General features: G+C 40.0%; 3 protein-coding genes and 2 long non-coding RNA genes across 5 annotated transcripts; 4 read left to right on the plus strand and 1 right to left on the minus strand.

Moving 5' to 3' along the window:
* The first annotated feature begins 9,530 nt into the window (after positions 1-9,530).
* On the plus strand, positions 9,531-10,006 carry LOC149662765 (uncharacterized). Its single transcript, XR_016368623.1, has 2 exons — positions 9,531-9,896; positions 9,966-10,006. It is a non-coding gene; the product is annotated as an uncharacterized LOC149662765 (long non-coding RNA).
* Positions 10,007-24,062: 14,056 nt separating this feature from the next.
* LOC149662766 (uncharacterized) lies at positions 24,063-28,052 on the minus strand. The gene is made up of 3 exons (XM_089842304.1): positions 27,451-28,052; positions 26,265-27,361; positions 24,063-24,343 (listed from the first exon to the last, which is right to left on the minus strand). Exons 2-3 carry the CDS (start codon positions 26,752-26,754, stop codon positions 24,063-24,065), a joined length of 771 nt encoding a protein of 256 aa, XP_089698430.1. The 5' UTR covers positions 26,755-27,361; positions 27,451-28,052.
* A 30,148-nt stretch (positions 28,053-58,200) lies between these two features.
* Positions 58,201-61,335, plus strand: LOC149662767 (uncharacterized). Its single transcript, XM_089842305.1, has 6 exons — positions 58,201-58,283; positions 58,385-58,501; positions 58,593-58,755; positions 58,855-60,871; positions 60,982-61,134; positions 61,271-61,335. Exons 1-6 carry the CDS (start codon positions 58,201-58,203, stop codon positions 61,333-61,335), a joined length of 2,598 nt encoding a protein of 865 aa, XP_089698431.1.
* Positions 61,336-65,070: 3,735 nt separating this feature from the next.
* On the plus strand, positions 65,071-68,366 carry LOC149662768 (uncharacterized). The gene is made up of 2 exons (XR_016368662.1): positions 65,071-66,254; positions 66,313-68,366. It is a non-coding gene; the product is annotated as an uncharacterized LOC149662768 (long non-coding RNA).
* Positions 68,367-68,493: 127 nt separating this feature from the next.
* Positions 68,494-69,922, plus strand: LOC149662769 (uncharacterized). Its single transcript, XM_089842361.1, has 5 exons — positions 68,494-69,014; positions 69,064-69,364; positions 69,423-69,550; positions 69,611-69,640; positions 69,726-69,922. The coding sequence occupies exons 1-2, from the start codon at positions 68,968-68,970 to the stop codon at positions 69,341-69,343; spliced, it is 327 nt and encodes a 108-aa protein (XP_089698487.1). The 5' UTR covers positions 68,494-68,967; the 3' UTR covers positions 69,344-69,364; positions 69,423-69,550; positions 69,611-69,640; positions 69,726-69,922.
* The last annotated feature ends 2,167 nt before the right edge of the window (positions 69,923-72,089 follow it).

The raw sequence follows: 72,089 nt of genomic DNA on the forward strand, positions 1-72,089 counted from the left end.
TATGTTCATTGTTTGGTATTCTATTTTAGGCTCTTTTAGCACAATTCATGTAAAAACATCTTCGCTCCCAATCCCGAGATTACCTAACAGGCGGATATCATATAATTCCCATAGCTATTGTAGAGTTCTAAAAAGTGTTCCTTTAGGGTGTTATTATTCAGCAGTATGCAACCGTGTTGGGGAATAAATTCGATAACAAGCTAACGCCATTAAGGGGACATGCCCACTTTGGGGAAAATTAGCCATCATGACGTACAAAAAGAATCAAAATAAACGTAGAATAATGTTTTTTTTTTGTTTTTTGTTAAAGCAAGAATAACTACCCCGGTATTATGAAAAATAAAGTAAGGTTTGTTGATACAGTTAATCACTAAATAAGAAAACGGGGTCGGGAATGACTCAAGAAAAATGGTGGTGTTCAAATCCATTCTTCCGGGGAAAGAGGAGAACAACACTGGGTTCCAACAAGAGAAAAAATGTTACATAGACGGTCAATATGACCTAATTATCAAAGAAAACAAATAAACTAATCGGATAATCCTGGAAAACTAATCCATCCTCCTCCGGGCTTAACTGGAATATCGGAACAACTTCTGAGAAGTTGACCACAAAATAGCGGCTACGTCCGCGACCGGTAATGCTTTGGCTTGCGCGATTCGTTCGATTACGGTAAAAACCAGTCCAGGGGATGGCACGGCTGAGGACGCTCCACGGGTCGGCGCGAACATCGGCGCCCCGACTGCGCTAGTAGGCGCTCTACCGGGATACCGATAAGAAACCTACGCATATATTGCGGCTCCATAGCCGGGGATAGAGCAAGGTATAACCGGGGGAACCGGGCGAGGAATTTTTCGGCCACGTCGCGACCGCCGGAAACATTTAGTAAGACGATGACGTGTCCGGGAGGGAGTACTTCCCCTAGCAGACAGTAACAGGTTCTGAAGGCATCCTTTTCCTGTCGCCCTTCTCTGCAAGAAATTAGCACCGGGTAATCGTAGTTCGTGACTAAACGCAACTGTAGCCGGAAGGCCTGAATTTGGATTTCCGGGGCAAAGATCGATGACTCGGGAAGAATCCAATCGAATCGAATTGCGCCGATCGCGCGGACTTTAGAGAAAGCCAGGGCTTGGATCAACTGGCGTTCTATGCGCTCATCTTGTAGGTAGACTTTAGCATATAAGGGCGGAATGCCAACCGCACCAAGAACCCCGGAATTTGCCAAGACCGATTTTATAAAATCAATGTTAAGTTCGTCCGGAATGGCGCCAAAGTGGGATACACATCCTTTAAATCCCTCCGGGAAACGTTCCGGAAGGGCCCGGACATGCCGGGAAAAATGCATAATGTCAGTTCCAGTCCGGGACGCATAACAGGGCAGTGAACAGAATATGTCCACATAGCGGGGAGGTGGCCCCGCTTCTTCTGCAGTGTTCACCGGAGCACCGTCTATTATAGCGAGGGCCATCATCTGCTCCTCCACGGATGGGGAAGATGTGGCCGCCAAACCCGTCGTTTCGTCCATATTTGACCCCTCACCCGACGTGTCCGCGTCTTCCAAATTGTCCGCTCCTCCGGCAATCTCCACGACTAACGGCCGGGTGGTGGGAATGTCCTTAGCCGACGCGCCCGCGTCTTCCAGATTGTCCGCCCCCGGTAATCTCCACCACTAACGGCCGGGTGGTGGGAATATCGTCTTCGTCACTTGACGACGCTTCCCTTAAACCAAAAAGTTGGTCCCAATAAGATTTTGGGCGTGAATCTGCCATGGCCTGAAAGGTAAAAAGAGACTTATGCTAGCCGCATTTCGTTCAAAAGGTCCATGCTAAACAATCCTAAGCAAGCAACTGCAAATAAAACGAAACGGAAAGCAGGAGGAGTACGACCGGGCGTGCATTACCATAGAACATGTCGGAGGATCTCAAATGGGGGATACGCAAACGGTTGGGGCTTCATACTAAAATTCTGCATTCCCAACCGCCGGGCTTGGTCGCGATGTGTTCCGAGAAAAGCTGAAATCTGTTTGTATGATCGTAACTTCTCCCTAACTGGTTCCGGGGTATAATAGTACACATCCCCAATTCGACCCCCGGTATCCTTTCTTAAAACTATTTCCCCTTTCCACCCATACTGGAAAGGAGCCATTAACAAGTCATCCTGGGTACTCTGACTTTGACTTATCCCCGTGGGAGTCCTTGACTGAGCTTTGCCCAACCCCGGGTCCCTCTGAACCCCACGCTTCCGCCTTCCTTCCCCGGAAGGACCTGCCACCGCTAGGTCTACCCGTTGCTCTTCCTGTTCCTCAACTCGACCCCGGCGTCGGAGATTATATTCCCGCCGTGGTATCGGGGTGGGAACCGAGTCGTTTTCTACTGGCATGTCAAGAGTCGGAACGGGTATATCTGGTTCTACATCTATCGATGTTGACGACCTATCGACAACCCCTTCTGCCTGGTTTTGACGAGGCCGGAAGTCATATAATCTAACGGTCACCGTATCCCAGACATTCTCCTGACCGTCCCGGGAATCTGCCTCAATAAACGATCTTTCGTTCTGTGTTGCAACCAGCTCATGCTCTGGCTCATCTCCTGGGTCTGCATCGTTCTCCAGTTCCTGTATTACCGGTGGGATCTCAAACTCCGTGATTTCCTGGGTTTCGAGGACCACCGAGTTCAGTAGTAGTTTCAACTGATTGATATGCCAAGTACCGGCCAAAGCACCTGACTCCAAATCCATGATAACATAGGAAACTGGTGATATCTTTTCGACTACCCTATAGGGAGCCTCCCAAGCTGGAGCTAACTTAGCCGAGAACTTGTCCTGCTTTCCACACTAATTGCCCCACTTCTAGCTCCCCATCGGAATAGTTCCGGTCATAGAAGCGTTTTTGTTTGGCACTGGCTTGCTCATTCATTTCCTGAGAAAAGTCAATGGACAACTGCCATTCCCGGAGCGGCCCATCCTCATAACCCCTAATCTCTCCTTCGATGTCCTCGGGTATCCCGGCAAAGGTACGCTCATCCTAGGGTATCGTAGGCTCATAACCATGATGTAAATAAAAGGGGGATGAACCAGTGGAAGTATGTATGGCACTGTTAATGGCCAACTGAATAAGGGGCAAGCTTTCGTCCCACTTCGTATGGACATTCCCTGTATAAATACTCATGAGTTCGCCTATGACCCTACTTGCCCTTTCTGTCATATTCGCCTGGGGATGATATGGGGACGTGAATTTTAACTGAACTTTTAACATTCGGCACAAGCGCTTCCATAATACAGTTATGAACTCAGGCCCATTGTCCGATAATAAGGCTGTCATAGTACCGTGACGTGAAACATACTGTAGTAAGATCTTACACAGTATAGGGGCGGTAACACTCAGCGCCGGAAATATCTCTACGTACTTGGTAAAATAATCTACCATTACTACCAGGAACCTATTCTTGGATTTCGATACAGGTAAAGGATCCATAATATCAATCCCTACCAAATCCCAGGGATGTATTTTATGAGAAGGAATCATTAAACCTGGTTTCTTAGTATTCCTACTCATATCTCTGACAAGTTTCGCATCCCCGGACATAATCTTGTACCAGGGAATACAACTTCGGATGGTAGTATTTAGCTTGCAACCGTTTATACGTAGCGGTACGACCTCTATGACCCGATAACGGATGGTCATGGTAGGCTTGACATATCCGCGGTACTATCGCGGTGGGAATAACTACCTTTTCCGGTTGAAAACCCTGGGCTATCCGGTATATCATATCATCCATTAGTATATACAATTTTGACGCCTTTCCATTTTCTAAGTCCTGTCTAATAGACTGCCAATACGGATCACTAGCCTGTGCTAACTTAATATCGGCCTTAGTTGCCACGTCTAACGAGAGACCTAATGCTACTGGGTTACAGGATACCATATTGACCCGGAAAGCTTGACGGTCGCGACCGGGCGACTGATCTATGTCGTCCGTCTCTAAGACCTTTGGACTGACTGTGTCCAAATCTGATACCGGGCATCGAGACAAGGCATCGGCAACCCCATTTTCCCGTCCGGATTTATGCAGGATTTCGAACGGCATAAATTCCTGTAGCTCCAAGGCCCACCGCATAAGCCGACTTTTCTTATCCTTCAAGCGCAGTAACCAGCATAACGCCCTGTGATCCGATAAAACTGCAAATTCCCGGCCCTCTATATAGTGGCGAAATTTACGGACGGCTTCCACAACCGGTAATTCCTCCTGCTCTGGAGTACTATATTTTAATTCTGAAGGTCTTAAGAGACGACTGGTATATGCCAACGGCACTTCCACTCCCCCTTGAATCTGGGTTAACATCCCCCCAATACCGATGCCACTGGCATCTGTAGTAACAATAAATTTCCCATCCGGGGTTGGGGCCTGTAGCATAACTGCTTCCGCTATAGCCTGCTTTAAATCCTGATAAGATTGCTCTTCCTCATCGCCTCACCGCCATCGCTGGTGTTTACGTTTTAATCGATTAAAAGGGGCCGTAAGATCCGCGAAATGAGGGATAAACCGGGAGTGAAACCCACACATCCCTTAGAAGGATAAAACCTGTTTTATGGTTCGTGGTCTGGGGAAGTTCCTAATTGCGTCTACTTTCTCTGGGTCAATCTGTACACCCTGCGCGCTTACTACATAGCCGAGCACCGCAACCTTAGAAACTCCAAAACTCGATTTTCTTAAATTAAGCGTTAAACCGGCGTGTTTCAGCTGTGAAAGCGCATACCGGAGAGGTTCCAGGTGTTCCTCCCAGTTAGCATTAGCGATGACAATGTCATCCAGGTATACACCGACCCCAAATCGTCTCGCATATTTCAAAACTTTATTCATCAACCAAAAAAATGTGGATGGGGCATTCTTTAACCCGAACGGCATTACGAGCCATTCAAATTTTCCCTCCCTGGTGACAAATGCCGTTTTTTCGATATCATCCGGATGCATCTCTACCTGCCAGTATCCGGACTTTAGGTCAAGCTTAGTGATATATTTGGGCTTTCGCATAGAATCTATGATATCTTCGATGCGTGGCACCGGGTAGGGATCATCCACAGTAACACTATTTAATCGGGTAACGTCTATACACATTCGTTTCTCGGTTGTTTTTCTTTCCCACCACTATAGTAGGCGACGCTCACGGACTATCTGAAGGCCTGATTAACCCCTGTTGCAATAAGTCCCTGACCTGATTATCTATTTCTTCACTAGCCACCCGGCTATGGTTATACGGTTGTCGGTGGATAGGGACAGTCCCTGGTTTTAACTTGATACGGTGTCGTAATAGGTGAGTTCTACCCGGACGACCGGAGAAAAGGGAGGAAAATTCTTGACAGATTTTCATTAAGTCCTCCACTTCTCGTTCCGTTAGCGTACCCATGTTTAACTGGGTCACATCCACTGTCCCTGTGTCGAGTTCTTGGTTTTGGGTGAACCCGGGCGCAAGGTCTCTCAAATAAATGAGGGGAAGAGTATATCTACAATACCGGAATTCGTTACGTTCATGGTCGATGCTAGCTCGCAGTTCGTCAAAACGTGGACTCGTACCGGTGTTGTGCCCATTTGCCTCCCCAAATCTATCTCCAAATCAATATAACCCACGGAAGTCGTAGTTACACCCTTGACCATCTTCGACTGAGGAACAACCAACGAAATGACTCCTAGTTTATGTAAAAAGTCCCAGGCGACAATACTATGATCTGCCCCACTATCAAGAAAAGCAATACATGGTTTGCAAGCGATCTGAATTACTATACCCTTAAGTCGACTGTCATTAATACTATCCCCCCTGACTGAATTCATGTGAAGCAGGTCTTGTGTGTTCCGGCGCACATCCTGAGACCCTTCCAGGATGCGTCCTAAGCGTTTCCCGAACCTGGTGCCGGGCCTTGTGGGGCAACAGGTGGAAGCGCCGGTAAATTTCTCGCTTGAGCCGGGCGAGGTGGGGTACCCGCGGGTCTGGGGCAATCCCGACGAAGGTGGCCAAAACTACCACAACGATAGCATGCCTGGGATAGTGGTGGTCTATTAGGGCCACTCGTCTGTCCGGTATTACTGGCCGCGGTCCCGGGAGGACCGGAAAAACGCACTCTTGGGCCAGGACCTGAAGTATACCCCCCTGTTTCTCCTGGGGTATACTTTCGGTCGAAACCGCTCTGGATACGCTTAAACTCTCGTTGCACTTGAGCCATGGTACGACATAAACCCTCCGGCAACAGCAAGGTGATTTCCGGTAAAACATTGGTAATTAAAATTTAGACTAACTCGTGTTCGTCAAGAGGGTCGACTAAGGTTTCATTCAACTGTACTACTCGTCTACGGTATGATTGTAGATCTTCCCCTACAGCCTGTCTTATACTATATAGGGCGACCCTAATCTCTCTGTCCCTTCGGGAGGACAAATATTCCTACTTGAATTGTTGAAGAAAATATCCCCAATCCCCGGGACGATTAGCATAGCGACTAAGGGTTTCCCGCCAGCTGAGGGCGTCTTCCTTTAGTGACAGGGGTATAAATAACTCTAGGTCCTGGACCTCAAATTTATGATGCCGAATAAACATTTCCATTTGACGTAAGTATAACTTGGGATCCTCCCGACCCGAGAAGTTGGGCAACATTATAGACTGTCCCAGAACAGGGTTATAACGTGAGCCGCCGGCGGGAGTTGCTACTATCTGTACCGGGTTAGTGGGGTACCCCGGCGGGGACATATTGGTTCCAGTCACTCTATGAGTTACTCGGGGTGGTGTTTGTGGCAAATTAACCATCGGAACATGCTGAGCTGGAGCAGCAGGGGGGTGAGGTATTGGTCCCCATAACCCTATGAGTTACTGGAGGTGGTGTTTGTGGCAAATTAACCACCGGAACATGCTGAGCTGGAGCAGCAGGGGGTGAGGTATTGTTACCCATAACCCTATGAGTTACTGGAGGTGGTGTTTGTGGCAAATTAACCACCGGAACATGCTGAGCTGGAGCAGCAGGGGGGTGAGGTATTGGTCCCCATAACCCTATGAGTTACTGGAGGTGGTGTTTGTGGCAAATTAACCACCGGAACATGCTGAACTGGAGCAGCAGGGGGTGAGGTATTGTTACCCATAACCCTATGGGTTACCCGAGGTGGTGTTTGTGGCGGATTAACCACCGGAACATGCTGAGCTGAAGCAGCAGGGGGTGAGGCATTGGTACCCAAAACCCTATGAGTTACCCGAGGTGGTGTTTGTGGCGGATTAACCAACGGAACATGCTGAGCTAGGGCAGCAGGGGGTGAGGTATTGGTTCCCATAACCCTATGAGTTACTCGAGGTGGTGTTTGTGGCGGATTAACCACCGGAACATGCTGAGCTAGGGCAGCAGGGGGTGAGGTATTGGTTCCCATAACCCTATGAGTTACTCGAGGTGGTGTTTGTGGCGGATTGACCACCGGAACATGCTGGGGTAGAAGAACAGGGCTCCTACCCCGAGCTATTGCCAGATACTACCATGCGAGGGGATTCCCCCGGAGAATTACGACTTTTTGGTCTAGCCGGACTATTAGGTACGGCACCCTGATTCCTTGGTAATGAGGAGATGGGCGGTTTGACAGTTCCTGGCTGGACGAAGGAAACCTGAGGGGGGGCAGAGGCTAAAACCTGTCTCTGTTGAATATCCACGGCGTCTAACTCGGAAGGTCGTAAGATACTACCCGACCTGGATGATTTACTGGAATTGGCCTTATGTGAAGGTCCTGAGCCGTTAAAGCCCTTACTTTTCAAATCACAATCCTTAAGGAACCGGACCATTAATTCAGAAGAGCCGGACCGAGGTGGCAACTGACACGCTGTGCCAGGGTTTGGATTTAATGTCAAGGGTATGGGAGGCCCTGGATGTTTAACATGACCAGTTGGCAACTGGGGATAAATACTCTGACGAGGTTGGGGAAGATATTAAACCCATGTAACGGGGTATGTCGATTATATCCCACGGTCACACTGACTTCCCGGTATAGCAAATAGCCCACATATCCCAAAGTCACCGTGACCGCAAATGGGATAAAATAAGGGAGAATTATTTGATCCCATATAAAATAGAGCCCCATTTTGAATTCAAAAAAAAAATAAGAAAGCCACTTAAATTAATCAATACTTTGACAATAAGACCAAGGCCCAAGTTGGCAGCCCCTGAAGGTAGGCTAAACCTATGCGCAATGACTCAGCCCGGTAACAATAATAGCGACCGAGGCTTAGGATAAATGGTTTACGGTTCAGTCCAAAATTAAATTGACCCTAAGTAAGAGGTAAATTCATACCCTTACCGAGAATTGGTGATAATTTAATAAGGCAAAGGCAATCAGGAAAATAATAAAGAAAAACTTTTCTTCGTGGTTGGGCGAACTCAAAAATCTCGTGATACAACTAGTACGGCAATCAACCTGGAATGGCTTCCGAAAGAAAACGGGGTGCTAGCAAACAAAGAAGCCAAAAATTTAAGCCCCGCCCTATCACGCGGTCCCGAGAGCAAGAGATAGCCCACTAGGGAATCCTACACAACCCCTTTGCTCACGCCCACCGGGCAAAAATACAGAGTGTTCAAAAAACCGAGTACAGAAATTTTGTAAGATCGACTTATCGTTCGTAGATTCCTGGTTGGCCGTGCTGGTAGTGTTCCCGTTGACTGCGGAACACCCTCAAAGATCCCCCCAGGCCGAGTCAGGGGCTCACTGTAGAGTGTTCAAATTCCCACGTTGTGCAGAAGGAACACAGAAAAAGTACATCAGCCGACAAGTTCAAGAGCTGCGTACAACAATGAAGCTCACTCGGTGAAAGCACAAGTGTCAAACGTCCGTATCAAACACAAGTCCGTATTAATGGCGCGAAATTCAAAAGTTGTTCCTCACTCGGGGCACCATTTGTAATCGCGCGCTTTCCACTGAGACCCGGAAACACACGACTACGTAATTTCAGTGAAATCCAATGTATTTATTAACATGTAAATCCGGTTAAATTATATATACAATACGTTAGTAACAATAAATATACAATCCGTTAAACAACAATCATTAAGTAAATAAAATCAATTAGTCTATAAAGTATTATTAACTGCTTCTGATGCCGGTACCTCTTCAACTGCCCCGATTCCCGGTCTACGTTTGAATATATTCCCTCGGGCCTCTGGGGAACAGCCAATCCGGGAGTCGAGCAGACGACAGGTCTCAGGTTCAGCTTTCCGGGCCATCTAGCGGGGATCCCTGGTATCATTCTTTAGGTCGCTCCACCTGGTGGTGAACCCTTGTAACGGGATCCCCGTTACAAAGGTTTCGATGGCATTTGTTCGTTATTGAGGTACAGAGACAAAATCTTTAAATCGTAAGTTTTAAAGTTAAAGGGATTCAGAGCGCAACTGCCCTTGAACGCCGCGTTGGACAATTATTCCATAATGATGCGATTAGGTTGAGGACCTAGATATATATCGTTAATATATATAATTTATTTGAAAACTAAATTTATCAAAATTATTCAAACCATTCCTATTCAGGGCCGGATTAACCACTAGGCAAGTTAGGCAATTGCCTAGGGCCCGGATATCTGAGGGGCCCGTAATCAGCTAGTTTTCAAAAATTGAGAAAATGAAAAACCAAAAAATATATTTCCCCCTCTTTCTCTACCAAAACATAACGTCACTGACACCACGGAAAAGTCATGTCAGATGTAACGGCAGCCTAATGTTGAAAAACCCGTTACCAAAAACTTTATGGCAATTTATTAAGGAAGAAAGAAAAAGACGAAAAGAAACTTGAAAATTCAATGGAAATGTATTTTCAGAAGTCGCAATCCTCGGAGAAAGAAATATCATTTTGAATCCGTGTTGTTACTGACCGTCATTAAACACTGGAGTTGCATTGTATGATTCCTTGATAAGCTTTATTCAGGGCGTTCGTGATAATTTGAAATATTTTAAATAATTGCTCAGCTCACAAAATAGATAATTTACAAAAGTAACGAAGAAAGGGGGGATAATACGTAAACGGTTCTTTGATGAAGGCGCAGGAAAGAACAAGGCGACCCAAGGGTTGGTTTCGTAATAGTAGCCACATCGTACCGTACTTGACAGGCGTACAGAAAATTTGAGTGAAGAGCTCTCGATGCGTTACCTTAACTGTTTTAAAATGATAACTTCAGTTTTTTTTACTTCTGTTATAATTATAATAGTGTGACACGAACGGAAAACGTGAGTATCCCCACTATGAGCATCCTTTAACAGTGGTACAGAAAATGAGAGTGAATAGCACCTCGATGCCCTAACAAAATTAATTACCATTAATCCTTACTTCAATAAATTTACTTATGTTATAATTGTAATATCCAGGGCCAGAACCTATTACTTTCTTTCAAAATTCTTCTCGATTAGTGGAGAAATACACGTAACTTCTAATAATAAACATCTCCTCAAGACCATTCTAAATATAACGTCGGAATATACTTTCTTTTGCTTTTTAAAAATTCCCCTCGATTTCTTTGGATTTTGAAATAGGGGAGCGGGATTGAAAGCGTGAAACCCTTATTGTCGACGGGTGACAGGAATTTTAAAGGTAGTATTAAACCTTCCATTTCAATAAGGGTAACACCATAATCCTCTATCTCACTTTAAATACGTCGAGCAATCGTAAAACACAATTTAAAATTCTTTACCTTACTGGTACAATTAAATGCAAATGCTTAAAGTTACTATTATAATCCCCATCCTCTTAAAATACAAGAACGTAAAAATCACCTCACCACAATTCTCTCCCATTCACTCTCACTTAAATGACGAACGAAAAATTCTATACTGCCAAACGCGCTACTCTTTCACGTCTACTGGTATGAGTACGAACACAACAGGGCAGGCCAAACTAGGAGCCTCATCGTAGATGCACATCATACGATGTGGCTAGAAACGATGATAACACACTGAGTGGACGGGACGCTTTCAAAACAAAAGTGTTTTACGTCTTATGTGACAATCTAATGACAAATACTAAAAAACAATCTGAAGTTAACAAGGACACTGATGAAAAGTTCAAACCTATTTTTAACATTAATGCCCCCGGTGAATCTTTTTCTGGAGCTTTCCAAGAATTGGCAGAAACGTATTTAAATGATTTAAATTTTGAAGAGCTTGAAAACGAACTACTACATTTCAAGCATTTCGTGAAGAATGAAGAAAGCAAAAACCTAGAATTTTTTCATTCCTTCATTCGTACCAATAATTTCATTTCAACTTTTCCAAATTATTTTGAGAAATTACTTGTTTGCAATGCAAGTGGCGAAAGATACTTTTCAGCTTTAAAAAGAGTGAAAAACTACTTAAGAACCACATTAGCCCAGGATAAATTAAGTTCTTTATCTTTGATATATATTGAAAAGGATTTACTAAACGACTTCATAGACTATTATAGATAATTGATAAATGTTTTGAGTTAGAAAGAAAGAAATTTAACTATTGAGTTCAAAAAGAAATTTAAATATGCAGTTAAGTGTTAAGTCAATTAAAGATATGAAAAATAATATGTCTCTTAGATTCTCTTTAACTGTGGTCTGTGGGGGGCTAGGGCCCGGAACTAAAGCCTTGCTTAGGGCCCAAAAAATTGTTAATTCGGCCCTGTTCCTATTTTCGAATTGGTGTTTGAGAGTTTGACTAACAGTTTTTTAGATACATCGGAATTTATTGTCCTTTCTTAAATTGGGGGCATTCCATGAGGTCTTTCTATTCCTTTTGTTATAAATTTTACCCTTACTTCACGCTACCAAAGCCATTTATGATGGAGTAATTCTATTGGCGTGATAATAAGTTTCATTAATAAATGTAATAAAGGGACTGTAAAGAAGTCGACGGACCGTTGATTTTTTTCAATCATTGACGTCAGCAGCTGATGTTAGACGCGTGAAAGAGAGTTTTTTCGTTTTCTGTGTATAAAATTTTAAATGGAACCTCTTATGTCTTCATTTTAAATTGGTTTGGCAACACCCGATTTGCTCGGCCTAAAAAATGCGATTCCCCAGTCCCAAGGTCTTCAAGGTTTAACGCAGAACCCCTAGTTTCCAACGCTAACGTATGGTCTATTTGGCCTACTATTTCGTCTATTACTGGGTTTTGTGGGTAATGCATAGTTTTAACTAAAAGAGCCACAGAAAATTAAGGAACACTTCGCTGCTACCTCACTACAGTGTTGTCAGGAAGTTAGTTAAAAAAGTGTATGATGTTTAAATAAATAAGATCGATATATACATTAAAAAATATTTAATTACAAAAACGAATACAAAATAATTGAGAAAAACAAAATGAACAATTAAAAACAAAATTTAAATGGGAATATTTTCTTTACTTATATACCAATATAAAGCGTACATGACGCTTCTCTCAAAAGCGCATGATTTTACCCGATACGATAGAAATCGATGGGGAATTAAGCATTTAAGGGGGGGGGGGCTCATCCTCAATTTCCGTTGCCTTAGGTCAACCAATTTTATTTAAATCAATAACGTCTTTAATTTTAAAAGTTTCATCTAAAAACGTGCATTTTTCTTTTCCTTTAGAAAAATATTTGACTAAGTCTCGCGTTGCGTAATTAAAACATGCCGATAGTATAAGAAGGTACGTCACCATCTCGGAAAGAAATGCCATGGATGTATTTTGTATTATAAAAATTAGTTCTTCTGTTATCGGGGTTGACGTGGTATGACTGAGGGTTTTGATTCTAGGGTAGCGATGGATAATTCTTTCGGTATAAATGTCGGCCGTTTATGTTTTTTTTTCGGTTTTTCCCAAAAGATAGTCTAATTCTACCACAACTGTTTTACTCATTTTGGAAAGTTGTCACCGATTGCTTGAAAAGCTATGGTTAGCAGGTCAAGAAATAATTGAGATCAAAATTTAGGTGACATATAATGATCTCTTTAATATCCAGGTTTGATAACATCCTAGAAAAAATGTTGTTTACCTTTGAATATATATATATATATTGTAACCCTCCGTATGATAATTTAACTAAGGGAGAATCTCCCGAGGGCCATAAAAAAAAGAATAAAGACAACTTACTTTAATAATCCAAATATAGAAGAATTTCTTCTAATCTTTATTGATTAACTCAATTTACGTAGGGATAAAGATCCCGCAACTATTTCGTCAACACAAAACTCCGTCTTGGGAGAGGTTTAAATAAAAACGGAGGGAACTGCTCCAGACAGAAGTCAAAAGTAAACTAAACTTTTTCTTGCAAAATATCGCAGTAAGGAAAATGGAGGAGGATTATGTAGCATGGAGGCTTAACACCCTACCAGATCCAAGGAGTAGAAACTCTAGGAATCTGGCATCCATGCTACATCCCCCCTCGTTAGGAACTCTTATTATATGGAAAATATCAAAAAAAGAAGAAAAAGGTTGCCCCGAGGAACCTTACAATTATTAGCAGGGGTTATTCAGTATCACAAGTATTATCACCAGTATCAAAAAAGAAAAATGTCTCTCTCTTGTTTTTTTCACTCAGGAGCTAAGTCCTTTTCTTGATCGTCCTTTTTTTTTGGTTATTTGCCAAACGGGTCAATCTACGAGCTTCTCTCCGGGCCAAGGCAGCTTTACTCCTTTTGCCAGGGCAGTCCGCAACAACATGATGACCGACTTTGCGGCAGCGCCAGCAAATGGAAGTGGTCCAAATAAATGGGTGTTTCGCATCAGCAACCTTTGAAGAAATTAAGAGTTTTGGAGGGTTTTTTGGGATCCACCCCATTGATCCGAAGCGCTCCCAACGCATTGTATCCTCATAGTCATCACTATCGGTATCCTCCAGGGGGATCCATTGGCGTGGTGACTTGCCTGGTTTCGCAGTGGGTTCCTCCTTGATGATGGCTATTGTAGGCCTTTTTTCTTCCTCGTGTTGAGGAGGATGGGGAAGAAATGGTGTTAAAAACCAAGGGTCATATGCTTCTTGATTTAAAGATGGAGGTGTTATTGGGTAAAACCCTGGGGACGGGTCCTGGACCGCCTGAGGAACTGTGTTTTGCTCCAATTCCTCTCCTGAATCTGGCCAGCACCAGTATTTCGTCGTCGTCTTCCTTGAAAGGGCAAGAAATTGCAGTATGTCCGGGTGTATAACATTGTGAACAAGAGTAAGCAGAATTCGTATATTTATTGGGCATGTAGCAATCGCTTGATACATGTCCACGTTCGTCGCCCTTAAGACATTGCGGGAGTTGGTCTTGATCATTCGGGCAATAGCCCTCCAAAATCCTTAATGATTGCTCCGTCTTGCTAAGTAACTTTTGAGTCATCTTAGGCTTTTTTAATTCTTTGGGGAGGTCAAATTCCCAATTAGAAGCCATCTGCAAGTATACAACATCAATTTTGTCTCTTATTGGCTTGGGAGATAAACTCCCATGCGAATATAGAGATTGGCTCTCGGGAATAACAGAGATGTTCCCTGGTTAGGTTCGGGATCTTATTATTATTAAGGTAAACTTGGACCTCATATCTCGACCGTAATCTTTTATTATCAGGAGGTCGATAATAGATGGCTACTTCATTACCTCCGGGCTGAACCGTAGCCCTCTTACATACCTCTCGTTGCCATCCCAATTTAAAAGGTTCTAAATAAATATCGGGTAATGTAGCCCTATTTAACCGAGGAGTTCTCATAGACTCCGATAACGTGGTCGAAGAACTATCAGACGCACGCAACGATTGGGATTTCGATTGAGGGATCTGTTCAGGGGTAGATATGTCCTCCGAACGAGTAGAAATCTGTTCAGGAGGTATTATTTCCTCCGAAAAACCAGAAGAATGAGAATGGTGTAACGCACGTCCCGATATTGACTTCGCAGAAGACGTTGATTTATCTTCCAGCGTTAGGATTTCTTCTGTAAAACTGGATGTTGGTGTATGTAGCTTAGTTTCCACGACTGATTCATGATCAGACGGGGAAGCCTCCCCTGCCGCAGAAGGCGGAATATCGTTTGCGGGATTATCGAGCTGAAAAGCCCTCATATCATGATAGGTAAAAAGGAGGAGAGGAGGATCTTCAAAAAGGGCCATGCCCGGTTCACTATCAGAATCTGTAGGTTGCTGTAAATCATCTTGAACTGCAGGAGGGATCTGTTGATCCGCTGCTTGATCTTCTAGAGTAGTGGATGTTGAGGTTTGAAGGACATCTGGGATAGCAGGAATGATCGGTTGATCGACGTCCTGACCGTCCTGAGGTGACGGTGACCTAGACGTAGAAGATGATGATGATTCAGATGAAGTAGTTGAGGAAGTCTCCTCAGGTTGGTGGTGCGCGCTACCACCATCCGTAGAAGGACTAGGCTCAATTTCATCTGCAACGTTCGACTGTGAAGTGGGGGCATTTTCGGCATTGTCGAAGACGGCCACATTAGTGCAGTAGAGTTTTAGATGCTCTAAGTTAACTTTCCCTATATTCTGCCCTGAGTTAGCATCTTCTAACTCGTAGACAACGGGAGAATGTTTTGCTACTATTTTAAAGGGACCTGCCCATTTAGGACTAAGCTTTTGCATAAGCTGACCTGTCGTACTTGATAAAGGATGTGTTTCCATCCATACTAATGTTCCTACCTCAAACTCAAGAGGGTCATGGCGGAGGTCATAGTATTTATTCTGGTGTGCTTTAGCTAACTTAGACAATTCATTACTGAATGCTAATTGTTCCTTAAGAACCTTCAAAGCCTTACTACGACTGGGGTCATCAGGGTTCTGAATGGGTTCTTCAATGTCTAAATCCCAAGGGAGACGTGGCTCCCGCCCTAAATTCAAAAAGAAAGGGGATCTGCCCGTGGTTTCATGGGGTGCGGAATTTATAGCGAATTGAAGAAGGTCAAGGGATTCATCCCATCTATCATGCTGACTCCCTACATAAAATGATATTAACTCGCCTATTACTCTATTTACTCTTTTGGTGGGATTTCCTTTAGGTGTGTAGGGAGTGGTAAACTTTGCGTTTATTTTAAAAGCTCTGCACGTCTGCAGCCAAAGTTTTGAAGTAAACTGTACCCCTCTATCACTAAGAATAGCTTTAGGAGCTCCCCACCTAGTAATAATGCACACAGGTCTTAGCTGTAATAGTTTTAAGTGGTATCATTTCCACGAATTTAGTTATGTAATCGACAAAAACTATTAAATATTTAAAGTGGTGTCTACTTTGAGGGAAGGGTCCCATTATGTCGACACTAATCTGGTCCCAAGGACTTGTTATTTCAGAGGGTTGCATTAGCCCTGGGTTTTTTCTGTTCCTAGCCTTAAACTGTTGGCATAACGTGCATCCTCTAACATAATCCTGGACGTCACTAACTATAGTAGGCCACCAATATCTATATGTCACTTTACTAAGGGTCTTATCTTTGCCCCTATGAGCTGATAGTGGGTGGTCATGTAATAACCTCATGGCTTCTAGCCTTAAACGCTTATATCCCATTGGATGCAATCCGTTGGGCAGAATTTCATTGGGCAGAATCCCATTCGACAGATTGGTCATTTTTATAACTATAGTTTTAAGCGCGTAAAGTGCAAACCCCCGTAATAGATGAATTCATTAAGTACAAGAAGAGAAACCAACCGTACATGGGGCAAGCAGCCATTCTCGTTCTGGCAAGAGCCAACGCTAGAGGTAGTGAACGATGACTGGCGTAGCTTTTTGGCCCAAGATTGAAGCTGCTGTTAACGAGAATTCCGGCTTATTTATGGAATAAATGAATTCGTCTATATTCGATTCCACGAACCTCACCTCACCTCACCTCACCTCACCTAACCTAACCTAACCTAACCTAACCTAGCCTAGCCTAGCCTAGCCTAGGCCAACCTAGAAAATAAGAATATTTTGGAAAAGGCCCATGTTAATGTTTCAAGGACCTTAATAAATATAGAATTATAAAATGCGAAATCGCACCAATGGGAAATTCGCTCCAACGAGACTTCTGTCCAACAGGAATGGGAAGTCTGCTCAATGGGAATACGATAAAATGCGAAATCGCGCCAATGGGAAATTCGCTCCAACGAGACTTCTGTCCAACAGGAATGGGAAGTCTGCTCAATGGGAATTAGGTCCATTGGGAACAGCTGGCTAGCTTCGGTCAATTAGAACAACTTATTTTTTATTTCGGTCCAATGGAATTTCGATCCAATGGAATTCTGTTCAATGGTTATATACCCCTTAGCCGAGGAGGTAAATAAATTTTTTCAGGATAGTTCCTGTAAGATCTTCTATAAAGAAGATCATTTCGAAATTCAAAAATTTTATCCTTTTTTTTATTTAGGTCCTTGCAAGGAATTAATAATAGGGGAAGCAAATGGGTCTTCCCTTTGACATTTTCTTACGTCTTCTATTGCAAAGACTGAATATAAGGCTCTAGGACCTGGAGGACGAATCTGACCTTCAACAGAATCACTAGAGAAAGTTGAACTACTGCTACTACTGGTAGAATTTTGACTTGTACTACTACTAGTTGGATCTTGGTTACTAGTAGAATTAGAAGTAGAGGAACTAAAGTTAATACTTAAAACGTTTATCGGGGCCCTCGACAAAGCGTCTGCTACTATGTTTTCTACTCATTTTTTATGCTTAATAGTAAAGTCAAAGGTTTGAAGGTACATTGCCCATTTAACTAGACGAGAATTAGGTTCCCTAATATTAAACAACCACTGTAGAGCCTGATGGTCAGTGAGGACAGTGAATTTACGACCTTCTAAAAGGGCCTAAACTTCTTAACCGCCCAACAAATGGCTAAACATTCTTTCTCGCTAGTGGATACCTTGTTTCCGCATCTTTTAGTACTGTACAAGCATAAGCTATAGGAACTTCTACACTATCTTGTATTTGGGAAAGAAGGGCACCTAACCCTGCATCACTAGCATCTGTAGTGAGAATGCACGGGGAATCCCTTCTGAAGGAAGCTAAGGGATGAGCCTTACAGATTTCTTCCTTAATCTTTTCGAACGCCTGTTGCTGTTCGATACCCCAAATAAATTTTTGATCCTTCCTTTTAAGCTTGTTAATAGGGGCTACTATTTGGGAGTAGTGACCAATAAACCTATTATGCCATCCCTAAAAATCTCTGGACTTCCTTAACTTTTTTAGGAGGAGGGAATTTCTGAATAGCTTCTATTTTTGAAGGATCTATATGCACTCCTGATTCATTTACTATGTGACCAAATATGGTAGCTTCTTTTTGAGCGAAACGACATTTTTTTAACTGTAGGTTGAGACCCGCTTCCTTTAATCTATTTAAGACATATTCTAAACACGTTAAGTGTTGATCCCAATCCTCGCTAAGAGAGATTAAATCGTCTAAATAGTCAATTAACTGGAAGTAATCGGCATCTCTAAAAATTTCGTCAATTAACCGCTGAAAGGAGTTAGGGGCGTTACACAGCCCAAAAGGGAGTACATTGAACTCGTACTTTCCCATATGAGTCACGAAAGCAGTTTTTGGTCTGCTCTTAGGGTGCATTTCCACTTGCCAATACCCTGATTTAAGGTCAAGTGTTGTAATGTACTTTGGCCTTCCCACTCTAGCTAACATGTCTTCTATATTAGGCAAGGGATAAGGGTCCTTAATGGTAACTTGATTTAGTTTTCTGTAATCAATACAAAACCTATAGGGTTTACCCCGTTTTGTCTGATCAACTAAAACGACGGGCGAAGCCCAAGGAGATACCGAGGGTCTGATTATCCCGTCATTTAACATTTCCCTAACATGTTGTTCTATTATTTTCCATTTCTGGTCATTAACTCGATAAGGTTGAGATTTGATGGGCGGACTAATTCCCGTATGAATCTCATGGAAGATTAGTCCTGTTCTTCCTACTTTATCTGAAAACAACTCAGGAAATTTCAATAAAAGGAATTCTAATTGATGACGTTGTTCGTCAGAGATAGGGGCTGCAGAAACTGCGTCCCTAATACTATCTACAATCTCCTTGTCTATTGGATCTTTTTCAGATGGAATTGAAAAAGGGATCTTTACGTTACCCACTAGACATTATGAAGATTCGAAATCTAGCTTGACCCTATTTTCTTCAAGGAAATCTTGACCCAATATAAAGTCACTATTTAGGGAAGGAACTATTGTAACCATCTTAACTCAAAAATCAAATAAAATTTTCGATTAATCTTTAAATTAAGAGCAAAATACCTTAAATTAACATTATAAACATATTACTAGCCCTTTAAACTCAAACCTATCCCTTTAAAAAATTGAAAAGAAATTCTTTCGTACAAAAGAAAAGGAGCTAGCCCCTCAATGTTGACACAGAACTTTCTAGAACTATCCTATACCAAAGTATCCACAGTGCAAAATGAAATACCTAGTAACGAAAACTCTTTCCAAGAACCCAGAGAAATGTCACGCTGATTTAGACCCCAAGCAACAAGACCTTGAGTCACTATCCTGGTACCTGGCCCGAGAAACTTCTAGAACATTTTTTTAACCCTTAAACTGACCAATCCCCAATTGGTCCCAGATTTAAAAGTTTTGCCTATTCGTTGATAACATGAATTCGCCCGGCTACGTAATAAATATGGTCCACTATTCGCCAAATCGAAGTCAATCAACAAACGTCATTGTCCCAGAGATCCTTGCGAGAAACTAGAAGTTATATATATACGAAGTCCCTGCTGTCCCACCCTCAGTCGATATCTGAACCCCTTAACGAAACCCTGTCGGCTCACCCTTAAGAAACCCTTAGAAATCCGGAGTATTATTTTATATCGGAGATACTTTTTATTCATTTTGATACCTTTATTTTTCATCAATTTGAATCCCCAAGTTTTCGGAAGAGAATCGGAGATATTTTTTATTCATTTTGATACCTTTATTTTTCGTCAATTTGAATCCTTAATTTTTCGGAAAAGAAACTCGGAGACATTTTTTTTTAAACCCCTAAGTTGAAGAAGAGAAGGAGCGCGAGTGCGCGAGATATTAAAAGAAAAAAGAAAATAATTAACCCTTAAATCGCGAGAAAAGAAAAAAGATCCTGAATTAAAACCCTTAAATCGCGAGAGAAGAAAAAAGATCGTGAACCCCTAAGATGAAACTGGAAAAGGAGCTACTTTGCGTAAGAAATTAAAAAACTTGAAACTATTTTGATAAACTGACTTGAAACTATGGTTAACGGATTGATTATTTTATTTTTTAATCCTAACTTTCTATTTTTGAACATTATTGTTTTAGTGCATAACTGCACGATTTTAACCCGAACACCCCTAAAATTTAAATTTGAAACTTAAAGGAGACATTCCATAGAGTATATTACTTTTGATTTTTTTGTTTAGTTTTTTATTTTGACCCCTATAAAAGTGTGTGGAAGTTTGTGAACAAGATTGAATATTATGTTGAATATTAAAATTTGGATTAGAATCTATTTTGACTCTCAATTGACACATACCATCAAACGCGGTCACTTTTGATTCAGAAATTTTATAAGCCCCTCGTTCCCGTTAAAAGGCCTTAACTCTCCACAACTGACTGCATTCTAACATCTAGTCTAGCGTTAGCGAGGTTGAATCATAAGTGAAAAGAGGTAGGTGTTTGTCTTATACTTTAACCCCTTTAATAAGAATCGAACACCCCACCTTACCCCCATAAAATCTTAAAGAGCATACAGAAAAGGCTTATACTATGTACAATTTAAATTTGAATCTTTTCTCACATTCATTTGACTTGAGAGTAAACTCTAGTTCGTGAGAACCTTTTGTAAAAGTATAACGGCCGTCGCCCCAAACTACACAATCTAATTGTTCATCTTCAGGTAATTCTGAAGAGTTTCTATATTTACAAATATTTTGCCTTTGATCTAAACTGACAAAAGAGGCATCAGCCCCACTATCTAACTTAGCGTGAACTGTCGCGTGTTCAAAAGTAACGGGAATGGTGACCCTTTTATAAACTGAACCTTTCCTGACGGATTCAATCCTCAGGGGGAACGCGACACGCTTCTTGTTAGGGGAATTTATTGGGCGCCGGGAGAGGGACCACGAGGGACCTCTCCCGTCTGGGCTTTCCCCGACTTACTAATCTTTTTATCCGGACAGTCGGGTGCTAGATGACCTGGTTTTTGGCAATTATAACATGTTATAACACTTGTAGATGGGTAGGACAAAGCCAATTGACGACCAGGGGACTTAGATCTTTGGTTAAAGCTTCTGTTGTAGGTTCTCTGATTACTTGAAGTGTTTTGAGCTCTAGCTTTCGATCTAGAGTCTAAGGATTTCAAGGGATATTCCCATTTAGGATGTGAAGGGCTTTGACAATGCCTATGGGCGGAGGCCCAATTTGGTCGGCAAGGGGACTCAGCCTTTGTTATAACCTTAGGTTTAGGAGGAGATTTCCTCTTTTCCCTTTTTTCAGCATTCTTTTTCCTAACTTCGATATCCTTCTCAATTGTTTTACAGGTATTCCTTAATTGTTCCATTGTAGTAAATTGCAAGAAGAGGAGAGGAGTTCTTAGTTCATCCTTTAAATTGCTTTTAAAAATAGGAACTAACTCCTTTTCGGAAAGAGGATGGGTCATCCCTAAATTTAACTTCATTACATCCCCAAAGAAATCTTCTACAGATTCCTTATCTTTCTGACTCCTTTGGGAAATCTCTATTTTAAGTTTAGAATCAGCTTCTGAGTCTCTAAACTGAGCCTTAAAGTGTCTTTTAAATGTCTTCCAAGCTAAATGAGGATGGGCGGTGTTCGATTGCAAATATCGTCATACTGACGGATTAAATCCCTGTACCAACACAAAGCATGCCCTCGTAAAAGGAGAGGCAATGCCGCTAACCTATCTTCATTCGATAGCTTGTGAAATTTCGCATATTCCTCAAAAGCAGCTAAAACCTCTGAGGCATTATCGCTAGAAGATCCCATAAACGCTAACCTTTCCGGTGGTTCAATAGGGACTTTTCCCGTCTGAGGAATAGTACTTCTATTTATTAATGAGGGTAGATCCCAAACTAATTTATCCAAACTAGTTGCTATAGCTTTATTTTTTGCTACATTTTGGGCTACGGCATTAGCATGTGTGGTAGAATTATCTGCCAAAGTTTGGAGTAAAGGTAATATAAAGGATGTTAATTCCTCATCAGTAGTGTCTGGTCCAAATTGAGGGACTTGTCGAGACGGAGACATTTGAGTTCCGGTTGTTTTAACTCTAGGAGTAGGTAAAGTGTTAGCAAACCTAACTTTAGGCCAAACGTTTTTAGACGCTGATTTGGGAGGAACAAGGGAATCAATTCCAGTTTGAGGAGGGAAATTTGAGAGAGTTGAACTTCCCATGGGAGCGGGAATGCTCTTATGAGGGAATAGTTGATAGGGAAAAAATCCCAATACTGAAGAGGCTGCAGTCCCCTTTCTCGTATCAGTATCTTCTTCATCCTTCTCTTCTTCAAAACGAAGATTCCGGTTAAAATTCTGCAAAGGATCATCTGTTTCTGGCGGTGCTAGCGTGTCGCCATCATCCCCGCAGAGGCAAACAGATCTTTCTTTGTATGATCTTCCCCTTGAAATTAACGAACACGTTTTGTTAGGTTTCAATCCTACATTTATTTTATCAGCTATCAACGATTTTAGTACATTTTATTCTCCTTGTAGAGCCAAATGCTCAAACCTAACTGTATATTTTTTAATAGAAAGTAAAATGCACATGCGTAATGTTTTTAAAACGATGGAGAAATTTCTAAATGAAATATTTTTACTAAAGGTATTTTGGAGAAACAAACTAAGATAAGAATTACTTTCAAATATTAAATGTTTTATGATCATGGCGTCCCATTGTTCTAGGATTCTGTTTACAACCGTTTCTAAAGACAGCCATCTTATTTGACATGGTCGAAGTATTTTCTGGGACTCTATTTTTACGAATTCCTGCAATTCTTTGAATTCGGAAATTATTTTTGCGTTATGGCTAAAATACGAATAAATGTCTCTAGGGAGATCTTCGATTGTGCGCGACAATGTCTCGCAGGCTGACGAAGCACACAGCTTGAATGAATGGCAGACGCAACCCATGACGTATAAATTAGGACAACGCACTTTTAAATGAGCTTGAACGCCACTTATGCTCCCCATGATTACAGATGCATTATCTGCAGCAAATCCGATCAAGTTTTTTAGTGGAAGCCCTAACGCTCTAAAGGTTCCAGAAATTTTTTAAATAACGTTTGTGCGTCTGCTTTAGGAACTTCCGCTAGTCCCATGAACGAATCACGGACGCGATTAACTTCCTCGTCAAAATATCTTGAAACAGAGAATACCCGCGGGCAGCGCAGGGGGGGATGATTTTTTTCCCCCATGGTTTATACCCGCGAAGGGGGTACGTATTTTTTTGCCCCCATGCCTCCACCCCCGGAGGGGGTTGGTGGGTCTCCCCCTCAGCTCCTCCCCCCGAAGGGTGGAGGTTGTTCTTCTCTACTTGAGTGTATGCTCTCTCTTTCCGCTAAGTCCCCTTTTTATTCTGCCTTTCACTTTCTCTTTATATTTTATCCCAGCCCTATACCCGCAAGAGCTCTGTGAAGGCTGGAGAGCTTTTTTTCTTAACATCTCTCTCTTGGTTCCCTCCGATATTCTGACTTTCACCGTCTCTTTCCCTTTGACCGTCTCTTTATTTTTACGCTCGCGAATGTACAAGCCTAGCAGGCGCAAATTTTTTTCTCTCTTGTATATAGGTCAACTCCGTATAGTACTGAAATGTTACTATACATTCCCCTCTCCGTACCGGTTCCCTCTCCGATACACGTACAATCCGGGGGACTTCCCTCTCTCTAAATCTCTCATTCTATCTCTCTCGCCGAATTTCTCTCCCAACGTTTTTTTTAAAGCGGGGCTGTTTTACTTTTGCGCTCGCGCTCTGTATGTATAAATCAAGAGGCATTAAATATTTTATCCATGTTTTATTTTTTACATAAAGTATTTTTTCTAGTAAAGTATTAATATTACGGTTCGTTCATTAAAATGCAATTTATCGATATAATAATAGTTAAAACGATCCTCGTAAGGTATTTTATATATTACGGTAAAAGGGCAAAAAGTAACTTTTTTTTCACCATTGTAAAAGTCTTTTAGCCAAGGCTTCGTCTCGAGTCGTTTTCTTGATAAGGCAGATATTGTCCTCGTTTTCCGAAGTAACGTATACTAATGATTCGATACGCATATTGAGCGTCCGTTTTCCAAGAATGAAGGGGCAGTCGGGGTACAATTGTCTATGTTTATCGCGTACCGATTCCGAGGTTGTACATACTTGAAGAGTGCCATGGCAAAAGAAACATCTGAAGGTATGGTCCGTGTGGACTAGCGTTTGTTGCCCGAAAATGTATGGACAGTCTGGGTACAATTGTCTATGTTTATCGTTTACCGATTCCGAGGCTGTCCATACTTGAAGAGTACCGTGGCAAAAGAAACATCTGAAGGTATCTCTACGGTCTAAATAAACCCGTCTCGCGCTAGTTCGGCGGCATCAACGTATAGCAACGTCCACGATTGGAAAGTTTTTAAACGGGCTTTTTCCGAATTTATGTCGTATTCAACATTTCTCGGTTCTTGGGGTCGCTGAAATTTTCTTGGACGTAGGTATCCAAAATTGCCTTTTGAATGGTAGACTTTGGAATGCAAAACTCCATATAATCAGAGCGGGCGGTGGGTGGTACGTCGTGACCCTTGTCGTCTTCGATCGGTACGTTGTTTGTTGGAAGTCCGCGGATGAAGGGACAACTAGGAAAATGACGTTTGTGTTCTTCGTGCACAGAGTCCCGAATTTTCCAATCGTTTAATATACCGTGACCAAAATAACACTCCACGGTATCGTGACCATACGTATACAGGGTGTTTCTGAAAAGTCCATCACAAATTAAGGGGCGTGTTTATGGGACCAAACTGAGCGGAAAGTACCAAAGAACATGGGGTGTACAACATTTTGTTACGGAGATATGGCCTTCCAAACATTCGCCCCTAAAACAAGGAAATATCCAAAAATGAGGAGTAACACTTAAGACCGACTAACCAGCTTGTTTAAAATTACTAGACAATTTCAATAGCCTTTAATCGAACAATTGATTTCTACCTTTACTAATCAGAAGCGTATAAATGAGTAGAAGTATGCCTACGGTGGTAATGTAAAATTAATCCCAAGTGACATGATGTTTCAAGATCTTCCCAGCACCAAGTAAAATGGTTCTGATTGAAGGGACTTTTATTAGCACAGCGTAAACAACGTTATTTTCAGGAATTAGTCCAAATGTCCACGGGCGGCATTACAAAAACGAGGCAGTCTTTCGAATGATACTTGGACATGTTGGAAGATCCCTGGCTTGTTCCTGTTATCTCAAACCGTAAAAAGCTACGCAAATCTTCATCATCACGGACAACACTCTTGTACGTTAGGTATGACCTTGAGAAAACCTAAAAGGACATCTCGAATGTATTTGAAAAACCCATCTCCAATTAAGGGGCGTGTTGTTTGTTTCCAACAGAGTAAACTCGCCCAGAGAACAATTACAATGCAGAGCCACGTTTCGGCGTTAATGGCCCACAAAGGTGGTCCCAAAAACAAGAACAAACTTTAATTTGTTTCGTTCAGTAAGTGTTTCATGTGTCATAGATAAAACGCCATGATTAATGCACGAAGAAAATGAATTTATTGACAAGTTTTAACATTTAATTGCAACTAGTTACAAAAATTGTTCAAAGTGTTCACCACCCGCGTTAAGGCACACATTAGCACGTCTTACAAATGATTCCCTTACACGTTGAAAAATGCCTGGAGTTTCGCGAATTGTTTGACAGCCGTGAATTATTCGTCGACGTAGCTCTTCAACATCGGGCACTTCAGTCTGATAAACTAAGTCTTTCAGGTGGCCCCAAAGAAAGAAATCACAAGGGTTCAGATCGGGTGATCGAGCAGGCCACTCCACAGGTCCACCTCGACCTAACCACCGCAAAGGGAAGGTCGCGTTAAGATAATTTCGGACCGCGATGCTGAAATGTGGTGGTGCACCATCGTGCATGAACCACATTCTGTTTACCAAACCTAAGGGTACGTCTTCGAGTAGTTCCGGTAAATCGTCCCGTAAGAACTGCAAGTAAGCCACACCGTTTAACCTGGGCTCTAGGAAATTTGGCCCAATTAAATTGTCACCCACAATACCACACCACACGTTTAAACTGAATTGTACTTGGTGACTTCTAACGCAAGTTGCGTGGGGGTTTAGCTGGGACCATTGATGTTTATTATGTAAGTTAATAATACCATCCCGTGAAAAGGTAGCTTCGTCAGTAACCAACAAATCCCGTGGGAAATCGATATCGTTTACTTTAGCCAGAAACCACTGACAAAACGCCGTGCGTCGTGGGTAGTCCGCTGGATTCAAACCTTGAACTTTTTGAACATGGAAAGGATGAAACCGGTGGCTTCTGAGGATTTTCCACACGAGCGTGTGGTTTACGCCTAATCGGCGACCAACTTGGCGGGTACTTGATTCAGGCTCGTCCTCGAAAATGGTGAGAACTTCGTCTTCTACGGCCTCTGGGATGGCTCTCGCTCTAGGTTGAGGTCCAGCCGGTTGGATTCGTCCATCTTGCCTCAAACGTCTGTCCACAGCCTCGAACGTCAGTCGATTTGGTAGTCGCCTCTGCGGAAATCTTTCCTGATACAAGCGTACAGCTGCAGCGGCATTCCCCTCGGCTAGTCCATACATTAGGTGCATATCCGCATATTCGGCATTTGTGAAGAAAGGCATTGTAACAGACTTCGTTGAATTATGAGTTTAATAAAACAAACACATGTACGTGAAACCTCTTTTATTCCTTTCTTAAAAAACATAGCGCTCTGTTTTAGTGCTCTGTTTTTTAAGAATAGGCGAAGTTCTCACTATTTTCGAGGACGATCCAAAAACAAGCAGCCGCCAATTGGTTTGCTGATTAAGAAAAAACCACACGCAACTTGCGTTAGAATTCACAAAGTACAATTCAGCTTAAACGTGTGGTGTAGTATTGTGGGTGACAATTTAATTGGGCCATATTTCCTAGAGCCCAGGTTAAACGGTGTGGCTTACTTGTAGTTCTTACGGGACGATTTACCAGAACTACTCGAAGACGTACCCTTAGGTTTAATAAACAGAATGTGGTTCATGCACGATGGTGCACCACCACATTTCAGCATCGCGGTCCGAAAACTTGTCAATAACATTTTCTTTGTGCATTAATCATGGCGTTTTATCTATGACACATGAAACACTTACTGAACGAAACAAATTAAAGTTTGTTCTTTTGTTTGGGACCACCTTTGTGCGCCATTAACGCCGAAACGTGGCTCTGCATTGTAATTGTTCTCTGAGCGAGTTTACTCTGTTGGAAACAAACAACACGCCCCTTAATTGGAGATGGGTTTTTCAAATACATTCGAGATGTCCTTTTAGGTTTTCTCAAGGTCATACCTAACGTACAAGAGTGTTGTCCGTGATGATGAAGATTTGCGTAGCTTTTTACGGTTTGAGATAACAGGAACAAGCCAGGGATCTTCCAACATGTCCAAGTATCATTCGAAAGACTGCCTCGTTTTTGTAATGCCGCCCGTGGACATTTGGACTAATTCCTGAAAATAACGTTGTTTACGCTGTGCTAATAAAAGTCCCTTCAATCAGAACCATTTTACTTGGTGCTGGGAAGATCTTGAAACATCATGTCACTTGGGATTAATTTTACATTACCACCGTAGGCATACTTCTACTCATTTATACGCTTCTGATTAGTAAAGGTAGAAATCAATTGTTCGATTAAAGGCTATTGAAATTGTCTAGTAATTTTAAACAAGCTGGTTAGTCGGTCTTAAGTGTTACTCCTCATTTTTGGATATTTCCTTGTTTTAGGGGCGAATGTTTGGAAGGCCATATCTCCGTAACAAAATGTTGTACACCCCATGTTCTTTGGTACTTTCCGCTCAGTTTGGTCCCATAAACACGCCCCTTAATTTGTGATGGACTTTTCAGAAACACCCTGTATAAATAAAAAAATCCGTCTCTAGCTAGATCTCGGGGATTTATATACGGACCCTTCCAGCGATGGAAACTTTCACGTCTTTTTGCCTCGGTGTTCATACTAGTTATGAAACCCAACGATCTTTTCCGTTTGCTTATATAATTCAACATGTACAAACCCCCTAGCGGCTAAAATAATTCATGCCCAGACCCGTTCGCCCCTCATCTTCCACCCCCACACCACTAAACTTTAACTAGAACCAAACTCAAAATATATCAAGAGCCGACCCCATTCCACCCCCATGCCACCACACTAAACCTATAACAAGAACTAGAACTGCCCCCACCCTCTCTCCCCCTATCAATCATGCCCAGACTTGTCAGCCAGCCCCGCAGACGTTCTTTGTATACAAAGTTGTTTACGACATTCGAACCAAATGGATCCACCAAGATTAAAGATAATTCGTGCCCAGACTCGTTCGCCATCCCCGCTATGAGCCCCCTCCCCCTTTACAAATGTTGTTTACGTCACTCGTCTGCAAATAAAACGACCAGACATGTTCTCCCCCTCAGAGAATCTGTTTTCAAACTGTAATATGTGTATGTTGAAAAAATAAAATCATTTTTAAAGAAAAAAATACATTTATTCATTTTTTTACATGTAAAATTCATTAAGGATGTCTTGATTGCACGAAATATTAATTTCGGCTTTGTTAGAGTGCGCCCATAAGGCGTAAATTAAAGCCTTGTCAAAGGCGCAAGCCGTTCGGTGCTCACCGTACGGGAAGAGAAATGATGTCCGCGGTGGTGGCTTTCGGGCACTTGAAGTCGTTCAAGTCGTGAACCGTTCTGTTGAGATGGTCCGATAGAAAGGCGACTATATCGTCACCCTTTGAAAAGATTAGGTCGACCCCCTGTAGACCGGCGGCGAGGCATTCGTCGATTTTGGCGTAAGAGGTTAGGCCAGCATTCCAGTCCAATCGGTGTAGATTACGCGAGACCCACTGGTTTTGTCGTTGTTTTGAAATCGAGACGTGGGATTTATTGTACGGTGGCGCGAATGTCCAGGAAACGGTTGCCGGCTTGGCCTCGATGGTTGTTATGGCCATTTCTTTCACGATAACGTCCGTGCTGCCATCACTACGAGTGCATCCGTTCAGGTATTCTAACTCAATAACGGCGGACTTCATAATAACTAGCAGCGAGTTTGTGTATGACTGTTTAAAACTGAACCGGTAGTAGATATGAATCCTCTAACGACCGTAGGGCTTCTTTTATAGAGATTGGTTGACGTCATAACGCGGACTAATACCGAGTCGTGATTGGATACGAGAATTCACGGGGGGTGTGTTTCTCTTATAGAGGCTGGAACGGCTGACGTCATAACACGGTCTAATACCGAGTCGGGATTGGATAAGAGAATTCAGTGGGAGGGCGTGGTTCTCTTATAGAGGTTGGAAATGATGACGTCATTCATCCACGGATCCCTCTTAAATTTCTTGAAAAACACGTTTGTGGTTCTTCTCATCGTTCTTTGCATAATGTATACAACGCAGTATATACCGCAAGCGGAACTGTCGGGGGCTGCAAAGCCCTCCTATTATAGTTTATTTTCGTAAAATTTTCTTTCATAAATGTTTTAATATCTTCTGTCAAGGGAACCAAGCCCAAGGAATCAAAATAATAACATTGTTTATTCCCATCGATATAGAGACAAATCCAATGACTACCGTTTCCTTTGTGATTATCTAGATTTATAACAATGGAAGCCGGGTATCGAAGGATATATTTGGGTAGAACATCGCGCGGGTATACGCCCATGAATCCGCGGGTGTATCTCAAAACCCTTCTTATGGTTGAAGCGTTCATGGCGAATCTACAACGACGGTCCTATTATGATCTATGTGCATTAAACTTTGAAACTCTGAATAAACGATCAAGCTCAGCGTTTCGGGTACAGGTTCTTCGAACCCGAGTTCAAGTCGCAATTGTCCCTGTTGTATAGGGTTGTAATGATTTATATCTGACGCAGTTCCGTCTTGAGTCAAATCAAAGCAATAAAGTGTATAGCCTTTGGGATACTCCTTCATAGATATTTCGTTACCATCGTCTTTGTAATGATTACCAGAGCCGGTAAACAGAGAATAATATGATCTAACATAAAGACCCTTTTTGAAATTTGGTCGCAAAGGCTTAGCTAGTACTTGTTCCGAGCCGATAATCGGATTAATATAATTCACGTTAAAGTTGTTGAATTCGAAAGGGTTCCAACCCAATTTGCCGTTATATGAGTTATGAGTTACTAAACCCGCTGTTAATATGTTTGGTAAAACCCCTAAATATACGTTATCTATCGTAGTTTTTTGAATATTTGCCGAAATGGTAAAAACTTTCACTTCTGTCCTAGTGAATGGATATTTTGCCGTGGCTTCAGTCCAAGCCGATTCTAAGGCTAGCATTACTCGAGGAGCTACTCTCACTTTACGAATATATAAACCTACTTCGAGTATTTCATGTTTGTACCATACGCCACCGGGGGGAGGAGCTCCGAGCAAAACAAAACCCGGTTTATTTCGGGTCATCCTGACTCTAAGACTGACGCCATTCGGTATGAATTTTGAAACGTTAAACATTTCAGCGTGTAGGGCTCCGTACATTTCAATCTCTTTCGAGCCCTTTGCTAACTCTTTCCTGACAAGATGCCCCTGGTTTTCAGTTACAGAAACCGTTTTTCCGGCCGTATCTTTATGCCATAAAGAAGAAGATAAAGGAGATTTTTTAGCGTCTCCTCCATAGTTAAGCAATGTTTCTAGGTAGGCTTTGAAGGCGTAGTTTCCGGTTGAAGATGAAATAGCCGTATCATTGGCGGTTACTTCTACCGTATCCCAGAGCGAATGTAAAAAATTGTTGACGGGTCCTACGTTATCGGCTTAAACAAGATCGGTACCATCCGTATGTACTCTTTTAGCTCGAACATAAAGCATAGTTAGGGAGGCGTCAATATATTCTTCGCCATTTCCAGGAACGTAAAATTCAATCTGAGAGTCTCCATCCAAAACCGAAATAGGTCGATAGCAAACATACTTGGCCAATTCTACGGAAGTTTGAATCGGTACAGATTCGAAAAAAATCCAGCTCAGATATTGTCGCTTGAAACATGTTTAGGAGAATATATCTGGGTGCACGGCAGTGCACCCGCCAAGTTGTCGTGCACTACCAGCAATCCTTTACCCGAAACATTTCAGCCTCATTTTGACCCCCTCTTAACTCGGTACTGGGGAATAGTACACCACTCATATTTGCACCTCAAGGGCACAGTGTTAATCCTAAGAAGTACTCCAACTTCCAGCTTTCTAACTCATTTGGTTTCTGTGATAATCCTATGTGAAAATGACACATTATGAGACTGACTGACTGACTGACTGACTGACTGACTGACACATCATCAAAACCTCTAGGGCATTTCCGGTGGTGCTAGAATGATGAAATTTGGCATACTTGTACCACTAAGCATACAAGCAAAGGGAAAAGTCCCAAAAGCGGGAGTTTCCCCCTTTTAGCCCCTGAAATGGGGGTTTAAAATTAGAGTCATCATCTATACCTCTAGGGCATTTCCGGTGGTGCTAGAATGATGAAATTTGGCATACTTGTACCACTAAGCATACAAGCAAAGGGAAAAGTCCCAAAAGCGGGAGTTTCCCCCTTTTAGCCCCTGAAGTGGGGGTTTAAAATTAGAGTCATCATCTAAACCTCTAGGGCACTTCCGGTGTTGCGGGAATGATAAAATTTGGCATACAAGTAGGACTTAGCATACAAAGAAAGGGAAAAGTCCCAAAAGCGGGAGTTTTCCCCTTTTAGCCCCTGAAATGGGGGTTTAGAATTAGAGTCATCATCTAAACCTCTAGGGCACTTCCGGTGTTGCGGGAATGATAAAATTTGTCATACAAGTAGGACTTAGCATACAAAGAAAGGAAAAAGTCCCAAAAGCGGGAATTTTCACCTGTTAGCCCCTGAAATGGGGGTTTTATAATTTATATCCCCTCGTAATAGGACATTATAATTTAATTTTTTCGACTTTTAATATTAATATTTTTTACTAATATTATTCTTTCGTATTATTGCAAAATTTATGTTTTTTACATAATGTTTTAGTAATTAAATTTTTTACTCATTTCCTTTTCATTTCGTCTGAAATGGTTCTAAGCGTGTTTTGATTCATTTAGTTTTTCTTAAATCTATTCTGTTGATTATAAGTGTTACTTGCCACAATATTGTGTTCTTCGAATAGAAATACGGTTAACAATTATCACAGCCTGAGAAAAAAAAGAAAGTTGAATGCAAAAAAGTTGAAAAAGGCAAAGCCAAGTAAAACTCTTGGAAAGAACAAATAAAAATCTAAAAGTACAAATGTTTATTTCACTTCATAATCCTACTTCTATAAATCTACAAGAACATGCACGTACAAAAAGGAGTGAAATCTCACCAAAAACATCTCTGTAAAAATATGCCAAGTTGTTTGGCCGTAAAAAGAAGTGAGATCTAAAATACGGCCAAGTTATTATCTCCAGGTGAACCAACATTTTATTCGACTTAAAACTTCTCAAGAATGTTTTTCTGACTTGGCCATTAGCATTCCAAACTTGCATCCTTCTTCTTTGCAACCGTGAAGGTTAATAACGGAAATTACAAGTTTAACCACAAAGGCTTATCAAGAATATTTAACCAATTTGATTTAATATTTTAATTTCGATCCATATCTGGAATTAAACGAATCCTTGATATGCAAATGGCCAAGTCAGAAAAACATTCTTGAGAAGTTTTAAGTCGAATAAAATGTTGGTTCACCTGGAGATAATAACTTGGCCGTATTTTAGATCTCACTTCTTTTTACGGCCAAACAACTTGGCATATTTTTACAGATCGTGTCGTCTTGACCTGTAGGGTATACGACGGCGAACTGGCTTTATTTTCCTGGTAGTCGCTCGTTTTATACCTTTTTTACTTTGAGCCCGTTTTCGTTTCAAGGGTTTTTTACGTCTGCGACGTTTCCCCCCTGCCCCATGCTGAGTTCTAATATCATCCAAAGTTTCCGTTACTCTTTTCTTAGCAGCCTCTTTAATATCCTTGCCCGATACTACGTCACTGAAAATTTTGGTTCCCGTACTAACTGCTTTTCTGCCGAGGAATTTGGCACCGCTTGTAAGCAAAGGCCTAACAAACCTTACCAATCCGGAAAAAAACTCCCAAATCCGTGACCTTTCAAATTAGGGTTATTCCCTATATAAAACCCTCCAGTTCCCCCTTGATTATTGTAATATTGCTTGTAGCAACATTGTCTCCGTTCTAAGAGGTCTGGCTTAGGCATCACAAATGTAGTTTAACCGTTAAGCTTCCGTATTCAAATGGCGCCGGTTCCCCCAAACTACTCCTTATATTAACTTCGATGATATCAAAGTAATTTTTACCAACGGGTACGTAATAAGGACTGGTAAAGGTTTGAAATATTTGAGACCCGTATGGTTTCTTGGCATCAACCGAAACGATCCGGAGTAAAGGAACCGAGTGGTCGCCTACAATATGATCACTAGCGATATTTAGATGAATAACTGGTCCGGAACGTGGTAATTCAAATTAGAGGGCCTTGCGCTACGACCGATACATTCGCTATCTTCATCGTATCCGAGAATTTCGGCAACGGTTTTTTCGAATTTTAAATAAGGTTTCAATAATTTTTCAGATTGTATTATAGTAACGTGTCCTGTTACGTTATCGTAAATCAACCGCAATGTTGGGCCATTTTTGTCGAACGAATTATTTATGACGTTTATTAAATGTTCTATAGACTTGTAAAACCCCGGGGGAACACCGGGCATAACTAGGGTTTCCCTCCTAGCGTCTTTACTTTTTCTGTCTTTTTTTTCCTTCGACTACATCCCCAACGGTATATTTGCTCACGTATCTGGAAACGTTATGAAAACTAACATCACATTCTTCCTTAGGCCTTGGCACGTTGTAAAATGTAGACGTATACAATATATCTACTAGAGCCACTTCCCATTTTCCATTTAAATGAATAGGATTAGGTAGTTTGGTACAGTAATGCGCCCTGGTATTATCGGGAAATATCGAGCCGTTGACGTTACTTGGTAGGGTTAGGTAAAACGATTGACTTTTTTTCTTCTCCACGAACCCAAGAGGTTTGCGTTTTCGGGTAGCCTTCCCAAGATACTAATAACTCCAATTTTCCACGCCTTTTTCCCCGCTTTATGATTTTTTCAATGTTGAACCTTTGGAGTTTAACCATTTTCTGAACCTCTTCGCGATAGAACACGCCACTTATAGGGTTTCCTTCCAGATCCTTTAACTTGTAAATCACTGGATCACGGGCAGTTCCGATAAAATCAACTTGGAAAACTTCGGTGGAGTAATTGGCTTCGTAACCCTTTTCAAAAACCATTTTTACTTTGCTAACCCTGAGGTAATCGCCCTTTTTTATTCGGGGGGGAGGACGTTTTTTCTGTCCTTTGCTTTCAGTCCCGTAAGTATTTCTATACACTTCTAATATATTCGTTGGTTTAACATTATTCGGTGTCATTTTAATAGTACTATGCCAAGCGCCGTTATATGCCGTCACTATATCTCGCAGGTGGTCGATATACCTTCTAGTATGGAGATGGGTGAACAGTTTAAACATACGAGACTTTAAAGTTCTATTCACTCGTTCTACAATGGGGGCGTGGTGGATGTCATTCTCGGTCGTAAAGAATTTAATCCCCTTTTCTTTGAGAAATTTTCTGACCGATGAACTCAAAAATTCCTTCCCTTTATCCGTTTCTATTCTAATCGGTATTTGATCCTTGAATATAAGAGCTAAGGCTCTAACAACTTCTTTTCCCGTCTTACGTAGTAAAGGCACGACTCAAAGTTTTCTACTAAAACAATCTATACACGTCAATAGAAACGTGTAGTTATCATTATCATTGGCCAAGGATCGCATGTCAACCAAGTCTATTTGGTACAAGTCACCGATATTGTGAACTATAATTTGGCGTCTCTTAAACTTTTTACGAGCCGTTTTATGGAAAGTATACGGGGTGGAACTTTCCACAAACGAAATTACTTCCGCTTTCGATATACCATCATCTTTAACAGCTCGTTGTAAAGCGTCTATTCCTGAAAACGAAGCGGGGTTTGAAGGATCATAGTATATGGCTTTTAATTTTTCGGTGTTGTTGGGTTGAAGCTCAGCCATTTTGGTATTATAGAAGAAGATTTCCTTTCGTAACGTAACGAGGCCCGCTTGAATTTTATTTACCGTAATTTCTTAGCCGCCTCTTTAAGGGCGTTCGTTTTGGCGGGGAAGTGACATGAAGGAGAGGAGGGGGAAGGATGGGGACTGTTTCGGAAGAGACGGTGGCTTTTGGCCCCTCAATTTCTTTTACAATGTTATGAAAATCGCTCCAGCCTTCGGGTATTTCTTTAAGGGGGGTAATGTAATGGTATACTAACTGCGCTATATCAGAATTTTTGATCTCTCGTCCGTTTACAAAAACTCTTTTTTGCGATTGCAACTGAGTAAAAACCTTCTTTGCTCTCCCCTTATAATTAAGGGGGAACATGTCAATCCATTTATCGGTCGGATCCGGCACGATTTCTCGAGAAACATTATTGTACCTTTGGACTAGCTGTTGATACATAATCCATTTCGAGCGATCGTCTAACGAATTGTTGTTTAAAACCGATTGCATCTCCCTACTCAATTCTTGCATAACATCTGTCTTTAGAGTATCAACGGGTTGAGTATCGGGTTGAGACGGTATTTTCCGTTCATTCAAGGGTACCAACGTCATTTTATGGTACATTACGAACTAAAGACTCCGATAACCGATGAAAGAAGCGGTACGAGCAAAGAAAAAGGACCTTCCCATTTTTGGTTCGATAAAATAGCCCTTTTCTTTTTCCAAGCTATTCTTTTACTAGTTATTTTGCGTAGGTTATTCTTATACTTGTATAGCCTACTTCTTTGAGCCAAATTCAATTTCACGTTTCCGTGTAACGTATTTAAAACCAATTCTGATATAGCGTCTATTAAACCTTTATCCTCGGATCTTATAAAAGCGTGTCTAGGCCCTTTTTTAAGTTTACTCAAAACTGAGAGAACGTCTCGCTGTGATGTAATCGCTCGGCGTTTCATAATTAAAATGAATGCTCTTGTATGATACGAGTCTAATTTATCTCTTCTTGGGCACGTAAATTACCATGAGCTCATCGGGAAATATTTTTTTTCTAACCCTATAATCTTCGGGACAGTTTTGTTTAAAGTCCAATAGCAAATACGAATGAGGTTGTTCAGTAGCGTCCAAGTAACTTTCCATTAAAAATTTCGGGTTACGCGGGTACATTTGTCTAGCTAGATAATTTATTTGCAATTTATCTCTAACCTGTTTGAACAGTATCAAATAATTTGTGTTTAAACTTATGTCCCTAGCGTCGCCGGATTTATGATAAATATTTTGAGTTAAATATAGCACGCTCAAATTACGATGATGACTAAACATGGTAAAAATTGAACCTATCAAACCTGATTTGTTCTGATCCATTAAATCGTCTATTACTAGAAGACAATTTCGAGAGCCGTCGTACTCGTTAATATCCGGTAAACCTTCCTTAAAGACAACCAAACCTTTCAACCTGTCGTAAAATGGTTGATATTCTGAATAATAGAAAATAATTTCAGCGATATTGGGTTCAAACATTTCCCGATGATTTTTAATGATTCTTTCGCAAAGAAACGTTTTTCCAGCCCCACTCGGCCCATTTACCGTTATGGTACACGGATGATAAAAGGGAATCATTGTTCTCCGAGTTCTCGAGCTTAAATAAATTAAACTTTAAGCGGCCAAACGTTAATATAGGGGTCGCGCGCATCTTCTTCTCTCGGAAAAGAACGTGTGTCGCGGAAAAGAACGCGCCGTGCATCGCGGGGAAACGCGCCGCGTATAAACGCGAATGACAGGAAAGCGTGCGAAAAAAGAACAAAATCAGTTTAAAATTTTTTTTTATTTTAAATATACAATATACACTTGCATTTTGGTAAATAAACTTTTAAATAAATTAATAAATTAGTTTTAAATAAATAAATTAGTTTTAAACTTTTAAATAAATAAATAAATAAATTAGTCAATAAATTAGTTTTAAATTAGGCAATTTGTCAATAAATAAATTAATAAATTAAGCTTGGCGATGGTAACCATAGGGGACTGTTTTGAAATTGTCGAGTATACGGATTTTACCGACCGTGGCTCTATAAACTTTGTGAGTATCTATAGAGACAAGCGTGTGGTTGGGAAGCCTTGTAATGTGTCTCGGAATTGGAACCGTTATGGGCTAAAGGGGTTTATCTAAATCAACGCCTAGTAGTCCTTTTAAAGTTTCGTGATTGACTAGTTTCTCGTTAGAGACATTAAGACGAAACCCTTTGACTTTGGTTATATTGAACCTTTTGCCAGAGTCGGGATCTGTTACCCAATAACTATAGTTTTTGCATCCTCCACTGACAAAGGTATCAATGTAGGCGTTTTTACCATAACCTTCCAATTCGTTGGTCATTTCGCCCAGAAAGTTACCAGTTTCTATTAGTGGTATTCCAAGGGGGGACATGTACACAAGAGAATCTGTATCGTGGTAATAGCATTTATCCCCGACAATTTCCAGATATTCTAATAAACATAGTCTGGCCATAGCCGTTGTATAGCAAGCTATGGAGACGTTGGTATGCTTCAAAACAACGTCGGCCTCAGTCGTAGGAACCCATTTGACTAGCAGCGTTTCTTGATTGATGGTTAAAACACTTTTTACTTCAACATCCGGGTTACTTAAGAGTTCGTAAAGTCTACGGAGTTCTTTGATAATTTCCGTTTTGGTTGGTTTGACACTTTCCCCGAATTTACCCCAAAGACTATTCAAGGCAAGTTTTGCTACGCTACGCAACCCTTCGTTTCTTTTAATCTTGGCTGGGTCTAAAAGTACACCCTCTCTTATTTTAAAATTTTTAATATAATTGTCACGTTCCTCGGGGGTAACGCAATTGGAGGGGTAACCACTAGCCGTCTGTTTATCAAGAAGGAACGAATCAACGTATTTTTGAAACAAGCCGGCCTCGCCAGTTTCGGGGTTATATTGTCGCACCTTGTATTTCCAGGCCCCTATCTTTTTTAGGATAACATAACCCCGATTTACAGCGGCACGAAGTTCATCAATCACCCAGGTGCCGACTAGTTTTCGCTCTTCGTCGGAATGGTGGCAGTCTCCTTGGAAACCTTTCAAAGCGCACTCCCGGCAAAGAGTGAAAACTAATTTATTGTTTAACCTCGTTGGTAAAACTGGATGAAAGAGTCTAATTGGTGGTAGAACTTCGCATTTCAGGAAATCGTCGAATGCGAAAATGTCAGGAATATTATCCAGTAAAATTTCTGGGTGCCCGACTGGCAGCTTCTTTCTCTTGTTGACGAAAGGATAGAGACTAGTTACGTCAACGTAATGCATTTTCTCGCTGCCTGAAACTTTATGGTATAGTTTAAGTACCGACGTTCTTCCACCAAAAAAGGCATCGCGAGGATTTAAAGGCTCACGTACTTTTTCTTTAATGTTTTCTGCTTCCAGAAAAACACCAATAGCCGGATTATCGGTTTTATCTTTACCCCAATCGCATTCCCACTTCGTTACTTTAAAGCCCGCTTTCTCGATTCGTTCCTTCTTTTTTAAAGTTCTGACGTACAAGGTGTTCAAGGTTTGACCAGGATCACCTTGTAAAGATTGGTTGCGGTTGACTTTATAGCATTTAGGGCAACCATGGAAATAACACCCGTTAAACTCTAGAACATCTTTATCACAAAGACCGTGCACATTCATTTTCAAAACTTTGGCTTCCGATCCATTAAATGCCGACTGTACGTTTACGGCGTTCTCGTGAGCATACCAGGATAACCATTCTATAGCCACCAGTGACTGATTATATATCATTCTATAGAGGTTATGAGGAATAATGCCTTTAGAATCATTATCCATAAAGTGTCTCCTGTACACCCAGCTACACAAACCGGCTATAGTACACGCGACCTGGAAAGGTTCAACCTGGGCAATATCGAAGAAAATTTTTCTAAAAGCTAGGCAACCTAACTTTAATATCACAACATACTTGACGCAATAAAACTTTAATTCCTCCAGAAAATTAAAGCCTTTTTTCTCCTCAATTTGTTTATCGTACCACTCCAATAAACTCTTTGAGATTTTTGGAGGTTAAATTTTCCGACCCGTAAGCTTCTGGAGGAGGCATTTGGTCTTCTAAGAAATAATTTGTTGCTAATTGATTATTAAGGTCGAAGACGTGATTCTTAACAACGTTAAATAAAAATGAGGGAAATAACCCTTTTTAGCATCTTCTAAGCCGAAAGTGGCGGCGAATTTAGAGAGTAGCACGGAGATAAAATTGAAAGAGTCAAGGAAATTTAAATTAAAGACAGTTAAATTTATAATTTTAGTGCCGTTAATTATACAGTTAGGTTTAAATTCTTCGCCTAGAGCCATAATCTCTCGCAATAGAAACTGATTATCGTATCCGATAGCATTATGTGCCAATAAAGTTACCTTTTTGACAGCGGCCAACGTTCTTAGAAAGGCTAAAAAATTTGAAACAGGGTTTGCCCCTTCAAAAACTCTCTGTCTCGGTCCGAGTGACCCACATTTCCCGCAGACGAAAGCTGCCTCGGGTACATCAATACAATCTTCACAAACCATCTCTGATACGCAAAGGAGAGGCTGGTGGACTAACGCCCCTTTTTTCCTCAGATTCTAATATCTGAATAGCTTCGAAATCGTAAAAGATATATAGCATGTTAGGGGCAACTTTCTGTTTCTTCGCTTGGCGAACTTTAGGAGGTTCTTCTTTAATTACCTGAACGTAACAATAGTGTGGACTGGGAGTGTATCTACTGCAGACAGAACAATAGGTCTCGCCACACGTATGAGGTTGATTTTCACGCTTAAACAAATTTATTTGCGTGAAACATTGTTTGCAGTGAAATAGTTGTTCGCAAATACTCTTCCCGTCTAAACCATTTTGTTTATGATAATTAAAGCATTCATCTCCTTTGAAAACCTTGAGACATTTGTCACACTTTCGGTCAGGGCCCGTACAAGTTTGATCTCGTAAACAATTGTAACAATAAAGATTGCAACTATGATCTCGCTTGTTTCTTAATCCTACCAGACAATTTTCACAGTAATGGTCCATCCCGAACAAAGGTCTTAAAGACGTGACGACGTTGTAATGTCTGTTTTGATTAATTAATATCAAACGAGGTCTATTGTCGTCAATGTCGATTTCCCCCAAAATCAATTCGGGCAAATTATTTTTAAAAATATACTATATTGCGCTAATTCGGCTTTAAATATTTGTATAGATTCTACTTTGCCACAGTCTTTTGGATTAACTTTAGCTTTACGGCAAAGCTCTATAGCGGCATCTCGTTGAGAGGCCGTATCACCTCTATCCGCTCGCGTGTACGAAATCGACTTAAATTAATAAAAACTGTCATTGTAGACAAAGACCGGAAAGTGTAAAAGATAAGTTTAGAAAATTAACTGCCTGAAGAAACAGATATTCAAATTTTCACTTTTGAAGACATGATTATAAAACATCAATTATTTTAAAAAATTCTTATCTTACTTTTTTTCACCAAAATTACTTCAGAACAATATTTTAACCAGAAACATGCGCATCATTTTAAAAATAGTACGTGTTACATTTTACTTTCTATCAAAAATTTACAATTGGGTAGAAAATTCGGCCCTATAAAGAGTATAAAATGGACAGAAAATCGTTGAAAGCTGATAAAATAAAACCGTATGAAAACTTAAAAAACGTATTCTTCAATTGTAATGTTTTCGAAGTATTAAATATTAACGTGCTGTATAGCTCTCAAAGATCACGATCAATCTATAGATATTTTCGACACAATTACTAAACAACAATGAAAAGGCCTATGTTACTTTCCGCTTCGCAATATTTCCAATTTTAAAATAAAAAAATTTAAACTCTTCAAGAGAAATCATTTCAGATATCCAAGTATTTGAATATCCTAATAGCAAATGTTAGTCGAAAGTAAAACCTAGTATCAAGGTAGTATCCCTTAAATTCTTCTAGGTGCCATTTTTTCTTGAACTACTATTGAGAACAAAATACATGGGTAAATAATGTTGAGAAATATTTTGGGAAAAAGAAATTTTGGTGAAAAAAAGTAAGATAAGAATTTTTTAAAATAATTGATGTTTTATAATCATGTCTTCAAAAGTGAAAATTTGAATATCTGTTTCTTCAGGCAGTTAATTTTCTAAACTTATCTTTTACACTTTCCGGTCTTTGTCTACAATGACAGTTTTTATTAATATCTGTTACTTCAGTCTTCATATTAACTAAAATTGTTTAGAAAACACAGGAGAGAAAAAGCTTTATTACCAGCCGTCGTTAATCCGGCTTATTAATCTGCCGTCGGTAATCTAGCTTAATTACCTGCCGTCGGTAATCTAGCTTAATTACCTGCCGTCGGTAATCTAACTTAATTACCTGCCGTCGGTAATCTAACTTAATTACCTACCGTCGGTAATCTAACTTAATTACCTACCGTCGGTAATCTAGCTTAATTACCAGTCGTCGGTAATCTAGCTTAATTACCAGTCGTCAGTAATCCGGCTTAATTACCAGCCGTCTTTAATCTAGCTTAATTACCAGTCGTCGGTAATCTAGCTTAATTACCAGCCGTCTTTAATCTAGCTTAATTACCAGTCGTCGGTAATCCGGCTTAATTACCAGCCGTCTTTAATCTAGCTTAATTACCAGTCGGCGGTAATCTAGCCTAGCTACCAGTCGGCAGTAATCTAACCTAGTTACCAGTCGTCGGTAATCTAGCTTACTTACCAGTCGGCGGTAATCTAGCCTAGTTACCAGTCGTCGGTAATCTAGCTTACTTACCAGTCGTCGGTAATCTAGCTTAATTACCAGCCGTCGGTAATCCGGCTAAATTACCAGCCATCGGTAATCCGGCTAAATTACAGTCGTCGCTGATCTAGCTTAATTACCAGTCGTCGGTAATCTAGCTTAATTACCAGTCGTCGGTAACCCGGCTAAATTACCAGCCATCGGTAGTCCGGCTAAATTACCAGCCATCGGTAATCCGGCTAAACTAGAGTCGTCGCTGATCTAGCTTAATTACCAGTCATCGGTAATCTAACTTAATAACCAGTAGTCGGTAATCTAGCTTAATTACCAGTAGTCGGTAATCTAGCTTAATTACCAGTCGTCGGTAATCTAGCTTAGTTACCAGTCATCGGTAATCTAGCTTAGTTACCAGTCATCGGTAATCTAGCTTAATTACCAGTCGTCGGTAATCTAGCTTAATTACCAGTCGTCGGTAATCTAGCTTAGTTACCAGTCGTCGGTAATCTAGCTTAGTTACCAGTCATCGGTAATCTAGCTTAATTACCAGTCGTCGGTAATCTAGCTTAATTACCAGTCGTAGGTAATCTAGCTTAATTACCAGTCGTCGGTAATCTAGCTTAATTACCAGTCGTCGGTAATCTAACTTAATAACCAGTAGTCGGTAATCTAGCTTAATTACCAGTAGTCGGTAATCTAGCTTAATTACCAGTCGTCGGTAATCTAGCTTAGTTACCAGTCATCGGTAATCTAGCTTAGTTACCAGTCATCGGTAATCTAGCTTAATTACCAGTCGTCGGTAATCTAGCTTAATTACCAGTCGTCGGTAATCTAGCTTAGTTACCAGTCGTCGGTAATCTAGCTTAGTTACCAGTCATCGGTAATCTAGCTTAATTACCAGTCGTCGGTAATCTAGCTTAATTACCAGTCGTCGGTAATCTAGCTTAATTACCAGTCGTCGGTAATCTAGCTTAATTACCAGTCGTCGGTAATCTAGCTTAATTACCAGTCGTAGGTAATCTAGCTTAATTACCAGTCGTAGGTAATCTAGCTTATTTACCAGTCGTTGGTAATCTAGCTTAATTACCAGTCGTTGGTAATCTAGCTTAATTACCAGTCGTTGGTAATCTAGCTTAATTACCAGTCGTTGGTAATCTAGCTTAATTACCAGTCGTCGGTAATCTAGCTTAATTACCAGTCGTAAGTAATCTAGCTTAATTTCCAGTCGTAAGTAATCTAGCTTAATTTCCAGTCGTAGGTTATCTTGTTTACTTAATATATATGTGTGGGGTGTTTTTCCAACTTAACTTGTTAGCTAACACAAACTTAGGTTCTCTTGTTTTTTAACCCCTACGAAAGTTGGACCAAATAGCCTTAACCGTGCTATTATCATAAACTGACTCTTATCCATGCTAAAATATCGCAGATTGGAATGGTTTTAAAAATTTTAAATTAAACACACTTAGACTTAATTATAATTAATGAAAATTGCTTAGCACAAAGTAAAATGTTGTACCTTTCATTTAAAACCGTTTTCAAGTCTAACAAATGTATAGTTATGTCTATAAGTGCCTGGACAAAATGGCTGTTTTCGAAAAAAATGCCATGTTATTTCTATGGGAAATTTCCAGTTTTTCGTCAAAAGGGCTGATTAATTTTATGGAAATGAAAACCACCCTTAGCAACTTTATTTTTTATAAAATAAACTAATTAATGGATCTCTTTGAAATTTTAACCACAAATTCAGGGCCAGAATTGTAGTTCTGTGGATTTTTTTCAAAACAGTTAATACAATACAAAAAAAGTTACATCCAAACAAAAAACCCTCCTTATACATTAAGAGCAGTATGAAGTCTTATCTAAGAGAGCTACCGCTCTCATAGAATTTGTTTTTAAGCGCGATATTAGTCGGATTTCTCTTATGTTCCGAATGCGCAATTGCCACGGAAAGAGCACGACTTAAACACAGATTATCATTGTTCACGATCCTGATAATTCCTCGGGAGTCGCGAGAAAAGATATAAAAGGACCGCACTCCTTTGGGAGCAGCACGACCAAACCCCTCCACCGGGATTCTTACAACGTGAAATTTTAAGACGATGGGTCCCAAAAAGAATCTTTCAAACTCATCGTCGTATAAAACTGATTCTATCTCATCTAAAACAGATTTAGAGTCCATTTGATCGGCTCTACGAAACGAGAGTGATATCTCGCCCCGGTTTGGCAAGCTTAAACTTTCGGCCGTTATCTGTATCATATCAGATGGGGCTAGCCTATTAAGAACGGCTTGGACAATATTGGCTAAGCCCTCAACCAAATTATTAGTTATTCTTACAGTGATTTCTGGACCAGAAAGGTTGAACCTAGGATACATTTGCACTCTTTGGCTCGTAATTTCACAGTGGGGCAGAGAATCTATTGGCGTCATAACTGCTCCCCTTGCCCCGCCTCCTGATTGATCAGGGAAATTACTAAGACCAGAAAAATCTATAGAGGCGAAATCGTTTTGAGAGGCGAAACCCAGCTCTGGATTATTGTTTAAAAAGTCGCAAACTATACGGTCATTCTGGGTAGATTCAAATTCCCGCACAATTGATTCTTCCGTTTCAAAAATGCTTAAAGCTTTAATCATGTTTTTCATCAATGAGTAGATTTTCAGCTTGCCTATCGTCTATATCGCGTTGACCTATGTCAAACGCCCTTTTTTCGAAACGAGCCATATATTGCTCACTACAACCTAAAGGCAGATTATTATAGAATGTTTCCAACTCTTTAATGTCGCGGCATTGTTCGGGCTCACGTGGTACGCTTAACATATATTTAAATATGTCGGTAAATGTTTCGAGAATAGCGTATCCTCTATTAGACAAAAAAGTCGGTAATATTTCCCCGGCTGTAGCTGGGTTAAGTTTGAGTACTGTAGATAAATTAAAGAAAAAAGCGTAAATTTTCTCAATGGGCCAAGGTCGTGAAACAACCAACGACTCGATCTCTAATAAAATAGATTCTTGAGCGTCTATATCGCGTTGATTTATTTCTAACGCTCTTTGTTCGAAATGGGCCCTATACAGATCACGACACGCTAAAGGCACATTATTATGGAATGTTTCCAGCTCTTCCGCGTTGCGGCATTGTTCGGGTTCACGCGGTACGCTTAACATATATTTAAATATATCGGTAAATGTTTCGACAATAGCGTATCCTCTATTAGACAAAAAAGTCGGTAAAATTTCCCCGACTGTAGCTGGGTTAAGTTTGAGTAATGCGCATAAATTAAAGAAAAAAGCGTAAATTTTCTTAATTGGCCATGGTCGTAAAGCAGCCCATTCCTCGATCTCGAATAAAATAGATTCTTGATCCATCTTGACGCGTTTTTATAGTAAAAAAAACCTACGTTAAATGCTGTCCCCATGAAAAACAAAAAAGAATATAAAAATACGTTACCTTTCAAATCAAGACGTGTCCGGACAGGTTTTGTAAAACTTTTCTAAAAGCGAGACTATGCTATTCGTCTTTACTTTATAACTCTGAAGTAGAGAATGAGTTTTGCATGCTCGACATATTGCCTTATATAGGCCATAACACTCACCTTACCCCCACCTCCCCCCACATGTTGTATGTAACGGATTTTTACGAAGCAAAAATATAATCTTTTTTAGGTACATCCCACCTCTCTCCCTCTAAAGAGACCATACTCTAACTAGAAACGACCAACTCAGTTTCGTCCAGACCTGTTCACCCTATATGAAAGAAGCCAGCCCATAACTAGAACTGCCACCCCCTCTCTCTCCCCCAAACTAAACTATAACTAGAACTGAACAAAACACATCTTCGCCCAGACATGTTTACCCTATATGAAAGAAACCAGATGCTAGCTTTAACTAGAACTGACCCCCCTTCTCCCCCCACACCCCTCTAAAGAATGAAGGCATAAGCCATGGGTGGTTGTTAGGGCTCACTTTGAGTTTGACATTCGAATAAGAAGGTCAATTGAATTGTAAGTAGAATTTTTACGTAACAGTTTTGGGCGCTCGCTTGGTATAGTATAATAACGGCGGATGTTTTTTTTAGATAAGAATGGAAGTTGATAATTTTCGTAAACGGAAACTTCCGTCCAAACCTCGAAAAATCAATTCGAGATTCCATTTGGGAGAAGTATTTCTATCTTTCGGATTCACGTCTGATCTCAACATCGAGATTAGAATATGCCAGAAAGAACCAGATTTGTCTACGTTTCGTTTTGATGTTGACACTTGGCAAGCTTTTGCATCCAAAATTGGTCCGCTTAGTGGTTGGACCAGTTGCGAAGAACCCACATCATACGATGCTATTTTAGCCGATACTCCATTATCTTCGACATCAGCACACGCAACCTTTAACAATCTAAAGCTGGAAACGAATATCAGGGGTGGAGAGAGTATCGACTTCACATTGAACGCTTCAGAAGCAAGCGAGTTAAATCGATTAATGCCATATATCAATGAACATGTGAAAAAGCTTGTATCGAACGAACAGGTTTATTTAATGCTGGGTGATTTGATTTACGCTGAACTTATTACCATATATAAAATATTGCACATAGATTACGGTGAATTCTTTTCTTTCGAAGAAATTGAAGATCATATTAATTTTGACCGTGTACTATCATATTTTTGCTCGTATGTTTCACCGTATAAAATATTAATGGCTTTTGAGAGTAGATTAAAGGAACGCGGAATAAGTTTTGATTTTCAATCGTATAATATATTTAATATATTAATGTCTCAAACTTCTTATTTAAAGAAACGTATGAGCGTTGTCAATCTTTTTGGCTTGGTGTAAATTTGTATTGAAATAAATTTTTTAAAACGTATTTATTTAGTCATTTGATCTGGATAGGCATATATTTATAGGACCATAACAAGACGCTTCTAAAGCATTGGGAACAACAATAACTAGGCTACAAAGAAATCGGCTAGGAATGTGTTATTGTCGTTAGGACTCATTTGCAGTCGGGGTCAAATTTTGTTTTTTTTTTAGGAATGTGACAGGGTCTAGACTTGAATTATTTATTAATGTATCGCAAACCATGCGGACAACAAAAACTAGGGTACATAGAAATCGGCTAGGAATGTCTTATTGTCGTTAGGACTCATTTGCAGTCTTTGTCAAATTCTGTTTTTTTAGGAATGTGACAGGGTCTAGACTTGAATTATTTATTAATGTATTGAGAGGCATGCGGACAACAATAACTAGAGTACATAGAAATCGGCTAGGAATGTGTTATTGTCGTTAGGAATCATTTGAAGTCGGGGTTAAATTCTGTTTTTTTAGGAATGTCACAGGGTCTAGACTTTTATGATTTTGGGGTCTCGTTTGCTTCAATAACAACTTTTGAATATTGGAAAGATCATAAGGTTTTTGTATTGGGGTATATAGAAAGAACGTCTGAGACTAAAAGACCCCCCCAGTTTCTCCATGGGTACTATAAATACGGAAATTTACCCAATACAAAAATCACTCTCAGCCTAAACACTGACGAACTACTACTACTAAGACTAAATCCTGACTACACCATACTTTCAACATGTGAGTATAATGTTTTTTCTCCTGAAATCATAGAATAAGTTTTTAGGACGCCCAATCCTTTACCGTTTGGTAATGAGGTCTTTGAATTTCTCAACCAACCTGCTCCCGATGAACCTTTAGAAGAAGAGCCTTTTCCCTTAGCGGAACTAGAGGAGGTGGTGGAGGGAGGGGAGGAGGAATCCAATTCTGATGTGGAGGATGAAGATCCTACACCATTGGATTGTAACATCCAGCGGTAAACATTCCATGTTTTCTCCTATTTTTTAGTAGCTATATTTCCTCCGTAAAATTTCATTCTTTCATTTAACACCTGTTAATTTTGTTATAAATATGATAAAAATAATACAATAACGAAAGTTGGAGAACTTTGAATACACTTATCATAACTTAAGATCCTTCGTAATGTTTTTTATTTAATTTAATCCTTAATAAGTTCTTATCACATTATACAAGCCGTCGATATTTTGTATTTAATAAACGGAACTTTGTGTAATAAAATGGTAAGCGCAAAATGACAAGCAACGGTAGTACGTAGACGAAAGCCATTTTAATTTACTCGTGGCCAAGCGTCCGAGTTAAATTTCACCTTCAAGGAAATGGTTAACACCATACAAGTCATGCACAACACGTACTTTAATGAAATGGTATGCAGGGAGGGAAGGGGTGTCGTGGAGGAACATCTCCCATACTTCCCGAATGTAAGGAAACTGATTGAAAAATTCTTCAAATTGTGTGGGGTGATCGACGTGAGTAATATAAGAAACTTTCATTTATAAATAAAGAGAATGAAAATGTAATAAATATGTGGGTGTGCGTGCTTTTAGGTGCAGCTATGGGACCCGAGAACCTCCTCTGAGAACCGAGCGCGGGGGAGATGTTTCTAAACCTTTTCGTGGAATCGATGGATGTAACAACATCGTCCCCATCCGGAGTTCCTGTTGCACCTCCCAAACCTCAGGAATTCGCAGTCACCGTACAATCAATGGCACCACCACCAACTCAGCCGCCACCCCTAAGACGGTCTAGGGGTCAAAAGAGACCATGATTCCAACAACCAACGGAAGACTCTAGACCGTCCCTAGAGGATGGATTGGTGGACGGTGACGGTATTTCAAGTTTATTTTGAAGAAAAATGAAATAAAAAAAACAATTTAAGATAATAAAATATTTTCCCAATTGGATAAAAAATTACTACTTGTTTATTTGCTAGAGGCGAAGCATACATTTTCTTCTTATAATTAGTAAAATATTGATAAAAAATCACTTGATTTTCTACTCCACCCTCCCTATAAAGGTTAAGAATAATCCTTACACTGCAGTAAAAGGTACAGCGTCTACACCGATTAATTTTCCTTATCCATTGCTTATTAGGCACGAAACCAAAAGTGATCACGCCCTTTGATTTTAACGCCAACGTGCTAAAATTGCTTGCTTCACTTTTTCCCATGGCCGAATCAGGCATAACCAACACTGTACCATTTCATTTCATTTTAAAACTTGTGTTCTTGAGAGTAGAAAGTTCAAAAAAATGGAAGACTTCCCAATTCCAATGAAATCTGGTTCATCCGACCCGTTTTCTAATTGTTGTTCGTGTCGGTGTGTGTGTACTCGAGCCCATGGGCGCCTACTGTATCCATGCAAGGCAAATAGTGCCGAGTTAACCGATCGATGTAACTGAGGAGTTGTGGGCAAATATATGCTAGTTTGGAAAAACCAGCAAATTCCTAGCACTTCACGCGCCCCAGACCCTCAAATTATTGTGGGAAGAGCAGGGGAGCCAACTCGGGACCTCATCGAAGAATTGGAAAGAGGTATCGAGGATTCGCATTTCCAAGATGTGGATCCCAACGAAGATACATCCTCAGAGGAACTTCCCGAGCTGGAGGTTAGGTTTTGACTTTTTAAAATTAATATAAAATATGGCCAGTTTGACGGTCCGGGACATTTAGTGTTGCGACCGCCGCATCAAGCGTGGCATAGCGTGAAAGTAGCCTAAGTCATTCTTTGTTAATTGGCCAGATTTCTTTAAAGACCATTTTAACATAAAGCATCTGAGGATAAATATTGCATGCCCGCATGATTTGAATGACAGCCCCCTTTTTTAAGTTTTCATATGATGTAAGGACAAAATATAAATTTTATAGCCCACCCCTGCTCCTAAAAAACGTTGTAGGAGTCGCGGTGCCCGTTCAAGACGCCAACGAGACTCCGTGCGCCAACCGGCTCAAAAATGGCTGCGACAAGCCCAAGACCCGGCGATGAGGGGGGCATTTTCTGTTTTGGTAGAGTCTGCCGAGGCAGGGCCATTGTCTAAATTAAATTCAAAGGTAAACAACATTTTTTCTAGGATGTTATCGACGGTCTAGATATTACTACTAAAGATAGACTTCTCCGAAGATTGGCCCCCAGAAACAGAAGCTATTTTAGGAGAAAGTAAGACATTTTGTAATTGTCTAACAACAGAGAAATTCCATGTCTCTTTCCATAGACATTTATAGCTGTGTTCAATTGGACTTCAGCAGTGCTACTTTCTATCCTATACAACATTCTGACTGAACACGACTATGTATACGGTCTTTGCGTGAAAAAATGGGATAAGAAGTAGGGGTCAAAAGTCGGTTTACGGGTACGTGAATATGGCGTTGAAAGGACATACTCCTGGAAACAGCAAGGGGACAAGAAAGGGGAATGAAATGGCGTCACAGGCTATACTTTAAACGAAGAGAATAGAAAGAAGGGAAGTAGAAACTAACAGCTTCGGCAAGACATTTTTCGCCTTTCGTTTTTACCTCTCCTAGTGACGATGACGTCACGGAGAGGTATTGCACTGGACGTGTGGGTGTGTGTGTCTGTGTGTGTGTCAGTCACACCCCACGTGACCGCATTCGCAGTTTGCGTATCGGAGCAAACGTGTTCCCAATTTCCGGACTGCATTGACAGTTCACGGAAATTTGGAAAATTGTGTTTGTCTCCGTTGGCTCTTCTACTTGAGTTCCCACACCACCAGTTTTGGTTTTCGTCCACTCCACATGGACACTAGTTTGTACTAGCTGGCTTCCAAGCACCACCATCTTCTGTTCTTCGTCTTTCGTCTTTACCACATAGACACCAATCTGAAATATTGGCTTCTAACACCACCATCTACTGGTCTTTCGTCTATACCACATAGACACCAAGCTGCAACATTGGCTTCTAACACCACCATCTACTGGACTTTCGTCTATACCACATAGACACCAAGCTGCAACATTGGCTTCAAACACCACCATCTACTGGTCTTTCGTCTATACCACATAGACACCAATCTGCAACAATGACTTCAAACACCACCATCTACTGCTCTTTCGTCTGTACATTGGCTTCTAACACCACCATCTACTGGACTTTCGTCTATACCACATAGACACCAAGCTGCAACATTGGCTTCAAACACCACCATCTACTGGTCTTTCGTCTATACCACATAGACACCAATCTGCAACAATGACTTCAAACACCACCATCTACTGGTCTTTCGTCTGTACCACATAGACCCCAATCTGCAACATTGGCTTCAAACACCACCATCTACTGGTCTTTCGTCTATACCACATAGACACCAATCTGTAACATTGGCTTCTAGTCCATCATCGTCGTTAGGCTTAAGATGTACGCGGCGAGCGGCTAGGGTTACGAGAAACGTCTAGCCTCCCAATGGCAGGGCTTCCACCATCGGTTCACGCGAATGCATTTTTATCTACTATTATAATGGAAACGAATCGTATATATACCCCAAAATTTGAAGAAAGCGGACAAGAGGGGTACCCTTCACTTTAAATGTCAATATTAGCAAAGTTTCGAAAGATAATAGGAACAACTCTATTTTAAACGATTTAACTATTTATAAAGATATTTACTGGCGATTAAAATAATTAATATATTTTATATTTAATTAATTATTTAAGATAAACTTATTTCTATGTACTGACAAAGTGAGAGTTAATATAGAACGATTAATAAAGATTGCATCTGAATCGAAACACTACACGCATATCAAAGTTAATATAAAGCGAGTAGGATGAAAAGATCTCTTACAAAACGATAGCATTTTCTTTTTGGAGAATATTAAATGGAAATACTTAAATATTTTTCGGCATTACGATTCTTTTAGTAGTTGTGTAGCTATAAAGCTCTGTTTCATCTCAATATTTTGATATTAACATTTAAAATTTGGTGTTTACTTTTTAATTCATCTTTGCTACATTTATATATAGTGAAAACGTAACTTTTAGATTCATTAAATAATAAGGATGTTAATACTTCATCTCTCCATACGCGTTGAAACGACTGGGTCTATGAGATAAGATAACCTAGATCTTAACCTTAATTGACCTTGTTTCATGTCCTCTTATAGGAGGTCTTAACGGTTCAGAGTGAGCCGAAAGTTAAATACACATTTAAGTGATAGATATTAGGTCCTCATTAGAATTAATGAGGATACGCAGGAAATTATTAAACGCTTTAAACCAAATGATCATGACAATATCTCGCCCATTAGAACTATGTATTTCCGGTTTGTCTCATTGGCTTGCGGACCTGTGTTTGGAAAGTAAATTCGTCTAGGCTCGGAGAGGTTTATTTTGGTTTCCCAACTTGTTAATTTTACACGGAATTTTAATTCCGGTAAAAATTAAGAGAGGCCCCAAGCTTTTGCCCTTTCCCGGACGCGCGCACGATTTGGAGGGAAAGGTCAAGCGCTAGCCCTCTGAATGAGAGAAGGTAAAGGTAAATTTAAGAGAGAGGGGAAGACAGGGGCCGATTTGGAGAGAAAGATAGAGGGGAAAGCGCTGGCGCGCTGAATGAACAGAAGTAAAGAGAAGGTTGTAGCGGACAGCTACATTTGGGCCTTCACAAACATCATAATTCTTATAGACTTACCCATTCAGGCTCCAAATCATATGAACGTAACCCTAGGCCTATATCCATTCTAAAAAAATGGAGTCTCTAGCTAGAGTTCGCTCTATTGCACTACTTGATTGCCCCCTTGTTTAGATAGGCGGAACTAGAGATAAGTTAAAAGTATATATATAGCCTGACCAGCCTAGGGAACTGAGTTAGTTAGATAGTTCGTGGAGTAGTAATCTAAGAAGCTGGTCAGTAGGGGTTCGATTCAACACCCGAGTGGCTAACACCTGTCATCGGAGAGATAGAAGGTCGACATCCCGACCCTCTAACGGCTTCTGTTTTTCAATCAGTGAATTCCCGCGCTTTGCTTAGTTTCCTAGTCGCGTACCGTTTATAGTAGGGCACAGACACAGTTCACATGGCTCTTAACAACATCTCTGTAAGTGTTTCAATTCTTTAGTACGGACATTCCCTACTGGCGCTTCCCATAATTACTTTCACTCTACATATGTAAATAGTAATTATCATAAATTTATTATATTTAACTAACCCCAAAATTATTATTATGTATAAACACCACTAACCTAACGAACCTGGATAATAAAGAGATCATTATATGTCATCTAAATTTTGGTCTAAGTTATTTCTTAACCTGCTAACCACAGCTATTTAAGCCAATCGGTGACAACTTTCCAAAATGAGTAAAACAGTTGTGGTAGAATTCGACTATCATTTGGGAAAAACCAAAAAAAAAATAAACGGCCGACATTTATACCGAAAGAATTATCCATCGCTACCGGAGAATCAAAACCCTCAGTCATACCACGTCTACCCAGATAACAGAAGAACTAATTTTTATGCAACAAAATACATCCATGGCATTTCTTTCCGAGATGGTGACGTACCTTCTTATACTATCGGCATGTTTTAATTACGCAACGCGAGACTTAGTCAAATATTTTTCCAAAGGAAAAGAAAAATGCGCGTTTTTAGATGAAACTTTTAAAATTAAAGACGTTATTGATTTAAATAAAATTGGTTGCCCTAAGGCAACGGAAAATGGAGGATGAGCCTACCTTAAATGCTTATTTCCCCAGCGAATTCTTTCGCATCGGGTAAAACCAAGCGCTTTTGAGAGAAGCGTCATGTACGCTTTTTATTGGTATAAAAGTAAAGAAAATATTCCCATTTAAATTTTGTTTTTAATTGTTCATTTTGTTTTTCTCAATTATTTTGTATTCGTTTTTGTAATTAAATATTTTTTAATGTATATAACGATCTTATTTATTTAAACATCATACACTTTTTTAACTAACTTCCTGACAACACTGTAGTGAAGTAGCAGCGAAGTGTTCCATAATTTTCTGTGGCTCTTTTAGTTAAAACTATGCATTACCCACAAAACCCAGTAATAGACGAAATAGTAGGCCAAATAGACCATACTTTAGCGTTGGAAAATACGGGTTCTTCGTTAAACCTTGAAGACCTTGGGACTGCGGAATCGCATTTTTTAGGCCGAGCAAATCGGGTGTTGCCAAACTAATTTAAAATGAAGACATAAGAGGTTCCATTTAAAATTTTAAACCCAGAAAACGAAAAAAATCCTCTTTCACGCGTCTAACATCAGCTGCTGACATCATTGATTGAAAAAAAATCAACGGTCCGTCGACTTCTTTACAGTCCCTTTATTACATTTATTAATGAAACTTATTATCACGCCAATAGAATTACTCCATCATAAATGCCTTTGGTAGCGTGAAGTAAGGGTAAAATTTATAACAAAAGGAATAGAGAGACCTCATGGAATGCCCCCAATTTAAGAAAGGACAATAAATTCCAATGTATCTAAAAAACTGTTAGCCAAACTCTCAAACACCAATTCTAAAATAGGAATGGTTTGAATAATTTTGATAAATTTAGTTTTCTAATAAATTAAATATATTAACAATATAAATCTAGGTCCTCAACCTAATCGCGTCATTATGGAATTATTGTCCAACGCGGCGTTCAAGGGCAGTTGCGCTCTGACTCCCTTTATTTTTAAAACTTACGATTCAAATTTTTTGTCTCTGTACCTCGATAACGAACAAATACCATCGAAACCTTTGACTCCTGATTTCGGTAACAACTTGTATATAAAAGCTTATCAAACATTTTCGCGGGTACCGGTATTCATTATAAAGACGACGGTAACGATATTACTCCCAAAGAGTTTGCCAAAGGGTTAACTTTGTACGCTTTTGATCTGACACCGGACCTATTGGCTAGCGAAACAAACCACTGGAATCCCTTTAAACAAAGACAATTAAGTTTGGACAAAGGATTCGCTAAGCCTTTGCCTGAAGCTGTATTCTGTATTGTATACGCCGAATTTCAAAGAATGGTTCAAATCGATAAAAATAGAAACGTAATTGTAGATTATTAAAATGTCAGCAACTACCACCGTAGACTTGATTCTCGCTTTATCAGATATGCCCAACGTTTTGGGTGTTTTCGCGTCAAATAGGTTACCCAAGGTAACCAGACATCCCGCATCGTTAATTATAAATCTAGATCAGCATTACGAAAAGGGCTCTCACCGGGTCTCGGTTTTCATAGACCGAGCTCGTAAAGGGTACTATTTCGATAGCTACGGGTTGCCACCATTTCTGCCTAGTATAAGATTTTTATCTTCAAACTGCAGAAAATGGACTTTTGGTAAACGACAACTTCAGAGGCTAGAAAGTAGCGTATGCGGGCAGTATAGCGCCCTCTATCTTATTCATAGAAGTAAGAAAAAAAGTACAAAAGCTTCCTAACAGCTTTTACCGCAAATCGAAAAATTAACGATATGAAAATTTCTAAACAATTTCAAAATCATATACGTCGACTAAAAAAGTGTAAAAGGAGCCTAATTACAAACAAATTAGTGGAATTGTGCATGCCTTGTCACGCAGCCGTATCTAAGGGTTGATTCGAAAATTCAGCCCCGTTACCCCAGTAGCAAAATCGATGTTGGGCCAATGGAGTCGGCTCGAGATTCAACCGACACGGCACTATACTGCCGCAAAATGGTCGGTAGACTTTCCTTTTGACAGTCGAAATGTCCTACCCGAAAATGGGTCGGTCCAGCGGTTTTCCAACCTTTTCAAACGTGTACGGAAAATTTTCGGGATTTCCAAAATGAGGTCGGGATATAAATTTTGCCAGCACTTTAACCGACTCTAAAAAGTAAGCGTGGCCAGCTCTTACCTTATCAAACAAGAAGTCGGCTTTGTTATCTTGTTATGGTCGGATTATTAATCTAATTGCGGTCGGCTTTATCGACTCTTATTTGTCGGATTTATGGCTTGTTTGTGGTCGGATTTATGGCTTGTTTATGGTCGGCTTTACGACTTGTTTATGGTCGGCTTTATGGATTGTTTATGGTCGGCTTGATGGATTGTTAATGGTCGGCTGTAGAATATTTTAAAGGTCGGTTTAGAGATCTTTTACTGTAGGTAATGCGAAGTGGCTCTGATGATTCCCTCCCATTGGACCGAAATCCCATTCAACCGAAACCAAAGAAGGGAAGTCCCATTGGATAGAATTTCGCACCTTGAGCGGTTTACGATAAGTGGAGATAGCCATGAATGACTGCACTTAACGATAGTGTACACTGCAGTTATCTTCGATAAAAACGAAGTAGCAATGAGTTAACCGTGGAAACGGTTTTAAAGGCTTATGTAAATTTAAGGGAAAGCTAAAATAGGCCGTAAACCGTAACATTTTCTTTAATGTTACTTTAAAATGATACTTAAAACGAGAGATTTATATTTATATCAAGGTGAATAAACATATTACACTATGTTGTTATTCTAAAATTTTAGTTTATGTTTTGTTTGTAATACAAATCCAAGTTTCTTTGATGTGTCTTAAAATAATGAACTTTGAAATGTTTAGTATGTCGACCTCTCGACCGTTGTTGCTAATTTGATAAAAACCCATGTTAGTTGGTAAGGCGTTGAGCAGCCGACCTAATCCTTCCTTACACCAACCGACTTAAAATGTAACTATCAGCCAACTCAATTTGTTTGTCCTCACGTCCGACTTCAAAGCGGAGCTAGTAACTGAAGTTGGATAAGAGTCGGACTTTAGTTGTAAGTGCCGACTAAACCTTAAACCGACGAATATACCTCGAACCGACTCAAACGCGGAAGAAGCTTCATTACAACTAAATCTGAAATCTTTAGTATGATCGGTAGGCAGTCGGATATGCCGACCTCTCGTCCCTTGTTGTTATTTTGATAAAAACACTTGTTAGTTGGTAAGGAGTTGAGCAGCCGACCTAATCCTTTCTTACACCAACCGACATAAAATGTAACTATCAGCCAACTCTATTTGTTTGTTCTCACGGCCGACTTCAAAGCGGAGCTGGTATCTGAAGTTGGATAAGAGGCGGACTTTAGTCGTAAGTGCTGACTAGGCCATAAAGCGAATAAACTACCTCGAACCGACTGAAACGCGGAAGAAGCTTCATTACAACTAAATCAGAAATTTTCAGTGTGATCGGTAGGCCGTCGGATATGTCGACCTCTAGACCCATATTGTTATCTTTTATTAGATAGAAACGCGTGTTAGTTGGTATGGAGTCGAGCAGCCGACCTAATCCTTCATTACATTAACCGACTTAAAATACAACTATCAGCCAACTCTATTTTATTGTTCTCACGGCCGACTGCAGCGCGGAGTTGGCAACTGAAGTTGGATAAGAGTCGGATTTTAGTCGTAACTACCGACTAGACCATAAACCGACGAATCTACTTCGAACCGACTCGAACGCGGAACACTTGTGTTACTGGGGTAATGGCTTTTTTCAGTCGTAAATGAGACTATTACAGGGTTATCTAATCTCGAGCGACTGCTTGTTAGCCCTAGAATTCCCTTCATTCAAATACGATCTCTTGGCTGTGATTCGAAAAAAGGGTTAAAGGGCACCGTTGTTAATGTTCCTTGTAACGTGTACACGTCCTGTTCCGTTTTACCAAGACTGCCTGACAAAACACATACAATACGAGTGAAATTAATGCGTCACATGCAATATAATAACCCATTTTTGTTTGAAACAGTGCGCCCTAAGCTTATTTTAGCCGCGCTTAAGGCTCTGCTGTAATCACTACTTTATAAGAAACATTGCATTACTCTTTCGGAGGACCTCATGAACACGTTGGTGCAAGAAACGGTTGATTTCGTCGTAAAAGAAAACGACAGAAATATTGCTCTAAGTGAAGCCGCACAAGTGAACGAGACTCCGTCAATCGAAGGTGATGGGCAAGTGGGCAAGAGTATCAATGTGCAGGAAATTGATAGTGACGAAGAATGGGTTGAGGAAAAGGAAGAAGAAAGCGTCAATTGTGGAGCCAGAGATTCGTTGCTATTATCAGCTGATGATTTATTGGACACAAATATCACGATAACATTTGCACCAAGAGAAGGTAGCCGTCCCGTATCTTTGCTATACGATGAAGATTGCGAAGAACTGTCCTTTCCTCGAATTTATGGAGGGCAGAAAAGGGACATTAAGGTCAAATGCAGCTATCAAGATATTGTAAAATGGGAATTGCTGTCTTCAGACAGAAGGTGCGCTAGTGACGTCACCAATCTATTTTTTAAATGGTTAAAGATTGAGACAATGAAACTCAGTCAAGCAATTCAAATTTGTTTACGCAAAACTAAATCTGCTGACGGGCGTGGCCTAACAGCGGGGACACTGAGGTTGGAAGGTGGAATTTAATCGCTACTTCACCATGACGATGGTTTCAGAATACGGGAGCCCCTTCGCAACTCCCCCGCATTTTGGCAACGAAAATCGAGGGACCTTCTGGCCATGGTGAGACAACTCGGAATTCCTTCGTTTTTCCTGACTGTAAGCGCGGCCTAAACCCGATGGCCTGAGTTAATAAATGCGTTGTTGGTAACTGCTGGCAAAAGTATAACGAATAACCAAGACATTGAAGCTATGGCTTTCAAAGATAAAGCCAAGTTGGTTCAGGAGGACCCTATTACATGCGCGAGATATTTTGATTACAGATTTCAAGCATTATTAAAGTACCTAAGGAGCAAGGTTGGACCTCTGGGGCTAGTGGTGGAGTTATTATCGAGTTGAGTTGCAACATCGTGGGTCGCCTCATGTGTACAGTGTAATTTGGGTTTCCGGCGCTCCAAAATTAAAACCGGATGGTTCAAACACTGAAGAAGTCGAGACTTTTGTTGAGCGCTTCATTTTTTCCGCCAAATCAGAAAATGAAGATTTCGTTAACCTGGTTCCTCTTCAAACGCACAAACCCCCAAGAACGTGCAAGGTGAAACGGGGAGAAAAAACGATTTGTCGTTTTGGAATTCCTTGGCCTCCAATGCCGAGAAAATATGTACACGATCCTGTTTTAAGAAATTGAGCGGAGGAATACGGTGAATATATCGCATTGGAATATAAGAAAGTGGAAAAAGCCATAGCGCTTCTGACGACTGAAAATTCTCCTAAAACATTTGAAGAGTTTTTGCGGCCTCTTCAAATAACGGAACGGGTCTATTTTGATTGCGTAACGCTCAATCTTAAGAGAAAAACCATTCTCCTGAAGAGATCTCCTCTGGAAGTAAGAGTGAACGCCTACAACAAAGACATTCTTAGATTATGGAGAGCCAATATGGACATTCAATTTGTTCTCGATGCTTACGCGTGCATTATGTACGTCATCGCTTACATTGGAAAATCACAGCGTGACATTTCCCAATTACTTATGGAAGCTATGAGAGCCGCTAGGCAGGCGGGTGCTACTGTTAAAGAAAGGCTTAAAGTTATCGCCAACAAGTTTCTCACTGGTCATGAAATTTCCGCCCCAGAAGCGGCGTACTTATGCCTGCAGATAACCGTGTCTAAGTCTAGTAGAGCTACCATCTTTATCAACACAAATATGCCAGAGAAGCGAGTTCATATTCTCAAGCCAAAGAGTCTGCTTGATGATTTGCCAGAAGATAGTACAGATACTTTTTCGAAAGGCCTAATTGATCGTTACCCATTAAGACCAGATGATATGGAATCAGTCTGTTTGGCTGAATTTTCAGCTTGGTATGAATTCAATAAGAAAAAAGGCCGAGGTCGGCAAGTTTCAAGTCTAAACGAGGATGAACGACATGATAGCGAGCCCGAATCTAATGTAGCTTCGGTTTGGATCGCTTTGAAACATGGCCATGGGTTTGTACGCAAACGTACACATGCAAAAGTCCTCCGATACAGGAATTACAGTATCGAGAAAGATACATTGGATTTCTACAGAGAGCAAATTGTCTTGTTCTATCCTTGGCACGACGAGGCCACAGATGTTTTGGAAAAAGATTTCAAAGAAGTCTACGAAGCAAATCTGGAACTGATTTCGCGGAAAAGAAAAGAATTTGTAAATGAAACTGGTGAAGCCGACTTTGAAAGAGCGAGGGTAGAATTCCTCGAAAGTGAAGCTCAAGTAGATTTGGCAAATGTGCAACGAATACTAGAGCATCAAGATGAAAGAGATCGCCAATACACGATGGATGACCCAGAATTCGCCGTTCCGGCTTGCGTACGAGATGCTACGGCAGACATCGGACGGGAAATCCCCGATTGCCGTGTCCCAGACTACACAGTCGTGCAAACTGTTCGTATAGTAGAGGACAGTGAGTATGCCAAAATGGTACAGGGTCTAAATGTGAAGCAGAGAGAAGTATTTGGCTACATTCTTGGGCATTTCAAAACTACGCCCGACCAGTATCTCCGCCAATTTGTCACTGGGGGAGCCGGAGTAGGTAAAAGCGTCCTCATTAACGCAGTTTGGGAAGGCGTCACTTGGTACTTTCACAAACAAACTGGAGCTGACAACTCCAACATTATTGTCTTGAAGTGCGCTTTCACGGGAAAAGCCGGTTTTAACATTGGTGGAACCACTTTACATACGGCTTTCTCGCTTCCAGTTAGCCAATACGGAGGGCCCATGTCGAGAATGCAGTCGGAAACTCTGAACAAAATTAGGGTTGCCTGGAAGGACCTCAAACTGATAATTATTGACGAGATTTCAATGGCCGAAGTTGGGATACTCACGAAGGTCAATTCTAGGTGCCAAGAGATTATGGGATCACAAGAATCCTTCGGTGGACTATCAGTTTTGGTTGTTGGCGATTTTAACCAGCTAAAACCAGTAGGCGATAGTTACGCATTTCAAATTCCTAAAGCTCGTGACACCCCTTATGCTGAATTTCTAGATAATAATCCGCAATGGAAAGAATTTAAGGTTTTTTTCTTGAGTGAGATCATTCGTCAGAAGGAAGACAAGGCATTCGCCATGGCTCAGAATCGAATGGCAATAGGAAAAATGGAAGTCAGTGACGTTTCACTAATCAAGAAACAGCAGGTGAATGTAAAAGGCGACCCTCATCTCGACGCCATCATCTGTATGCTACGAACAAAGGCGCGGCAGATTTCAATGAGCTACGTCTCAGTCAGTTAAATACTGAATTTTGCGATTCTTTGGCTTTCGATAACGTGAAAGGAGACTTTCAAGCGCTTGTGCGAAAAAATATCCTGGATAGAGCGAAACAACTGAAGCCCAGTTCCACTTACGGATTGAGTGAAAATATTCACTTGCAAATCAGTGCTGGGCAAATGGTTACCAACAACATTGACATTCAAGATGGAATTGTTAATGGAGCCACTGGTAGAATACGTCAAATTGACTACGGAGTGCTTCCAGATGGGGTTCGTGTTCCTATTAGAGTCTGGATTTCTTTGACCACGAAAGGGTGGGTAAAGATATTAGGGCTAAAAGTGCCGCTTTGATTGTCGCTTCTAAGGCCGAGCCTTCGTGGACTCCCCTTGTAAAGACGGTGAGGTCATTCACGCTTCGACACTCGAATAAAAACGTCACTGTGTCTAGGAAACAATTTCCCTTACAAGTGGCAGAAGCAATAACCATTCATTAGAGTCAGGGTGATACCTACAAATGCGTGTTGGTTCATACCAACATAAACCGAAAAATGCAAAGGTCAATGTTGTACGTTGCTTGCAGCCGAGCCACTTCCGCTCAGGGGCTTTATATCAATGGCGATTTTGTAGCACCCGAACCTCTAAAGGACAACTACATCGTCAAAATTGAAATGGAAAGAATGGAAAGAGAAGGGCAGCTCTTCGTGACCTCATTGCTTTCACGACCAGTTATGTTTTTCCATAACCCCGAGTCTTTAAGGTGTCATTTGCAGGATGCCAGACGTGATGATTTCATTGTCAGTGCTGACTTGCTTTTGTTTGTGGAAATTCGAGCGAAAGAGCAAGATGATTTAAGTATCCCTCAATTTGAGAATTTTGGAGGCATTTTCTTGCCCGTGAACGCTCCCGAAGGACGATCTTATGGATCTACTATTTTTGGAAATAGTAAAGTGACTGAACAGACTTTGGATTGTAAAGTCACTCGTGGTCGGCTTCCAAATGGGCAGCCATCGCCCTTAGCCCGCCTTGAACGGATTTGGCTCGATTGCAAATTGGCAGGCGAGTAAATAGCGATAGTACTGTTGTACAAATCGCCCCAAGCAAGCTTGAAACTGGTGTTAGATGATTTGACTAGGCTGTTTTCTAAATAGTACGATCCAACCGTACCCACTTTGGCCGTGGGGGATTTTAATGTTGACTTTTTAGTAAGGAAACAGGCATTGACAGAGTTTTTTTTGCCTTGGCAAATTGAACTTATGCCAGGATTGAAGAACAAGGTTTCAACCAATAAAGGGAGTCAGCTTGACTTAGCCTTTGGAAACCAGTTGCTAATCCAAAAATATAGTGCTGATTATAGAGAATCGACCTATTCTTTTCACAAATCGATTTTTGTTTTTAGAAAGGTTTAAGACAAGCCTTAAAATGCTTAGAAAATGGCATTCGATAAAAGTAAGGGAGATCACTCAGAGGGAGATAGCATAATAAGCATATTCATTTGATTATGCTTTCTCGGCCTTTAGAGAGTGATGTGTATACACGTGATCGAGATCACTCAGAGGAAGAAAACATTTGCAATTGATTAAATTCTTTTAAATAAGAAAGGGAGTGGAAAATTGGGGGAAAGATGTGATCAGAGGTAACAGGCAAACGATATATTCCTTTAATCCCTAGCCCCACCTACGTCTTCTAAATCTTGCTGGACGGGGCTAGCGTTATTGGAAAAACTGAAAGCGCCACATATTCTGCTTATCAAGACAAATATCTCTTGCTAACTGTTCTATACCTTCTTGGTCGGGGGTATAACTCCTTCTTACTTTACCAAAACTGAAATCATTATAGTCTTTAAGCTCATTCAGCCAAGATGACCGACAAAAATACTCAAACTGTATGTCCGAAAAATGGTTGGGCCAAGCTCGAAGTAGAGATCGGGGAATTTGGCAGGTGGCCGAATTCAATAAGAAAGTTGTTTTGGCTAAACCCCAAAGAAAAAATAATAATTTAATTAAAATATTATCGTTTTGTTATTTAAATAACGCCGAGAAAAAACGGTCATATCGGCGCTGGTAGTTACCAAAGTGGCACACGGTTACGCCGATCTATCGGCGGCCGTTATGGCTCAATATTTCGCTTGGAAATCAAGCATTGACTTGCGAAGAACGGTATTTAGTTTCCACGTGAAGCTTTGAAGCTTTTTAAATTTACAGAGGGAAAAGTAAGCCGAACTTTTACACCTAAAATTTCTTTCATTTAAAGAGAGGTAGAAATTTCTCTCTTTATAACTCTGATGTTTCATAACTAAAGTGACCATACGTCCCGTTTTCGCCGGGACAGTCCCGTCTTTTTTTAAACGTTGTCCCGGTGTCTCCGAAGAATGCCTTGGGACACTAAAAAGTCCCGTTTTCTCGAAATTGTCCCAGTTTTGATTATCGCGCGGTTTCTTGTGCACACATCCGAATAACTACTAGTAACTAGCGCCATCTTTTAAACTGTACTTACTACCATCATCTTTTAAACTCTACTTACTATCATCCAAATTTTGTAGTCTGCTCAAGATTTCTTCAAGGTGACTTGTGTAGTTTTTCTAGTGAAGAGTGAGTCTTCTTTATTCAAAATGCCTAAAGGCAAATGCGTATTTAACGACAATCTTAAAAGAAATACCCTTTCATAAAACAAGCAAGTACTCCTTCAGATGTTCGATGTGAACAATGCCATTCAGAATTTAGTGTATCTCATGGAGGTGGAAGCGACATAGAATATCATTTAAAAACAGAAAAGCATGCGAAAGCCAAACAAGCTGTGGCATCAAGCTCTAGAATGGTTAACTACTTTAAGAGTACTTCGACTCCAACTTCCAAAGACATGGATGTTGCTGCAGCTGAAGGTGTCTGGGCTTACCACACTATTCAAGAAAACCACAGTTTTCGCTCCAACGACTGCGCTTCCAAATTAATACAGTTATGGTTTGAGCCTAAATTCAGATGTGCCCGAACCAAAACGGAAGCGATCTTAACTAATGTTTTAGCCCGTAGTGCAGCTAATGAATTAAAAACCCATTTATCTGAGTCACACTGCATCTCAATTTCTACCGACGCATCAAATCACGGCTCAAACAAAATATTTCCTATTTTGGTACGTTACTTTCGACCATACGAAGGAGTGAAGATAAAAATCTTGGATTTTCAAGAACAGGCTGGTGAAATTATAGTGAATTATCTGACATCGGTTCTTACTGAACACAATTTATCATCGAAAATTGTCGCGTTTTGCGAAGATAACACTAATTGTAACTTTGGAGGCGCTCAAAGACGAGGTGTTAATAATGTTTATCACAAATTAAACTCAACTCTGAACCGCAAATTGATTGGTATTGGCTGCGGAGCGCATATAGTTCACAACGCAATTAAATCTGCAGCAGATTGTTTGCCTTTTGATACTGAATGTATTATTGTAAAAATATATTCAGTTTTTTATATTTACACAGTCAGGGTAGAGGTGCTTAAAGATTTTTGTGAAAATGTTGGTACTGAATATGAAAAATTGTTAGGTTACAGTAAAACAAGATGGCTTGCGCTAATGCCTGCAGTTGAGAGAGTCTTAAAGCTGTATCAGTCTTTAAAAAGTTACTTTTTGAGCATTGAGTAATGTCCTAAAATAATGAAAGAGTTTTTCGAGAACCCACATTCAGAACTATGGCTTTATTTTATCCATGCCCAAGCTGCTACTTTTCATCAAGTAGTTTTGAAAATTGAAGGTCAAAACATTTCTTTTATTCAAGTGGTCCAGCAAGTAAATGACTTGAAGGACAATTTGATGACTAAACAAAGGAACAACTTTCTACCGTACACAGTTAGAACACTAAATGCGCCGCTGCAGCAAAGCGGGTTAATTGAAGAAGGTTTCGTGCAAACTACAGCTTCAAGTTTTTACGAAACATGTCACAAGTACTTAGGGCAGTGGACTTCGTTCTATCAGGAGTTAGTTATTTTTCAATGGGCTAATTTATCAAGAGTGCTAGAGTGGGAATTGATTCAAAAAGTATTGGACTCCCTTATTGAAAAAGGACTCATCAGAAGTGACCATGATGCCGCTGATGTACAATTATGTGATGAATTTTCATTACTTTGTAAATATGTCACACCTGAAAATTTTTTAGAATGGAATAGTTTGAGCCTATCTGTTGAAACTCGTTGGGTGGAGCTTTTCAAATATTTTAAAACGAACAATTTAGATCACAAGATCTTGAGTATAATTGTTCAATATATTCTATGTGTGCCTTGTACAAATGCACCTGTTGAACGAGTGTTTTCTCAAATGAATAAGCTCTGGGCAACTGAAAAAACACAATTGCAAGTTCCGGTCCTGAAAGCAATGCTCATTACAAAAGTTAACATCGACATGACTTGCCTAGAGTATTATTCCTACTTAAAATCATCACCAGACCTCCTTAAACAAATCTGTGCATCCGACAAATATAAAAAAGACAATAAAAATAACTAAAACCCTTAAAAAAATAACCAAAACCCCTAAAAAAATAAAAATAATTAAAACTCTTAAAAAAATAGTAACTAAAACCCCTAAAAAACCAAAATAATTAAAACTCTTACAAAAATAGTAACTTAAACCCTTAAAAAAAAAAACTAAAACCCTTAAAAAAATTTAAGTTCTATTCATTAGACCGTATAATGAAACTCTTCGTTGTGTTTACTAATTACTATGATCCGAATTTTATAAGTTTGTGTCTAGTGTCCCGGTTTGGGGTAAAAAATAAATGGTCACTTTATTCATAACTCTACCCTATTTGGTTTCTTCCCCCCCCCTTTTTCCCTGCCCCAATAAGCACCACGATCGCTCTTTACTTATTTTTATTTATTTTTTGGCTTCAAAATATTTTAAAATTAGTTTGCGCTCTCTATGATGAAACATTTCAATTGTAGACATTTTATAATATTCCTTTAATAAATATGAAGGTATTCAATTATGTATGGTTTTCTCTTTTAGGGTTGATTTCAAGTTTGATATCTTCCCTGCTGTGGAATCCACCGTGTTCACTTCAACACCAAAGAAATATATTGAATACCAGACTTGCAAACTCAAAATTACGAGAAAGTCATTGATCTTAAATGATTCTTTTTTTAACAGCATCCACCGTTAAAAGATTTCAACCGGACGCCGCAACATCCATGTATATACATTTATTTTATCTTAACATTTACCGAAGCTCTCAATCATTGTCTTTACGTTAAAGGGTCAATGTTAAAAAGCCGAAAATAATAACGCTGGACGATGACGAAATGGATGATGACATGGATGGAATTTTTTATAAGATCTATGGAAATGGCTGAAGCACAAATTGTAATTGTGCTTCCTCTAATATTTCGTTCCAAATTTAACTAAGATATGCATTATAAAGTCACTAGAGAAGCAGGAAAAGGAGGAAACGAAACGAAAAGAAAATGTGGAGGAAGAGAAAGCGAAACAAAACATGGAGGAAGACAAGGAGAAAGAAAAATCAGAGGAAGAGAAGGAGAAAGAAAAATCAGAGAAAACAGAGGAAGAGTAGAAATAGGAGAAAACGGAAAAATAAAATATGGAAAAAACTTTTCAAACGTTATTCAAATAAAATTTTTATTTCAACATTTATGACTTACTCTGTATTCTAGCAGGGTCACATTTATATTATTTTTCAAGGTTGCAGCCGGTAATTGAGTTAGGATCGCTGCATAGTACTAAGACGCTCTACCATTGTACCATAAAGACTTGATAGATACTAAGTTTTGTTCCTTTAGTTTAGCCAAAGTGTCGGGGCGTCGTTATTTTTAGTTTGCGGGGTCGGTAAGGCCCAGCCCTTGGGCCATCTTTTTTTTTGGAATTTGATTTAGGCATAGTTACACTTCTTATTTTTATTCTCACGTTGAGATGTTAAGGGTTCTTTAATTGAATTTTAAGAGTAGGGTTTATTTAGTTATTTATTACATTTAGAGCCTGTACAGGGTGTTTCTGTTAAGTCTACCATATATTAAAGCGTGCATGTGTTCTATTGTGACTAAAGAGCTACTGAAACGACAAGCGAATACGAGAAACTTTTCGTCACTTTCCCTTGTAGGGGGAATTAACGTATCCGTCTTTTACTAATTCCTACGTATTCCGAAAATCTTGGGAAAAATGTCTTAATTATGACAAACCATTTTTAAAAACCCTATGACTTTTGACGATTGGTATATATATAGGCTTACAAGACGAAAGGTCATAACCTTTTCCCTCCCACGAAGTGCGCGCGCGTTCTATCTCCCGTCTTCGGTGGTATAGTAAACGGAGTTGTAGTAATATGGGAGAGCTTTTGGCTGGTCATCGGTTGCGTATGTCTACCAATTTTACGTTGTACAAAGGAAATGGCTAGTCCCAAGACAATTAGAAGGGAAGGCGACATGGGATAGCGATTTTATGTACGTTTCTGGCTCCAGCCAGTCGTGGGTAAACGGGTTAATATGTCAACTTAAAGAAGGGTAAGAGAGAGAAGAAGCTAAAAGTACCGCTCCCATTTTTCATGGTCCCTTCTTTACAATTCACCTTTTTGGCTTGAGGAAATAAAATAGGAAAGTTTTACGCGAATAGACCTTAAGGGACAGTCCCTTTGTAGAGGCTCAAAGTATTTCCTCTTGTTCGTGTCAACCAGTTTACTGTACCAGTTTTTAGCATTAACTAGCGGGGTTTTTTTTAGCAACTTAAAATTTGACTATTTACTCGGAAATGGCTAGTCAAAATAGGTGAATACTATAAATATTATTCCATTCTAGTTCATTAATTTGTTCTATAATAAATATGTGTTTCTTTGCAAGTACTGTAACCGATGATGAAAAAGACGAAATTTTAAATAATTTGGAATATGATCCAAGGGACGATGAAAGATTTCTCATGGAAACTGAATGTTTTGAGGTCTATGAGGAGAGTGTAATGGACGAAAACATTGATCTTGAAATGGAAAAGGAAAATGAAGAAAATGAAATGCTAGAGCATGCAATGATATTGTATGAAGGTGCACATGGACTGTTGCAGTATCCATATCCAGTTCCATGCTGGAACGAAGGAGAAAATCGGCTAGAAAATCAAGCCAACATAAATCTTAGCATCTTTAGTTTTTAATGCATCAGATAGCATATGTCATCTAGAAACGAAATCTCTTTGAAATTTTAAAATCGATCCAGCCATTCAAACGTTATGGCGTAAAACGTGACGTGATTTTGTTGACTATTTAAGCCGAACCCCAAAAAAGTGTTTAATTAGATTTAAGAAAAAGCCAATGAAGCCAAAGGCGGGTAATGTTATTTCAACGAAAAACACCCCCCAATTTGTTTTCCTTTAGAATAATAATATATATAAATTGGAGAAAAATAAAAATTCATGAGTAAATATCTAAACACATGAATAATATATAATTTCACGAATAAAAATTAGATTTCATGTCAAAAAATTAGATTTCAAGAATTAAAATTCGCGGAAAAAATATTTAAAATGAATAAAAAATTAAATTTCATGAATGAGAATGATAATAAAAATTCATGAATGATAATGATAATAAAAATTCATGAATGATAATAAAAACTCATGAATGATAATAAAACTCATGAATGATAATAAAAATTCATGAATGATAATAAAAATTCATGAATGATAATAAAGATTCTTGAATAATAATAAAAATTTATGATAAATAATAAAAATTCATGAATAAAAATTAAATTTTTGAATTATAAAGTTCGCGGAAAAATAGAAATTTATGAATGAAAATAAAAATTCATGAATGCCTTTAAATTTCATGAATGACAATAAAAATTCATGACTGATAATAAAAGTCATGAATGACAATAGAAACTCATGAATGACAATAAACATTCATGAAGTAAAATTAAAATTCGCGGAAAAATATTTAAAATGAGCAAAAAGTAAAATTCCCGAATGAAAATAGATATTTGTGAATGGCAATAAAAACTCAAAAATGATAATAGAAATTCATGAATGGCAATAAAAATTCACGAATGTCAATTTCAATTCATGAATAGCCACCAACATGAACAACCAAAATGAAAACCGGGCTATGGACCTTTCCTCAACCAGGTAAGAAATACTTTTATTAAGAGAAGACTTAGAAAATCTTTCTCTATAGCTACGTCCACGGGGTTGATATGCCGTATTCGCCCGGAGAGTCTTCGGACTCTTCGGGTACTTCACAGACCGGGACCCCGGAGTCCCTAGAGCTAGCCCAGGACACCGCCGCCACCGAGACCACTCTGCGTGGTAGGGCCAAGGCCCAGGACCCCGTCACCGCCACCGAGCCCACAACCACCACTACCATGCACCGCCTCTCCCGAACCTCAACCCGAATATCTACCTCTCCCGGCCATATACTATCCATGGCAGGCTATGCCCAGGCCGGGAGAGGATGACTTAAACGTCAACGGGGACTTGTAAGTGAACCTTTGTTTTACGTTACACTACGGTATTATAATTTTTATTTTTTTACAGCTTAATACATCAAATAACCTACTACCTGGCGGGACTAGCCGAGGTCTTGGAGGATGACTACTTTTGCACGACCTGCTAAATCAAGTACGGCAGGTCGTGTATAACAACTGCGTTTTTATACCCCACGAGTAAGTGTTCATGCATTATTTTATGTTTCGTTTATCTAAATTTTAATTTTTCTCTTTTAGCCTCCTGGCATTCAACTGTCGCGGGTTCCGGTGAGTTAATTTTTTTTGGAATTTATTATTTGTTGTTATTCTATACGTTATTTATTAACCCTTCTCTCTTTCTCTTTCCCAACAGAGTCACGCAGGAACTCGCGCAGTTCTTGACGTACCGCCGGGTACGATTCTAAGAATTCCTCGCTCAACATGCACGAGTGTACGAGGGCCGGGACGATGTGATGTTCGAGGGGCTCCGTACACTCGTGCAAACCCTCTCAATCGATTCAGGTGGGGGAGGGGGGAGTTTAAAAAAAATTGTAAATATTTAGTAGATAAATAAAATAAATAGTTTTTTTACCTTATTTACTTCTTTTTATTTAAAATAAGTTCCTATCAAAAATCGACAAGTTTAAAAGTTTTTCCTACACTTTAGTTATACCTTCTTTTATATTTCGTAGACTTAAAATTTAAAAACTAGAAAAGATAGAAATTTATATCATTTCTGTGTAGTATTAGTTATATAAAATGGAACAGTTTTTCAGTTTTAAATTCAATTTATTTTGAAACATCAATGAAAAAATACAAATTTTCAAATAGATAAAAATTTAAAAATGCGTTAACATGTGCACTCTCTCTTTCAAATAAGTTATTTGACCCGGAGTTACCGAGAATACATTATAGTTATAAAAATTACTTTGAAGATTTTCTTCTTCAAGTACATTATTAAAATTCATTACCACTTGGTACGATGTTTCGAAATTGGTGAAGTACCCCACCACTGCGTCGAATTTTTCGGGCTGCCCATCTAAACACGGTATGCGATCGTGATCGCCATATAAATTATCATAAATATCATTATAAAATTCTATAATAATATCAGCCATGTGCGTGAATACAATTTCATGGTTACTTAACTTAATAAGATGCTCCTTAACGGCATTCGAAACTCGGTTCAATGCCGCTGTTTCCAGACTGTCCAAAACAATGGAGTCGTCATTTAGTAAATCTTTAATGTGACACGTATTATGATACACCACGACAGTTGTTTTTTCATTTGCGTATCGTTCAAAACGATTTCAAAGTTATTGGTTTCGTGGCCCGCCGTCCAGCCTGCTAATACGGGTAAACGCGGGATCAACTTTTCCCATGTACTTGTTGAAATGGCGAAACTTTTTACCGACTGCTTCCAACATAAGCGAATCTCGGGATCGAGGGTGCCGTTCACGAACCCCGTTGTCAGGAACAACTCTGTAGAAATGTGGAATCTACCGTTGATTTTTCGTTCGTTAGTTACGCCAATCTTCCTCTTACCAGCTTCTTGATTTTCCATCTTGCACGTTTAAGGTCTTCTCGAATTATGATACTCTCCTCTGTCGTGTTCGAGGGTTTTTATACTAAATTTCCTACGTAGCTATCGCGAAATATCTATTGTCCTTAACTGGTCCGTTGTTAGATTGTAGGCGTATTTTTATGTCAAAGTTCTGAAACCAGAGATTAAGAAATTCTAACATTCCCAAGATCAATAAGATAAATAGTACAATGAGTAGTTTTTGGGGGTTAACCTCCAAGATCCGACGAATTCTTGACAACCTTTCTGTACTTGCCTCCATAACAGCTGAGGAGTAAATAAATAACACAATAGTAAACTTGACCTATTTATCTATTATTACCCACATTCCTTAAATAGACCTGTCAATATTTGATTGATTGATTGACGAAATATTTTCCTAATATCTTCAAAGACCTAAGGTCATTGTTGAAGAACCCCTTCGCCTGACGGAATGACGCGTCAACTCTTTTGTTAAAAGTAATCCTTTTTTTGAACTATAAAATCTATTGCAAATTTATTCTTTTGTTATACAACTATTTGACACCTTTTCCTTCAACTGTAAAAATCAATCGGCCGTCCATCTTATGTCGCCTATTATTCATTGATGAACAATATTAGACGTGTTTAAACACGTCTGAAATCATCGTGGATAGCCTTTGGTAGTACCTTGTATTGTTAGTTATCAATTTTGAAAAATCAACTGTCCTTGACACCCGAGAAGAAGAGAGGGGGTAGGGGAGAGAAATCTAGTATAAAAGAACGTGAGAAAATAACAGTACTCCACAGTCGAACATCCATCGTCAAAACCTCAACATGGACGCTGAAGCACTTCGATGGACCCTTGATGATATGGCCGCAAATAAGCCTTGGAACATAGTCGAAATATACAAGTTTTATTATTTTCTATGCTCTTATTTACACTTAGATCCTGCTAATATACCTTCTACATTACCCGGTTTTATCATAAATGGTGGTTTAAATATTATTCAAACGTTCCTCGACCTACTAGACTATATGCTGCAGGTTCCTCGTACACCTGAAACGTGTCAAACACTAAACGAATTGGAACATCTATGGAACTTAATTCCTAGCCCTTTAAAAATTGCTTACTCGGACGGCGTGAAAAGGCGCAAGCAAGAAATAGAACGTGATAGCCGTGAAGAAGAATATTTG

This window comes from Phalangium opilio, unplaced genomic scaffold, assembly GCF_054372755.1.
Source record: "Phalangium opilio isolate 3A_F unplaced genomic scaffold, DU_Popi_V2 ptg000063l_1, whole genome shotgun sequence".
Taxonomy (NCBI): domain Eukaryota; kingdom Metazoa; phylum Arthropoda; class Arachnida; order Opiliones; family Phalangiidae; genus Phalangium; species Phalangium opilio.

Coding starts and splice junctions, on each gene's coding strand:
- LOC149662769 (XM_089842361.1), top strand. CDS start 68,968: ATGAACAACCAAAATGAAAACCGGGCTATGGACCTTTCCTCAACCAG. Junction 69,015..69,063: donor ATGGACCTTTCCTCAACCAG/GTAAGAAATACT, acceptor CTTTCTCTATAG/CTACGTCCACGGGGTTGATA.
- LOC149662766 (XM_089842304.1), bottom strand. CDS start 26,754: ATGCCTTTCTTCACAAATGCCGAATATGCGGATATGCACCTAATGTAT. Junction 24,344..26,264: donor AGCTACCTTTTCACGGGATG/GTATTATTAACT, acceptor AATTGTACCCAG/ACTGTCCATACATTTTCGGG.
- LOC149662767 (XM_089842305.1), top strand. CDS start 58,201: ATGACGATGGTTTCAGAATACGGGAGCCCCTTCGCAACTCCCCCGCAT. Junction 58,502..58,592: donor AGATTTCAAGCATTATTAAA/GTACCTAAGGAG, acceptor TCATGTGTACAG/TGTAATTTGGGTTTCCGGCG. Junction 61,135..61,270: donor AATTGTTAATGGAGCCACTG/GTAGAATACGTC, acceptor GTCGCTTCTAAG/GCCGAGCCTTCGTGGACTCC.